This window comes from Trachinotus anak, unplaced genomic scaffold (assembly GCF_046630095.1).
Source record: "Trachinotus anak isolate AG129_WGS33_773 ecotype Australia unplaced genomic scaffold, CSIRO_AGI_Tana_v1 ptg000018l, whole genome shotgun sequence".
In the NCBI taxonomy this organism is placed as follows: Eukaryota; Metazoa; Chordata; class Actinopteri; order Carangiformes; family Carangidae; genus Trachinotus; species Trachinotus anak.
Window position 1 is genome coordinate 19836995 of NW_027273869.1, and position 72089 is coordinate 19909083.

Below are 72089 nucleotides of genomic sequence, written 5' to 3' on the forward strand. Positions count from 1 at the left end.
ACATCACCTTTGCTGATGATATTGTACTTTTCATGCATTATTGCTTATTGATGAATAACTGTGGTTACTGCATGTTTCTAAGTGACATCTGCTGGTTTTCTGTCTGCAGTTCATTTGCAGCTTTACCTATGGAGCATTTAACAACACTGCAACCCTTCAGACATGAATGTTGTTATGACTCACATGTTAAAGGATAGTTTGTTATGAAGAAATTCAATGCTGTGTGTTTGGTTTAGGAAGTGGGGGATGCAACGTATTCCCTTCAAACTCTGACTTTTACCTTTAATAAGCTTTATAATAAGGTGAAAGGATCTGATGTGCAAACAGAACACAAAACATGACGTGCATTTAAACATCAAGTCTGCAATTTCTCGCTGTCATCTGTTTTTAGGGTTTTCTTGTCATGGGGTATTAACTGTGGACAGAGTGACAGGGCCAACAAAGTTTGCATCTAATGAGGAAAAATAAAAGATCAGCATTTTCTCTGGTTGCTTATTCTACAAATGTCTGAAAATTACAATACATTATTTTAGTATGTGGTCTGGATTTTTACCTAAGGCCTGTTCAAGACAACAACTACATTTCTTTTTTCCCTTTTAAGTCTCAATATTTTTGATGTCCTGAATATTCTTATGACTGTTTTATAATCTTGGCACACTGTAAAAAGCTCACATTTCTTAATGTTGCTGCTCATGTTGTCTTCAGTTAATCTGATATTACAGGCCACACTGGCTGAAACCGAATCCAAATTCAAACCCGATTTAAATTGCTTGTTTAACCAGAGAAATTTTATAATTTTTGCTTGAAAAATGACTAAACAAGGAATCGATTATCGCAACAGTTGTAGATTCATTTTTTCCTACTGATTATTGTGGCTCTACATCTGCATAAACCTTAACCTATGAACAGATTTTCTCATCAATATTATTTGGGGACAATAACAAAAGTATCTATAACTCTGCAGGGTTAATGTCGTCGAGTCGTCTTTCAGCTGCTGAGATTTCTGGTTTTCAGAAACTCGCTCCCCAGCTCCTCGTGTAGCTTTGATTCATATTAAGTAGGATTGGTGTCATGATTTCAGAGTCCTGACTGACTGTTCTGAGGCCAACTATCAAACCTTTCCTCTCCACTGATAAGTTCACAGGGGAACCACAGGATGGATGTAGGTAATACACGTGATGGCGTTTTATCCCAGCCACACACACATTCACACAGGCCACGCTTTTTAAATCCATCCTTCCCATCACGTGGAAATGTTTCAATGGCAACACACAAGAAACAGAAAATTACACATCTTCATGTGCAGTCGTCTGAAATACATGGAGATTGAAACTGATCAGGATTCAAAATTTATTTTATCAAAAATAGATCACAATTGAAGATTGTCAAAATAAACATGGCAATGAACAGTAACTGGGAATAAAAAACAGAAAGAAGAAAAATCATAGTGCATTTTGCCTCCACTCTGAAGTTCAGAGAGCACAGGAATCACTCACACTATTGCTTTTTCTTGTTTTTGCATGAAAATGAGACAATTTGGTGACAAGTCTGAACTGAACTCTGCAGCTGATAATGAAGCATGAAAATGTCCTCAGAGACGCAACCATGGATGGAACATGCGGTGAATATCAAGAGATGGTTAAATATGTGGAAGTCAAGACAAGTCTTTCTGCGCTCACAGAGGAAATGTGGTATTCTTCTTCTTATTATTATTATTGCACATACAGTATGCAGAATACATTAATCATCACGAGTAATGCCCAGTGACAGCTCATCAGTGCCTCTGTCAAACAGAAATCTCCCTCAGCTGTTTTTAATGTCTACGCGAAGCAGAATTACAACAACACCAAACTGCAGAGTTGATGCTGGGGGTTTGAAGGGTACAAGTTTTTACAGACCACCAATGTTTTATGATCATGATGACGATGGTGATAAAACCTTTTTGTTTGTCTTCTTCCCCAAAGACTGATGAAACGATGAATCATTTCATTTCATTACAGAAACAGGTCCAGAATGTGTTTAACTTAGCTTAGCATAAAGACTAGAAGCAGGTGAAAGTGTTAGCCTTGCTTCAAACACCCTCACAGCTGAACTTTTAGTTCTACATGTTGTATCTTGTTAGTTTACAAGCTCATAGGCTAAAACCAGGCAACCCCACCATGAGGACAAAACTTATGAGATGCTAACTGTTGCTAAAAACACTTTTACATGTCTTTACTTTCCAAATGAGAGCAGACTTTATTCAACATGTAAATCAGACAGACCTGGGGTTGCACCAGAGTTTTAACTTTTGAAGAAGCTAGTTAGCCACTAACAGCTAGCACAGTATGAGATATGCTAAGTGTTTGTTAACACTCAAATATTAGTTAGCTTGAACCTGCTAGCAAACTGTTGAATCTTATAACTGTTGATATTATAACATTAAGCATAAACAGCTAGCATAACATCCTGCTTCTGGTTACATGAGCAGTTTGCCTTTACTTTAAGTCTTTTCACTACAGCTTTTGTTAGCCAATAGCTCAACCTCTTCCTGCACCAAAAACCACAATGTCTCATTTCTACATCTCTATTTTTACTCCTGTTAAACAGTTTCTTTGAAGTCGGTGTATTTAACCTGTTTTGACAGAGCTAGGCTAACAGGTCCCCCTGCTTCCAGTCTTTGTAGTATGACGTGTACAGTATATAACAAAGCAAAAGTAGCCAATTTAAGCTAATTAAATGGTGTGGTATATTTTTTCACTTTTGATAGAGCTAGGCTAGTTCCCCCCTACTTCCAGTGTTTGTGCTAAGCTAGGCTAAACACTGGCTGGACCTATCTTTGTACTGAACGTATAAGCTGAAACTCACGTCCATCTGAAAACAAAATATCAAACCATTTCTTTAAAAGTCCCCAAAGCTGTGTCTGATTACAGGAATTAATCATCACTCCTAAACTGTATCCTTTGCAGTTAATTGTAAAACCTCTTTTAGACCATTGGTTGACATTAAATTCCATAAAAACATCCAACTAATTAATTGTTAGGGGTTTTCATTCTTTCTTTTTTTTTCTTTTTTTTTTTTTTAGACAGGCTGACCCACGCAACCCTCTGCAGTACATTATTGCCCTTAAATCAACAATTAATTCAAAATCACTCACATTCATTCACACAAATTCCACAAATAAATTAATAAACTGTGCAAATAAAATATCAGGCTCTACATTGCTTTGCTTTAGTCAGGCTGGATGACATATAACCCCAGTTAATATGATGGTGATACATTTCTCCTAGTATGTTTTACCTTTTTTGTACTTCTCTAAGTTATTAAATGGCAGTTTATAGAGCATTTGGATTTATTTAATTGCACCAGATAATTATAAAGAGGCATTTAAAAACTCAACCCAGGTCTGATGACTGTGTTCATATAATGGAGGGACACCAATTTCGTTCAGGTGTTAAAGCTTCTGTCATTAATGAGCGGACACTGAGGTAGATGTTATTGATATAACAGATATTACAGCATTCTGATCAAAAACCCAAACACAATCAGAAACATTCAGAAATATCCAAAGAAAATCAGATGTCAGATGTCTGCAATAAATGCGTTTCAACTGTCTTTTGTCCTAACTTCCAGCACAGACATTCCTCTAAGGGGCAAACTGCCCACGGATGCTTTGTTTTTACCAAGGCAAAAAGAAAAAGAAAAAAAAAGAAAAAGAAAAAAGGAAATTTAACACATTAGCAAAAATGGTAAAAATCTACAAAATAATTCATGGTTAACCAATATCTCTCCATATAAAACACATACAGTATGATACTTTAAAAAATAGAGATTTAGCAACTAACTCTACTTGTCAAACAATTATCTGAATCAACTTGATATCGATGAGTTGTGGTTGTTGTTGTTCTTGTTCCCATATTTCAGATTAGCAGTGCTGGGTTGAGCCGTCAACACAAAAGCCAAACCTATTTTCTTCTGTTTACATGCTCTACTTTCCAAGCATGCAATAATATGTTTTGGTTTGAATATGATATGCAACATACAGACAGGACTCACAAGTTTCTCTACAGCAAGAGGAGCAGTCTCCCAATAAACATCTAGTTGTGAATATATGGAGGACTCCGTTAGCCAGCAGACATGTAGTAAATATACATAGCATCGTGATGATTCAAGTAAGGTTTGTCGTACCTCAGAGTCCCACTGTAGCTTTGCTCTGTGCAAAAATCAGTCGGGATGTCCTCGTGTAATGGAAAGGCGTCTCATAGCTCTGTGTTTCCTATGAGTGTCAGTGTTTTCAACCAGAGTTTGTTTTACTTCATCTTCGTCAGAAGGAGGAAGAAGAAGACGAAGAAGAAGGAGAAGAAGAAGAAGAAGAAGAAGATAGGAGCAGGGTTGCCGTACTCTTTTGGTTTGACAAGGCGCCGTGAAGTGAAGGAGAAGCAGGGTGGAGGAGCAGCTCGTCACCACTGGAAAAGAAAAAGACAAATATATAAATAACATGCAACTTAAGGACATTTTGCTTATGTCACACATTTTAAGCTTCACACAGTTGGGTGGTGTCAGGCTGGATTACAGAAGGTTTTGCTCATTTATAAAGAACATTTTTATCTCTCCGTCTTAAGGCTTCTGATCATTGTGAGACTCAGACCCACATTCAACATCCTGCTGCCACAAATACTCACTGAAGCACCAAATGTGGATTAAAAAAATAGTCCCCAACAAAAGCACTAATTCCTCCTGTTTGTTTGATTAAAAACTACAGCAACCAGCTGTTTTAGGAAATTACTGAGCATTTTCTAAAAGTTAAACTATATATTTGGGAAGTGCTTTCAAAGATTTAAGTTTCAGTTGGAACCAATGGGCTTAAAGCTCAGAGCCGCAGAGAGAGTAGGGAGGTCACGCTGTTGGTTTGAGTCTGCACGTGGGATTTCTGATAATAAGGAAAATATAGTATAGCATTCATTTTTTAAGGCCTCTGTGTCCAGGACTTGTTTAGCCTAGCTTAGCATGACGGCTGCTGACGAGGAGAAACACACCCTCTAACAACTCCAAAGCTTTTTGATTTGCTGTCATATATGTGACAGCTGTCAACCTGCTTGTTTTTGGAAAGTAACTAATCACACCAGCAAATATTAAAAGCACATCAATCAAATCTCAGTGTATTTAATGCTACTGTCAGTTTTCATCTGGATGCTGTCACATACAGATACATTTTCTATGGTCCTGTTTCTCTGACTGTCACAGAACTTCCTCTCTTAGGCATCATTTCCTTTTTATACAAAAATCCAGAACTATATAAAACAATAGCAGCAGTAGCAGCCACAACATACACACTGTAACCATGTAATGGACTCACAATCTGTGCACACATCTGCGTACTCCTCTTTCCCAGTCCCTCTGTCGGCCACACACACACACACACACACACACTCCAGGCCATCTTCATCATCACAGTCACATGCTGAGGAAGCAAAGCCAAGGACAGGACAAACCAGCAGCCATCACTTCCTGTTTATTGTGTCTTGATTGTGCACACAGAGAGCAGCCAAGCTGTGCAGCAGCACCGAGCTCACAACACGGACCAAATTCGTTAAAGCGTCACCGCGGCCTGGACAACAGGGAAGACTATAGTAATTATGTGGACGGGTTAAAATTGTGTCCAAAAACAGAATCACAATATTCATTCAAATTAGTTTTTGTAGAGAATTTCCAGCAAAATCACCAAGTGATGTATGATCATTCCCCCCCAGTTTATCAAACTGGATTATTTGGTAATTCCACCCTTAAATTACTGATGATTTTGTTCACTAGAATTAATAATTCACATCTTCCAAATGACTAAATCTTACACTCAGTTGACTCTAATCTGCCTTCTCCCCTTCACGCCGCTGTAAAGCAGCAACACTCCTTCATCATGGGATTTAAAGATTACACAACCATCGATTTAACCGACAAATATGTATATACAGTACGTCCATGTACACTGTCTCAGCCCAAGAAGAAATCAAAAGTAGATCTTATTTTAAGGGATTAATAAGTGAAAAATTCCCCCATCAATCATTGCCTGTAACAAACAGACTGATCTTAACCCGTGTCAGAAACTCGTCACTTGATTGACCCTGGTTAATCTCTGGTGTCAGTTTTGGACACTGGTGGGAAACTGTTTGCAGTGTAAAAACCGTCCTCCAGACAGGACGTGACGAGTTGAAACAGGACAAGCAAGCAGCCGGTGAGCTGGACCATAAACAGGAGCAGTCAAACCAGCTGTGTACTGCACGTAATTTGTAAAATAATCCAGTGAAACTGCTCTGTGCATTTTGTTGAGCTTCACTTCACTCCAGCAGATTCTGCAAGGTATTATCAGCTGGCATCTGTAAGCATGGCTGCACATTTTCCATGTAGTAGCTGCTAAAAATAGACTGTTCTCCAGGAAGGAAGAGTAAGGGGATATCAAGTAATAATATCAAAGGGATTGTAAAGAACAATATGCAGTCATCTGTCCAGTTCTTGAAAAATAATGGATTATCTACATATAATGTGTTATTGTTTGATAATCACATTAGGCAGAGGTTTGTCTCACTTATACCACAGCAGTGAACTGCACAGGCCAAAACCTCAAGAACTGTCATAGTAAACCCAATAACCCAAATCTGACCTAACCTTTAACCCTAACCTTAACCTGATCCTGACCGGACCTTAACCCTGATTTAACTCGACTTTAATCTGACCCTGACTTGACCTTAACCGTATCAAAACCTGATCATACCTTGATCCTAACCTGCTGTTAACTCAATCTTAACCCAACTTAAATCTGTCACTGACCTGACGTTAACCCAATATTACTTGACCCTAACCTAACCAGAACTGGACTATATCCAAATTCTAACCTAATGTAAACCCAATCTTAACTTGATTTCAACCTGACCATAACCGGATCCAAACCTGACGCTAGCCTGATTCTAACCTGATCTCGACCTGATATTAATTCTAACACTTTAAACCCCCTGACCTGAACTCAACCCAACCCTAACCCAATCCTAATCAACTTTAACCAAATCCTTACCTGTCCTTCAGGTGACCCTGACCCAATCCTGGCCTGACCCTGCTCTGATCCTAACCCTGGTGACTTGAATGAATCAAAATCAGATTCAAACCTGACCTTTACTGTACTAATCTCAAATCATGAGCCACAAACAATGAGACAGATTTTAATTTTATCACCCAGCCTGCACACACAAAGCCAAATCACTTCCTGGATCACGCTGCTACTTTAAATAAAAAATAAAACACACTGTACATGACTAAACTAAACAAGGTTCAACCAAAGCCTCAGATTTCTGTGAGTTAATGAGAACTGACCTTGAAACCACATCAGTTCACAACAGGCTTGGTTCAGGTTGCAGAACTCTCTGTCACTATAGCGGTGGTAAGCAAACAGCGGCCTGTGGACCTAATCTGGCCCTCCGACAAAAATATTACGAATAAAATCTTTATGTGTAAAGCTGCATCTTCTTATACAACATTACAACAACAGTGTAAACAGTATGAAGTGTAAACAGAGTAAACCGCTTCAGCGTGATGTTATGTGGATGTTGTGATCCCATCACTATGGCAACCACAGCTCAGCAGCTGCTGTCAGTGATGGTTTAATGTTGCGCTGGTGAAGGTCTTATAGGTGCCTATAATTCAAGTGTAAGTGACATAAATGTCTTTAAATAACTGCGACCTTCGACCTGAATGAACGCGACTCATGAGGCCGGTGGACGGACTCCACGCCGACAGGTCGGACAGTGTTTGGAGCAGGGTGGTGCAGGTTCACGCTTCACGAGAGATACATCAGAGTTCAGTTCACGTAGATTCAGACGAACTAGTTCACCTTCATTTCTTCCATTGTTTTTTTTTTTTTTTTAGCTTTTTAAGCTAATTAGCTTATCTGGGCCTCCTACCACACATCCTCACCCCCGGTCGGTGCCACATTACTGTAACTACAATATAGTCACACAAACATTTGTGAGTATATGTTTTACCACTTAAACAAACAGATCTGTTTACAACAGCAACTGTTCAGACAGAAGTATTTCATTCACACCAATCTGAGAGATCGGAGTAACAACACTGGCCTTAGACGAACTGTATCAGCCTTCAGGTCCAGAAAGTTGGACCTGGAGGACCAAGAGATAACAAACAAGGCACGCAGGTGGAGGCGTCGATGCTCATCTCCACTAAACAGTAAAAGACCTGAGTTTTAAAACTAAAACACAGTAGTGAGGACGTAGCCTCAGTGAGCTCCCTACCAGAGAGACAGAGACAGAACCTGTCAGGTCTCAGTCTGAGTATTTTGTGACCAAGCTGCAGAGGAAACTGAACGAGGACTTTAGGACTTTTCTTGCCCCTTTCTGCTCAAATGTTAAGTTGAAAGCTCTGTTAAAAGTGCCAGAAAAAGTGTGTAAGTGGACTTTGAGTTGAGGTTGTTTTGTCAAAATACTATTTCAAGGATGCAGTTTGGCTGCTTTTTTGGACGGAGCGTTGAATATGAACCTAAAATGATCATATTTCATTTGTTTCAGCCTCCACCATCATGTATTTGAACCCGTGCCCTCCCCCTCTCCTCAGTGTCCTCCCTCCATCTTTACCTCCACGCTGCTGTTTTTGTCTGCGCCTGTTTGTCTCTCATGAAGTGGAAAAAGGAGTGGGTGGGGTGGAGGTATAGGAGGGTGGGGGGGTATAACTCACTGCAGGCCACTTAAGGCTTCGGGACAGATTCCCACAGTAGTGACAAAGACGCTAACAATAGCTGTCAGAGTGTAACTCTGCCCCGTCAACAGCAGCAGTGTCATCCAAGGGGAAACCTGTTTACCTCCGCCTGCCTCGGCTGCATATGTTCTGAGAGGACACGCAGGGCGGAGGGGGGGGGGGCAGGGGTGACTACACAGGAAGAGATTTTGACCAAGAACCCTCCCGGGGGGGACACAGTCAGTTAGTGCGATGCTGTCATGTCTGCTGCTCTCAGTCTGACATGAGATGCTGCGTTACGTAACTGTAACATGGTCGATGTTCGGTGGGACAGAAGCCCGTGATTCATACAACACGCTCCAAACATGATGTCACCTTCACACTGTCACAGCTGACCCCCTGACCCCTGACCCCTGACCCCTGACCAGCACAGGAAACAACTAGTGTGACCGTCTCACACTGATGCAGACCAAACGCAGCCTTGTTATAACTTCAGTGTTTTACTGAGAGACACTGATGCAGACAGTTCACATGTTCAGTCTGTTCAGTGAGAACTTGGTTCTACTTTCCTGGACAAGGTAGAAATGAAAGCAGTAATGTAGAGCAGTAAATCCCGTCTGGAAATAAAAACAAAAAAAAAATGAGTTCAGTTCATGAGAGTGGAGTCCTGAATGAAGCTGAACGAGATTCATTTCAACCACCTGAGTCAGTCGTCATTCGTCAGAGCAGCAGAACCTGGTCTGAGGAGAGCTATAAAGGCTGCAGACCACAGAACGAAGCCCAGATCTCTGTGGTGAAACCAGTGAACAGATTTCATTTGGACAGTTGTGCTTGTGACTCCACTGACCTGAATCCAAACCAGTTCACCAGAGACCAGGTTAAACATGGGACCATTCAAACACATGTCTGGGAGAAGCCAACATGAATGAATTCAGTCCTAATCTTTGTAGCTTGGAAACTGGGTTTGTATTTACCCTAATGGAAGAGAGGCTTTATATGCACCTGTGAAATACATTATTATCACATAGTTCAGGAGCTGGAGGAAAAACAGGCCCCTGATATCTGAGTGAATGTCAGTGGGGGCTGTAGCATCAAGATTCACTGGAACTAAAGCCATTATCACACCTGCAGTTTGGTTCAATGGACGGGCAGGAAACTGACTGGACAGTCCTGGTGCTGCACGGACACACAGGACAGTGAAACCCCGGCCGCTCTGCATTTCACTGCTTCATCAAAGAAATCAAAAAATGACGGGACTGGGTGTTTGGTGCTTGTTGGTGTAGCTCAGTCTCAGGATGAGGGTTTGTTTCTTAAACTAAAATCATGGTGTAGTCGATGGGTTAATTCTCCTCAAATAAAATGTGTATTTGATGGTAGTTTTCACTTGTTTCTCACAGCCACTGAATAATTCTTCATTACTCCAGTGTTGCAGTTTAACTCTAACAGGCTGTGCAGCCAAAATGTGAAGCTCAAAATCTCAGCTAAAACTGTAAGTGTTTTTTATTTAAATGAAATTCTGAAGTGAAGGAAAAGCTTTAGATCCTCTCTCCTCCTTCATCCGGATGCAGCTGATAAAACCTCTGTCCCCTCACAGCTGCAGCAGCTGCTGCCACCTGCAGGCGCACAGATGTACTGCACCTCTGTGGGACAACATCAGCGTCACCAGTCAAAGGTCAAGTTACTGTTGCTGCAGTTTCCCTTGTTCTCAGTTAAACTGAGGAAATTCAAGGTTTAGTTTCACAGCTGTAAAACCTCATTTTAAAGGTATTTGTGTCATTTGTGTGTCGCACTGAGTCACAACAACAACAACAACAACAGAATAACTGATATACACAAATCTTCTATCTGTATGTTAAGATGGTGATGATATGCAACAACAAACCATCCAACCAGCAGGACCCACCAAAAATAACAACTAACTTCACATCACAGCTACAACTGTCTACAACTAACCCATCTTTCCAGCAGACTGAAAATAATATATCCAGACTGAAACGATTCGTGTTGTTTAACACTTTAGATTACAGACATGATCCTGGTCTCTTTTAGAAGAGAACTCTTTGGTGTGAAAAAGTCAGGATTAGCCCAACTGGTAAATTAATACATTTACAGCAGCATGAACATTGTGCTTATGTATCTTCTTCCTATAATGCGTTATACAGCTTTTTGTGCATGTGCAGGATCTACAAAGTCACAAGGCTCAAAGTCTCCACTTTATCAAGATGAAAATCTTTGGGGTCCAGATCTTATTTCTGAGAGAGTGCAGAGGAATGAATCCTAAAACCTGGAAATTTAGCACCTCCAGTTCTGTCTTCCTGAACTTTAGTTGTTTAAATGTGTTTTGATTAGATCGTGAATATAAGGTCTGTGGCGAACACAAGCTCAAGACGTTTTCGTGTTTGATTCTACAACATTAACTCCGTCAGTGAATCCTTCAGTCCTGATTCTTGAAGCTTCTCCATCTGTTAAAAAGGCCGGTTGCTAACGAGAGTCTAAATGAGACGACAGAGGTCGTCGGGGACGTTAAACGCCATCAGTCCAACATGAAACCGACCTCCTCACCAGTCCACCTTTACAGCCTCGCTGTGTTTCCACAGACTGTCACTAACTCTGTCAGAGGAAAGGCTTCTGTAGAAGAGCTCAGAGCTGAATCAGACTACAGGCTGAAGGTTAGTGGTGGTGACGGTGAAGTCATGTGACCGTGGGGTCGTTGGTTTACAGCCTAACATGAGCTTCTTACTGCTGCTGGTTGTATTTAGGCTTCAAACATCATAAAGTGGAGTCATTAGTGAAGATGATCCTGCTGAACCAAACCTGTCAGGGTCAGAAACTGTTGTTTGTCACAGTTTATTTCCTACAGTCATCCAGACGCTCCTGTAATAATCCCTTTGGTTTTCTGTGGAGGAAACTCGAACATCTGTGTTGGCCTAGAAAAATAAGTCATCCCTGCAGCAGTCTATCCACACTTTGCACTCAGCACAGCGCACAACTACTTAAAAAAAGGCCAAGTAGAGTGTTTTTAACTCTACTGCCGAAAAGAAACTGTTTTCAGTTGCCTGGATTTACTTTATGTGAACGAACCACAAAGAACTCATTTTTACCAGGTTCCCTCCACTGCTTTAAGAGCCGTGCACAGTTTGAGGCTGGATTTTCACTTATTTCTGAAGGACGGAGCAGTTTCCACTTCATGTGGCTCAGGCTCACAACCTGTAAGTGTGTATCATTATTGTGGATTTGTGATGTTTAACTGGGTCGGCAGCGACCAAGCAACCGAGACAGAGACTTCAATGTCTGTTAATATTAACTAATAATTTATCCGAGCTAACAAGGTATCATAATTTATCCAGATAAACTATCCACAATTTAACTATTCAGTTCATTTTTCAGTAACCATGAGCACAAAGGTATAAATAATTCACATTTACCGGCATCCTAAACCACCAAAACAGCGAGTGACTCCCTACCTTTGAAGAAATCTGAGGTCCGACTGTCTGTTCCTCATTATTTATATTCTTTTAGTTCTCAAGTGTCCACAGATCAAAAGGATCTAAAGGGTTTTGATAAAAATGTTCAGAGTGATGAGTATTGTCATGTGAAGTCCTGACAGATGGTGGAGAGACTTTATTTGAAGCACTTTTCTCCTAATTTCAGCCATTTCCCTCCTTCAGACTCCCTGTAACATCCAGAACAGTTCGTTTACAGCTGCGCTAGACTGCAAAGTGTTGTTACTGGCAAACTGACCAATCAGAGCACACTGGGCCCTGATTGGTCAGCTTTAGAAGGAGGCCTTAAAGAGCCCTGGGCTCTAACAAAGCTCTCAGACAGAGGGTGAATAAAATTGTTTAATAGTTATAGCATATATATATATATATATATATATATATATATATATATATATTGAAAATGATGTCAGTGAAAAAGAGGATATCACCTGGATAGAGCAAAATAAAAAAACCCTCCGCCACATAAATCTGCTAACACGAACGTAACGTCTGACTGAGGAAAAGGGTAAAAACAAGAGCAACTCCGTCTGATATGGAGCTGTTCAAAAATCACCACTACAATGTGATCAACTTGTTCAGGGTTTCTGGATGTAGTTTTGTGCAGGTGTGACTCACCTCTGTTTGGACCAGCCCTCCAGTGAATCTGATGGTCATCTGAGTTATAGATTTGTCCATCCACCTGTCTGACGATGACTCAGCCGTTACTCCATCAGGCCTCCATCCATAATAATCCAACCAACAGGATTGTGAACATGTGACCTTCACAGTGAAAACATCCCAGGGACCAACTTTTGATTCCATCAGTTTGTTAAAAATCCCCTTTTTTCCAGCTGGTTCCGTTGAATAATTCGTCCCTGGAGTCCAGATGAGTCCAGATGAATCCAGATCAGTGAGGAGCTGGAAACCTCAAATACAACAAGGGACCTGTTTCTTACTGTGTGAGAACTTATAGTGTTCTTAACCTAACGAAGACTGGTCAGCTGTGTTTGCAAAATACAGGGTCAAGAGCTAAATTATCGATCGGTTGACAGAAAATTACTTTAATTTACTTACTTAATATTTTTGATTCAGCATTTTCAGCGTTTTTAATTTCTCATGTACAAAAAATGAGAGTCCGACTGATACATGAGCGGACCGTCGTTATCAGATGATATCTGTGAATAAGTTACATCACTATCAGTATGTCTCTTGGCCATGGAGGCAAAATAAGGCCCAAATCATTTAGACTTTTTATAAATAACTAAATAGTTCATGTTAAAGTCTATCACTAAGTTTATGGCATTGAAATTCTCATTAGCCATCTATCTGAATTTTATGTGGATCATTTAAAAAATTTAATTTTCACAAATTCAGTTATAAAGTTCAAATCTTCAAATCGTTTTTTCTTTCTTTTAACTTTACGTGACTTTTTATGTGGACACATGATCTGAATTTTTAAATTTAGCAAATTTGGGAAACTTCACAATAGTTTTTGAGATATTTATCCCATTGAACTTTCCAATTTTTATTTGTAAACCTTAACAATAGACATTTCCAAGGTGGTAGTAGTAAAACCTTGTAGATAGTTTTCAGCTTCATTTTACAATATTAGACACTGAACTAATACCTAAATGTGAAATGAAATCATAATTTAAATGCAGTTTATTTTAAGAGATGAAATGATTCCCATTTTTGCCTGATTTTGCTTCCATACGTGGCTGATATACAAAACTTAGATTTTTAATCATTATATCTATTGTTCATATAATTTTTGTAAATTCATTGAGCTTTGCTGTTCAAAATTTACCATCACTGCCATTTGTGATTTTTTTTAAATGCTCACGATCACATCACTTTCTTCTTCTCATGTCAGTACAGTTTACATCAGCCTCAAAATCAATCAAACATCCAGAATACCACTTTTTTTTTTTTTTTTTTACGATTGACAGTGAGTATTTTTTTCCTTGTCTTAAATGTGAACACTGTTCCTGGGGTTTGTTTGTTTTTTGTTTTTTTTATCTTAAAAAATATTAAATGTGAAAACCTCCGTTTGGGCTCCTGGATCATGTGATGGGTATTTGTCACTATTTCTGAAATATAAATAAAGCCTGAAATAAAGACAATTAGAAATAATTGCTGGCTGTAACCCAGTTTTGACTATTTGTATGGATCATATCCTGTGTGACTAAGGTGCATGGATAACGGTTCAATAAATGGCTGCAAATATCTTATACTTGATCAATTTACCATAAAGGTGCTTCAGTTTCAGCTGGTGAAATCGAACAACATGGAGGCTTCCACAACATGGTGGTTTTCTGGCCTCATCTCCACAGTTTCAGGCTGCGTCTTTTCATTCCTGTGGCAGACAATACAGAAAAGTCTGGAAGGTTGCTATAGAAACTGCATCCACTGAAGAGATGCAGGGCTTCCTGTCGTCCACACAGGGGCGCTCTCGGTTTGGAAAAGCTGCCCCTGATTTCATATTTCTTCTACAAACAGGCGACTGTGAAGGATTTCACCCCCTGAAGCCTGCTGCTCTAAATGTGCATGTCAATAACAGCCTGCAACCCTAACAGGTTGCAGGCTGTTTGCACAGGAGCCTGCAAGACAAGAATCAGATTTAACTAAAATCTAAGTCATTTAATTTGAGGATAATCGATTCTTCCAGGCTGCTGCGCATCATCTGATCCACCACTGAGCTCCATCCAGCCTGAGTGGAAAATACATGAGGGTGAAATAACAGGTGTGTGTGTGTGTGTGTGTGTGTGTGTGTGTGTGTGTGTGTGTGACCATAATAACAACAGGCACCATGTGCCTCCTGCATCAGTCTATAAATTTAGATGGAATTGGTCCTGTGTTGTGTCTCTGCTGCAGATTGACAGAAAAGCAAATGTAAACTTTGAACCTGCATCATTAGGGCAATAAATTAGCATTTACTAAGAGGAACATGAATAATAAAAGAATAAAGTGCTACAACTTGACCGCAGTCTGATCATTTCTAAGCTTTTCCCCAACTCAAGACGCGCGTAATGGAAGACAGTTTCAGGGGTAGATGATCTCTGCTGGCCCGCCCCCCCGCGGTGGTTCAATGATTCCGGTGATGGAGGAAAGAAGAAGCTCGCCAGTCTGAGCTCCAACCAGAGCGCGGGATGTGGGGAATGACCCTCAGCGCCACTGGCGCGAAATTCCGGCTCCGGGTCACACGTCGGTGAGCTTCCCGCCGTAGGCTTTGTGCGGGCTGCAGTTGGTGTACTTGATGGAGTCCGCGTCGCCGTCCGGGCCGTCGGACCTGGACAGGGACGCTTTGCTGTCGCTCTTCCGGAACTCTTCAAACGGCGGCTGAGGCTGGCCGCAGGTCACGTGCGTGTACTGGAGCTGCTCCTCGTGCTCCGTCTCGCGGTGGTAGAAGTAGTTGAAGTTGGACACGATCACGGGCACCGGGAGCGCGATGGTGAGCACGCCGGCGATGGCGCACAGGGAGCCCACGATCTTCCCGCCGATGGTGACCGGACACATGTCGCCGTAGCCCACCGTGGTCATCGACACCACCGCCCACCAGAAGGCGTCCGGGATGCTGCTGAAGCCGGACTCCGGGTCGTCGGTCTCCGCGAAGTACACGGCGCTGGAGAAGAGGATGACTCCGATGAAGAGGAAGAAGATCAGCAGCCCCAGCTCCCGCATGCTGGCCTGCAGGGTCTTCCCCAGGATCTGCAGCCCCTTGGAGTGTCTGGACAGCTTGAAGATCCGGAAGACCCGGACCAGGCGGATGACCCTGAGGATGGCCAGGGACATGGCCTGCTGCCCGTTCCCCTGGTGCTCCGCCAGCTCCAGCCCCAGCGTGATGAAGTAGGGCATGATGGCCACGATGTCGATGGTGTTCATGATGTTCTTGAAGAAGGCGGGCTTGCTGGGGCAGGCGAGGAACCTGACGAGCAGCTCGAAGGAGAACCAGATGATGCAGAGCGTCTCCACGATGAAGAACGGGTCTGTGAACGGGTTTGGCTTCTTGGCGCGCACGGTCCCGTTCACCCCCAGGTGCTCGTCAAACGTTCTGGCCTCCTCCCTGAACTCAGGTAAAGTCTCCATGCAGAAAATCACGATGGAGATGAGAATAACCAGCACGGAGACTATCGCGATGCCCCGGGCGGGTCCGGAGCTCTCCGGGTACTCGAACAGGAGCCAGACCTGCCGCTGGAACTCGTTCTCGGGCAGCGGGCGCTCTTCCTCCTTAATAAACCCCTCATCCTCCTTAAAATTCTCAATCACCTCCTCCCCCAGTTCGTAGAATTTAATCTCCTCCATGAATATGTCCACCGGCACATTGACGGGTCTCCGGAGCCTGCCCCCGGACTGGTAGTAGTAGAGGATGGCATCGAAGCTGGGTCGGTTCCTGTCGAAGAAGTACTCGTTCCTCAGCGGGTCGAAGAAGCGCATCCTCTTGCGCGGGTCCCCCAGCAGGGTGGCGGGGAACTGGGCCAGGGTCTTCAGCTGCGTCTCGAAGCGCAGCCCGGAGATGTTGATGACCACCCGCTCGCAGCACTCCTGGCTGCCGCCTCTCTCCGGGTCGTACACATCCTGGGCTGACAGCGCGGCCAGTGCCACAGTCTCATCCAGGTTCTCTGCGGGCACCACTGTCATGTTTCCCCCCCAGAGAAGGGCGCCGCTCCCCGCTCCTCGGTCCTCTCGGTCCCCTCCGGCTCCTTGGCGCGTATCTGGGAACCAGCTGTGTGTCCGCGTCTCTCTCTCTCTGCTGTCGGTGTGTCGGCGTCACGTCCGCGGCTGAGCTGCTTCCGCTGGCATTTCTGTGCCCCCCCCTCCCGATCCACGCTCACCTTTCGCCGTCCGCGCTCCGCTGTGGTCTGGACCGTCGGCGTCACGTTCACTGCATTTGAAGCAGGCTTCTCCCCCCCCGAGCTGACGTGTGTGTGCACGCTCTCTCACTGGGGGGGGGGGGGGTAAAAACACACATGCACGCACAAATGCTCAGGATGAATATTTAGAAACAAGCATGCACCAGGTGCCCCCCCCCGTCCTGAGGAAACATCAGCCTTCTGGAGACAGAAAGTGTCGTGCGTAATGAACCTGTTGTCTCCGGCGCGGCTCGGGCTCAAGGTTATCACTGGAGTTGTTGTTTATGGTGAAATGTGACGTGATATTTGCAGATGTGAACATGCAGTGACGGGGGGGGCAGTTTCATGACCTCAGTGCGCGTCTGGTAACGTGGAAAGTGCGAGAAATGTCCCGCAAAACAAGCGATTCTCGTGCAAAAAAAAAATAAATAAATCGTCGTTTTTTTCCATTCATGATTTGATCCTAAATGAATACCTGTGGCTCAGGGCTCCGTCCTCCTCCACCCATCCTCTCATCCACCCATGGCACACACATAAAGGGGCGAGAGACAGAGAGGAGGCTCTGCAGTGTCACGCCGCAGCCGTCTCAGGACCAAACCTCCTGACGTTTCCACATCACGCCGCTGAGCTGCTCCACAAGTTGTGCACGACTTGCAAGATCTGTCATGCCTCTGCTGTGCCTGCTGCAGGCATGTTGCACCGTGCACGACAAACAAGAGGGAATAAAGAGATTTCTTTTCCTTCCTGCTTCTCTGTAAAACACCAGCGTTTCAGAGCAGCGTGTGTCTGAATGGAAGGTAAACACTGCTGCGCTGTGCAACAAGTAACGAGAAAAAAAGAGAAGCTGGATGATGGAAATAAGGGAGAGTTTCTGGGCTGCAGCTCAAAGCAGTGACGTGTTTTCCTAAAATAGCTGGATTACTCCCAGGGCCGCAGGAAAAGTTTCTTTTCCCATGGAATGGCCTGAGGGAGCCGCAGGGGGAAAAATGAAAAAAATGAGATGACATGAAGAGGAAAAGACAGATTTGCAAAAAATGTCAGTCATCAGGAGAAGTAGGAGAAATCAGCAGCCAAAAGTCCAGACGGACACCTTTACCATGAGAGCGTAACCAGGTAAACAACACCTGTCACCCAAGTTAACAAATCAGACAACTTTACTTCCATTTGAAAATGGAAAATCATGAAATTGTCACTTTTTAAAGTTTGATTTTGTGTTTTTAACAGTTCAGATAATCTCAGAGCTTCACAGCTACACTCCTGCTTTAAAGCTTAAAGTTAAAGCTCCATGTTTTAACTTCTCCTGTGTTTTATCTGAAGTGTTGATCTCCATCAGAAGATATATCTGTGGTTTAAGAACCAGAAACCATCTCAGTGTAGTTTTACATCTCCTCTCTCAGGCTTCTCTCTGGAGCTCTGGTAACAACAGGTCAGTCAGCCAATCAGAAGAGAGGATCTGAGCAGAGGATGAAACACCTTCATGTCCCTCCAGGTTTTCAGCTTTGAATTAAAATCTTGACGACCTGGTATGGCAGCCAGGAGGGGACATTCTGCTGGTGCTGGTTTGACTGCAAAGAAAAAAAATGTAATCCGAGCAACCTTTATGACCTTTTTGTCACCTGAGTCTATAACAGCAGATTTTTGATGTATGATGTCTTACACATGTTACACTGCACTTTAATCAGATATAAACATGAAGTGAATGACTGTCATGTGGTTGTAAGTACCTCCTCCCCTGGACAACTGTGATTATATAAAATATGTCTTCATAAATTAGAATTATTAACAAAACCACTGAAAACATCTTGAAGCAGCTTCTAACTTTCTTTCTGCTGTGAAATCAGTTTTGACAGTTTCCATCTCCCATTCACAAAATCAGATTTTCTAAACTGTTTACTCCACTGGTGAAAACAGAAAAGGAAAAAGCTCATTTTTTTTTCTATCCAAACACACTGAGGAAAAACTGCTGAACAGAGACGGATCAAACCAGGACCAGATCAACAGTTAAAGCCTGAGTTCAAATTTAGAAAACTTTATTCTGACAAATAAAACAGCTGCTCTGAGCCTCATTTCCTGAAGCCACTGGTAACCGAGGGTTTCTTGGCTTTAAAGATCCAGAGCAGCCTGTTGCATAGTTTCCTTTGCCAGATGACAAAGTGGTCTGAAGTCAAAAAGCTCCACTCAGCCCCGGTTCAGGAGGATCATTATCCAATCAGAGGGCACTCTGGAGGGCTACGGGGGCAGCGAGGGGACAGGGGCTCATTACTTTATGATGCAACTTTTCCAACATTATTTAAAAACATCTCCTCTCCCTGTGTGTTCGGCTCATCATAATTCAGTCTGACTCATGCTGAAGTCCTGACTTCAGCAGCCTGCAGACGACCTCTGCAGGCTGCCACTACCTCATTTCCTCTGTCTTGTGAGCTCACTGCCTGCAACACACACACACACACAGCAGTTGGTATTCTCATTCTTCTTCTCCTGTCCACATGTTGCTGTGAGGCTGTTGAATTTCACTCTGGTCCTCTGGTGGATTCTCTGGAAGCAGAGATGCTCTGTAACATCTGTGATAAGGTCTCCTCATACACTCACATGTCACCGTTACGGTCGCAGTCAGACTTTAAATGTGACATTAATCTGACAGACGCCAGGCTGCAGAAGATCATCAGTTAAAGGGCAGGTTAGGAGACTCAGCTCTGCAGGAGATAATCTCATGTCTGTGTTAAAACGCAGCAGGAGACAAATACTCCTGCAAATATACAGGCGCTGTCTGTGCAAGCAGTTTGACAAAAGTGTAAAGTTTGTTAAAAGAAAAATATAGATCCTGCTAAATGTTCTGCTGAAAGGCCGAGAACACGTCGTTTATTATTAGAGCAGGAAACTACAGCTGTAAAATCCTGTGTAGGTTCAAAGTTATGTCTATAACCATCCTGAACACCCATCAACCCTCTGATACGACCCACAGTGGCTCCTGAAACTGACTGTACCAACCGCAGCGAACCTACCTTCGTCACCATGGTTACTATAGTAACAGTCATGTCTTGGTTAGGTTCAGGTAAAGATGGTGATTTGGGTTAAAATAAGTTTTTCCTCAACATTAGAAGATCTTTGTTGTCATGGTTACAATAATAACAACAACGAATGGTCATGGATAATAGAAACAACATAAACTGCTCCTGTCACATGGGAATCGAACACCGCTCTCCTGGGTCATATTCATCCATCCGCCCCAACCTCCTCCTGACGTGGACTTTGTCGCTCTATAAACTACGTCACCGCACTTTTCCCTTTGCTCCTGTCATCATCACTACGACCACTAGATGTTGCCTAGCAACAGAACCTAACGGTGGGTCATAGTAACCTGCTGACAGACGACCTATGACCTTGTTTGGTACAGGACAGTCTTGTCTATGCACCTTCTTTTTTGGTGCGTTCACAGGTTTGATGAAGTGATGGAATCACTCGTTAACTGTGCTGATCTGCTCCCTTCAGCTCCACAGGATCCTCTCAGCAAAGTTTTCCCATGATGCCCCTCTGTTTGCACCTGTAAACATCATCTGAGAACATGAACTGTTCCGGCACTGCTCCACATGTGACCCGGCCCTCGGGCTGTTTCTGGACATGAGTGTTTGATGGTTGTGCGTGGGTCACTGGGAGCTGACACGTGAGGACCACTGGGATTTACAGAGTCTGCCTGAACCCGTCGTCGCCGGCTCCATCACTCCATCATGCTCGACCGAGGATTTTTCCCACCCTTTAAAGCGTCTCACTGTCATCAAAATTAATGTTGGTGCATGTGATTTTTTTAACTGTGCGGTTCTGGACCACTTAAAGGTCTGACATGAGCAATGTCTGGACCCCTGGAGGGTCCCCGGCCTCTCTGAGCACCACAGTGAAAACATGTCACGTGAAGTTTGAAGAAACCCAGTCGGCTCTTATGTAAGATCATTTACTCAGAATTAGCAGTTACGGTACATGTGGGGCTCGTGGGAGACTGTTTCATTCATGGTGTTGTGCTGGATGTGCTCAGAGTGTGTGTCCGGTGGTCACCGTCGGGCTGGAGGCCTGAAGTCAGAGCAGCTGTGAACAGAGCCAGAGATTCAGTCAGGAGCTGCAGCTCGCACAGGTTTAACTGTGTGTGTGTGTGTGTGTGTGTGTGTCTGTGTGTGTGTTCAGATCATTAAAATCAATAATGGATTTTACAATTCAAGACTTTCATTAAATGTTTGTGAGGCTGCTGCATCTGTTGCATCACGATCATTATTCACATTCACTATTTTTTTTTCCAATGGGATTTTCTTGCTAAACCAGAGCACACAGAGGATTTATAATATAAAACCACAGTATCCCAGCACTGAGCTTCACATTACACTTCTTCACACAAAAAGTTGTCATAAGGCTGCAGCAACATCATAAACCCCTCACAGCATCATGTTGTTCTGTCAGCTGTTTGATCACATAGTAACTTTGGGCAAAAATCAATTAAAACAACAAGTTTAGACTTAAATTCCAAACCTCATGCTCATATTTTACATTATGTGCTGATGTGTACACTTTGCATCATGATACACAGTCTTTAGAGTCACTGTGTCTAATAATCAATATACTGTAAAGACTGATAAAAGATTGTAATTTTTTTTCAAAAATAAAGCAGATTCACTTTGTGTCGTGGCATCTCACTTTGTTCCTTTTCCAGTGTGAACCACAAACATGCATCTAAACTTTAGATTAGTATGTAGAGTGGAATTAGGACATGAGCATGATCACCTCCGGCATGTAGCGAACACGCGACACGCTCTGATAATGTAGGACACATCCCAGCAGTGAAGTCTTACACTGAACTATAAACCAGTTTCTACTCCAGAGACATCGACCAAAAAAAAAAAACCACCAGAACATTTGACATAAATCTGGTTTCAGACCAGTGTTCAGGTCTGAAGAGGATCTGGTCTCACTCAGTCTCCAGCAGCTGTGATTTAATCTGACCCCGGTTGCTGGGGGTCCACAGACTGATCCAGGACCAGCGACCCGCTCACGTCTTTCACATCATGTCCTGAGTAATGAATGAACGTAGCTGGGTGATGTGACAGCTGACAGTGTCAATGACAGGAAGCTCTGTAAGTGAGCTGAGAGACGGCTTCAATAAAAAAGAAGAAGAAGAAAATCAGAGCATCTGACAGACGCTGCAACACGACGTCAACGACCTCTCACAGCTCATCAAGTGTATTTCACTGACACTGAGCTGAGTCCAAAGGCTTAAACCAGTTAAATCCAGTCAAGTCTTAAGTCACTGGAAACACGACCAATTTAAGTTTTGTCAAAATAAAAAAAAAATTCAACATTTGAGTTTTTTCAAATGTCACATTTCCAAGTTTTTAAAGTCACACTTTAAAGTTGTGTATTAAGCAGGTTGATGGAAACACCCAGAGTCTCTGTACCTCACCAGTCAGGAGAAAACGGTGGGAAACATTTTGAACTCTCCCCGTGTGTTTTCTAACAAGCTGCACAGGAATCTGAATGAAACTGGGTTTATTTGCTGGTTTCTCTCTTCTCTCTGCTCTGAAAGCTGGAAACAAAGACTGACAGAAAATATCGGTTTCAGCTCCTGATAGAGAAACGAACAGAAACTGGGTTAATGTTTTAGGGACCTGATGGGAAACTCTGGGGAATCCACAGGAAGATGTTTCTGCTGAATCTCACACGGACGAATAAAAGACTGAAATACACAGAATCCGTGTTAAACATGTCGTCTGTTGTTAACTTTGATAAGATGAAGGAAGCTTTGACACGTTCAGTGTGAAGCAGAGGCTTCGGCAGCGTCGGTATCTCTGTGGAGAATAATTGGCTCCATGCATCAGGAGGATTTTACTGTTATCTCAGAGGAGGGAGAAGAGCCTCTGCCTGACATTAATCTTTAATTGAAGTCACTGACACGTCCGGGTTTGTTAAAGACCTTTGAACGCCTCGTAATAATTATTAACTGCACTGCAGCAACAACACGACCACAGTCAAAGAAAGAGAAAGAAAAAGAGCTTCGACTTATCAGCTTCAGGAGCAAAGGTTGAAGCAAAATAAAACATTTCCCTCTTTTATTATTGTTGGTTCTTTCTTTGTAAAATGATACAGTCACAAAATATTGAGGCATTCAGGTGTAGTTATGTTGTATTTTCATCTAATACAACTCAGGAATCTACAAAATTAGAATTTGTTGCACAGGAATACTGTACTCAAGTTAATAAGTGGACGTATCTCAGTAAATATATGAATATGAGAGTCAGTAAGCGGCTGAGCTACAGTCAGAAACATGAATCCTCCAGTATAAATTCAGATGTACAGTAACAAGCTGACGTTTGTTGTTTACTGTGCACAGCCAGCAGCTGGGTCAAGGTGACTGCTGGGTAATGTGAGTGAGTCTGGGGCTGCGGAGCTGTGGAGGACGCTCCCGTCTTCAGATATTACTGATGTCAGGAGGATACATTAGGAGATTAAATGGTTCACTACCAGTGTCTCAGCAGGCGAAGTGATGAGTCCACCTCCACAACCAGCCACAGCAGTTCCTACGTGGTTAATGCGGCGGACTTTAAATGTCGACCACGCCGGCAGCTGAGTAGAATATCAGTAAGATGTAACGTTACAGTCAAAATGCGCAGCAAAATCGAAATAGCTTTTCTAAACAGAGGCTTTAAGGAGTTAATGGATGAGCTGTTTGTGCTCAAGTTCAAATATTTACCAGCAATAAAGATAATGTTCTGATCAAACAGTTATCCAGCAGCCGGATAGTAGCAGGATGTGGTGGTTAAGATGTCAACTCCACCCTGATAATAAAGCCCAAAGCTTTATTATATCACATCATGTCATAAAGTGATTCCAAGACTGCAGCTGCTCAACCAAGCAGGATTCTGCAAGAATGAACGTTTCACCTGTGGAGGAAGAAAATGTCCTTTTATTTATTAACTCATTCATTCATTTTCAGGTAAAAATACCATCTTTACTGTCATGAAGATGTCTGTGTCTTCATGACAGTAAACTGAACATCTTTGGATTTGACTGTTGAAGATGTCTCCAAAGACAAAAACAGATATTATTCATTATTTTCTTACATTTTCCAAACCAAACACATTATCAATGGAAATGATCAAGAGATGATCGGTAATGAAACTATCACTAGTTATAACCATGAAAAGAGGCAAAAACGTGCCGATGTGTTGATTCTCAGTGAGTTCAGAACTAAGAGCAACGACCTCTCACCTCAGTGACACTGTCATTCACTACAGGTGTAAACCTTTACAGATGAAATGTTGCTGTACATCCTGACATGATGAAAATATTTCATTAGCTCTGAATAAACCTTCTTGTTTTACTTTTTACAACATCATGACACAGCCTTTTGTTTCCTCGAGGTGATGAACCTGTTTTTAGAAGAACATAACTTTATTTTTCTGAGATAATTAAACTGTCTGACCCCTTCAGTCTGGTTAATTATCATATTAACCTTTGTTCTCTTGGGTGGATTCCTCAAACACCGTGTTTCATACATTCATAGTTTGATCTGAGCTGTAACTTCGACCGCTCTGAGCTTCCATCTTCTCCAGCTTATCACCTTCACCCATTTCTGTCTGTTTGTCTGTTTGTTGGCTTCTTTGCTTGTTGGCAGGATTACACAAAAAACACTGAACCGATTTGGCCCAGACTTGTTGGGGGGGGTGGGACGTGGTCCAGGGAAGAACCCATTAAATTTGGGGGCCGATCCAATTAAAGGTCCAGATCCAGGAACTGTTTTTATCACTTTCCTAAACATTGTGAGACGGGTCATTATTGTGAAATAAAGTCTGGATCTTGATGTAAAAAACATATTTACAGCGCTGGCATCAGTGAGTTACTACAGTTTGGTGCAGATCCAGACAATAATCCGGATCTGGTGGGAAAACATGCCCGGCCTCGGCCGAGGTGAATGCCATTTGATTTAGTTGGTTTGTTTGTGTGGATCACACGGAATGTGCTGAACCGTTCTGCACCACACCTGGTGGACGGATGGGGCAGGGCCCCGGACAATCCTGGTTTTGGGGCAGATCTGGATCATTTACTGTGAAGTTGAATTTTTCCTCTGAAGTCTGGTGTATGTTGTTTGACACTGGTGTGAGCTCTAGACTTTCAGGACACAGGTAAAAGACTCTGTCTAATTTTTCTGGCCTTTGTTACAAACAGGCCTGTCAGCAGGTCTCTGGGGACAACACCTTCAGGTCTGATGTTTCAGGGAACCTTGAAATAATCATGTGTTTTCTGTAAGATCAGCAGTAATCAGCAGTTTCACATACTGTTATATGAATGTGTTCAGGCCGCCCCCCCTCACGGACGTGTGCAGCCGTGACCTCTCTCCAGACTCTATTAGCATGGCTGATGAAACTGCCAGACATTCACACACAGCTCTGGATAACCCCCACCCCCCACCCCCACCCCCACCCCCACCCCCAACACCAACACCAACAAAAACACATCCGTATAGAATAACACAGGCACATTAGACCTTGTGGGGAGGAACATAATCACAGTCGATGCAGAATCCATCACATCAGTTTTTATGATCTCCTCATCGCTCTCTGATTGCAGCCGCCCGTGTTTCCGGGGGGGGGGGGGGGGGGGGCGGTCCCATCAGCAGCTGATAACACAAACAATCACTTGAGTTATTTTTCCAGCCGCCATCGAGCTGCTCTTCATGTGGAGAACTCAGAGTATGAAGGGTCAGCTGGTTTTTATGTGCACAGGCGAAATAAAGTAGCTCGGTGTCACATCAGCGATTTACAGCTGCAGTAAAAACTGTTTTCCAGTTTGTGAGGAAGTGAACTTCAGGTTTTCTCTGCACAAGCTGCTGCTGTGTTGTTTTTTATTATCTTTCCTGACGTTTAGTTCCTGATGTGGTCCTGACCTCTTCCCCATAGCTGCGTGTTGTCTTCTGTGAAACACTTAATAACTTTCACATCTTCTCAGTCTGTCTAAAACATCACTGACACGCTCATTAATAACCTCACTGTGTCCTGTTTTGTGACTCAGACGTGGGTTTGTTACAAAGCTCACCTGATATTTGGCGTCTTGTTAAAAGGACAGGAGGACGTGTGTTCACCACTGACGCTTTAATTAATGTCCATGGTTTCAGGCTGGAGGAGTCTTCAGGAGACATGTCAGGAGTATTTATTACAGAGGAGACACCACAGGCGTTAGCAGGTTAATAGCACCTCCAGCCTGAAGCTGGAAATGGCTCAAACATGAGACCTGAAGGAGGAATTACAATCACTTCAGCCACATCGTCTCAAGGGAGGACAGCGTCTCTGAACTGAAGGGCCCCTGTGTCAGACTGGACCCCCCTCAGACTGGACCCCCCTCAGACCAGATTCTCAGTCCACGATATCATTACGACCTTGATCGCCACGGCAACTGCCACCACAGACCGGGTTAGTTTGACTGTCAGTGTTTTCAGAGCCTGGAGATGGACAGTGAACTGGAGAACCAGAGTTTAACTACAGCGTTCACATTACAAGGTGCAGTGATGTCTGTGTGATCGCTGTCAGCAGCTCTTCCTCTCATTTATCACACAGAGCTGCTGCCCGTCTGACTGCACGGGGATAAAATGATGTTAAATCCCTGTTTCCTCAAACACTGTGTGCATTGCTTTGTTTATATTCATAATTTCATTCAGACAGATTACAGATGTCTGGAGGGAGGCAGCGTTGATCGGTGTCTTCTGATGGACCTATCTTCACCACCTGCACCACCTTCACCACCTTCACCACCTGCACCACCTGCACCACCTTCAACAGGAACCAAAGAAACAACATCATGCCTCTTTTGTTCCAGTGCTCACCTGCAGAGACACGTTGTGTCCACGCTGAGCGGATCACATTTACAAAATGCATGTCTCTCTCTGTTTCAGCCGTCTGTCCACACCTCCCTCACAGTAAAACAGAGAAACAGCTTTTTGGAGCAGAGTGTTTCGACCTTTCCAGAGCTGAAGATGTGTAACAACTCTGAGCTCTATTTACTCCAGTTTTTCAGTTTGGCTGAATAAAGAAATGTTTTTGAGGAGGTGAGCCGGACGCCTGCGAGTGAACTGAGTCAGTCCTGAATCAGCAGAGTCTTCGTCCTGTCGGCAGTCACTTCCTGTGTGGACCGGCCCGTCCTCACCACATGGCACCGAGCTGGCACAGGTCTGCGGGCCGCCGCCGTGCACCGTCTGCCCCTCAACCGTCTGCCCGCTCAACCGTTATGTAATCACCTCCATCCCGGAGTCTGAGGGTGTACTGCAACAGGCTGCCTGCTGTCTCCTCTCCAGGTGTCACACTCTGCTCACCTGTCGGCCCCCGACCCTGAATGTTCAGCATGAACATGCTGCCTTTCTAATTCTGTTTGTGCCTCATCTGGTCACTGGCTGTTAAACGCAGGAAGAATTTAATGATGTTATTATCAGAGGTGTCGTGTTTTACTGGAGCTGTGTCTCGTTTGAACCTCGACCTGCTTTACAATCAAAAAACACCTGGACATCTACCTTAATACTGTTTGGACCCTTTCTGCTTATAAAAGCTGAATAATGGTGGTGGTCCAGTGCTGTTCTGTCATCAGTCCTGCAGTAAATGGCCTCTGCTCCTTTACTGAAGCAGTTTCAACTGGACGTGGAAATGTGGTCTCGGCCGCTCGGGTCTCTCTGGCCAACTGAGCTGTTTTCTGATCCCACTGTTCCCAGAGCGTTGGGACGCTGCAGCCCAGTGATTGATGCAGCTATTCTTATTACTGACCCATTACGTAAAATGCAGTCAGACCCTAAAAATAAGAGCAGGCTTTTCAGGACATTCATTGTTTGCTTTAGTGCTGGAGCAGGAATCCAGATCCATCAGTCACCGCCCCCACCCCCACACCCACCCCTCCTGACCACCCATCCGCCAACCAGCCCCCAAATTAGTCACATTAGAGTCAGCCGCATGCTGCTGTGGATAAAAGTTATTGATGTGAGTCTGTTGTGGCCAAACAGAGTCAAAGCAGCTGATGTGGAAGGAGGAGACATGAACACACAGTGTGTGTGGAACATACAAACATGAGGAGGGAGATTTCCAGGAAAAAACTGAAATAAACGTGGCTGCGTTCCAAATCTGGGTTTCCCTCTCTGATGGTTCAGATCCAAATATGCCCAGAGACTTGGTTTAATCAGGTCTGATCCGGATCACCTGAGTTCAGTCAGACTGCAGGGTAGCTTTTTTAGTGTTTTTACTCATTCGTGTGTTTTTTTTAAATTAATTATAATTAATTATAATTTGAACACTGAATGTCACACAATGTCAGTCAGGGCTGTCATTATTATTAATCAATAATTAACAGAACCTAAACATATTCAGGTTGACACATTGGAACGTGTGAAATGAATCCTGTCAGATTGCAGCACATCCACAAAGCTCAGTGTTCATCTTATTCACCCACATAAACTGACTGTAATAAATGAACCACTCAATTATCACCTTTTAAAGTGTAAAACTAAAAAACAGTGTGAATGAGCCAATGTTAAAGGTCCATCCAGTCTAAAGGCAGATGTCCATGTGTTTGTGATTATAAAGCAGGTCTAGGTTCTATATTAACACTGTGAAAGTATCAAAGCCTCAGTCCACAGAGAAATGCACACAGCCTGTATTCAGACACTGAGCCTTAAAACCAGCCGTCAGGACTTCTGGAACTTTGTGATGTCACAACAACCAAACCTTGCAGGATTTGGTTTCTCTGAGTGGTTACCTGAAATCTGCTATATTTTTATCAGATCATTCAGAAAGCAGCCAATCAGAAGAGAGGCTCAGATCCTCTCTTCTGATTGGCTGACTGACCTGTTGTTACCAGAGCTCCAGAGAGAACCTGAGAGAGGAGATGTAAAACTACACTGAGATGGTTTTTGGTTCTTAAAACCACAGATATATCTTCTGATGGAGATCAACACTTCAGATAAAACACAGGAGAGGAAGTTAAAACATGGAGCTTTAAAACATAATCACAATACTTACATCAAATATTGATTCTTGATGAAGGGTGAGGGACTAAAGCAGGTGGTTGTTTAGCTTTATCAGCCAAGAACAGTGGAGCTGCAGGGCGGAGCTCTGATGACCACCTACACAGGTGTTCTTCAGCCCAGCAGTCGGTGAACTGTCACTCAGGCCTGACGCAGCTCGCCTCAAACCCATTTCATTACCAGGGCTGTTAAACTGCACCGACACCGACCCTGACGTCCCCCTGCAGAGTCCCAGCAGGTCCTCAGTGTGATTCCCGCTCTCTCCACTCTCACCCCATCTCCAGCTGCTGTGCAGGAGGAAGAAGAAACAAGGTCTAAAGCAGAATTAATTCACAGCCTCTCTCCTTCGGGGGGGGGGGCTTACCTGCCGTGCCAGACTGTCGGTAGCCGTGGCAACGTGGGTCGGTCCTCTCTGCCTCCCAACAGCGGCGGTGGGATGTAGAGCAGCAGAGATTGACCTGTCACATCCCATCACTCTCAGAATACATGCATGCAGAGCTCAGGATGGGTCTGCTTCCAGGTCGGATCAGGTCTGATCAGGACCTGGTTCACGGAAACAAACGGGTCAGACGTGGTTGTTGTGAGACGTGTGGTGGATTATGATCTTTCCTGAATCCTGATGATTTGAGATGCTTGATCAAGAGATGTTGAAATTAAAGGATCTTTGCACATTAGCCCAGTTCTTTCTATGAGATTAGAACTGTTAGCAACTGTTAGCCTTTTCCACTGCTTGGTACCTGCTCTACTCACCTTCTTTGTTTTTCAATCACGCAATTAAATCAAGAGCAGCAAGTTGTATTACAGGCTCTGAGCCTCTCTTCTGATTGGCTGACTGTTTTCTGAGTGATCCAATAAAAATACAGCAGATTTCAGGTAAACACTCAGAGAAACCAAATCCTGCAAGGTTGGATGGTGGGTCCAGGTGGGCGGGGCTTGGGGCATGGCTGAGGGTGGTGACTGCTTTGTTGTGACATCACAAAGTTCCAGAAGTCCTGACGGCTGGTTTTAAGGCTCAGTTTCTGAATACAGGCTGTGTGCATTTCTCTGTGGACTGAGGCTTTGATACTTTCACAGTATTAATATAGAACCTAGACCTGCTTTATAATCACAAACACATGGACATCTACCTTTAGACCTTTAGACACAATTTAAAATCAACAAAAATCAGTCTGCAGGTATTTTATCATTTCTATCAAGTAGAAAACATTATTAAAAATCACTGAGCCTTTAAATTGTAAAAGGTCTCGTGCTGTTGCTGTGGTGGATTTTCTCCTTTCTCAGAAAACAGTTGCTGTAGTGAGATTTCAGTTTTATATGGACGGCAGCTCATTATAATTGCTTCTCTTGAATGGCTTGATTGGGGTCATCTCACCGCGGGTAATTGCAGTAATTGTATTCTCTCCTGCTCATTATGCAGAGCAGAGAGGCTGCACCAGAACCGAGGAAACAGTGTGTAGTCGTTCATCTCCCTGTTCAGTACTGAGATTTACTCAGGTTTTCTTTCACCTTCATTGTTAGGTCTCTAGAACCGTCGAAGTAGAAAGTCAGTGAATCTAACATGAATGGTTTGGTTCTAAAAATGAGAAATGACCTGTCACTGCGTCCAGAGCTCAGAACAGAACAGTGTGTTGAAGAAAGACAAGGTTTAGCCCCACCCCCCATCACAGCAGAGCTCATCAATAACATGGGATAACTGGTCAATCAATTACAGCTCCAAGATTATACATAACAACCAGACACAGTGACAATGGACTGGTTACAGTGAGTTACTGACATGTGACATTTTACCACCACTGACTGTCTGAAGAATTAAACCCACAGTCCAGAAAACCCGACAGAGCCTGTGTGAGGAGCAGGTTTTGGATGAGAGATGCAGGACGGTTTTATTTGACGAGTTTGGACTCGTCATTTCTGCAGCTCTGTGCAGCAGTGGCGCTGTCAGTCATTTGTCTACAGCTGGTGATGGTAACATGCCACGTTTAGCTTCCATCCACCAAGGAAACAAAAGAAGAAAGTGTCCAGTCTAATCACAAGCTAATCTAGTTAGCCAAGGAATGCTAACGACCAGCTGAGCCGGTAGCTGCTCCAGTGGGTGGCGAGGTACGACGCACAAGTTAGCGTCTTGGTCGAATGAATAGCCGGCTTCATGTCCAACCGCTGGCCTCTCAGTTACTAGTGCTGGCTTATGATTGGCCAGATCAGCAGCTGGCTTCAGCAATGATATATCCTCTGCTGGCTTCTCAGTAGTCTTAAATTTGTCCCTTTCCCTGCACCATAGTGGGACCGTACTGTGTTGCATCAGAGACATTTGTATGGAGCTGAGTTTGTCCCCTGATCTGCTGCTGCGCCTCTTTTAAATCTGAAGCTCAGCGGGTGGAACTGGGCAACAACACAATGAGGAGCAGCCTATCAGTGTCGCAGTGTTTGAGTCTATGTGAACGCCTCATTAAGTACAGCACACACACACTCACACACACTCACTCACACACACACACACACACACACACACACAGCTGTGCTGTGTCACTGTAACACACAGAAACAGTGTTACACACACACAGAGGAATTAGTCTGAGTTTGACAGCAAAAAAATCCCAGAGCAAAAGTAATAAAACTGGAGTCGTGGTGCGAGTGACTCAGAGAACCAGTGGTTCATCCCACTGAGGTCAAAGAGTTCCTCTGATTGGTCCCTGCAGTCCACTCACTCTGTCCACTCACACTGTCCCACTCACAGTGTCCCACTCACAGAACCAGAGATACTGTTTTTTTTTTTTCACCAAATTGGACCAAATTTACATTCACAAGGCCAAAATCATGTTTTGTGAGGTCACCGTGTCCTTGACCTTTGACCATCAAGGTCTAATAAGCTTGTGGACATTTGTGCCAAATTTGAAGAAGTTCCTTCAAGGTGTTACTGAGATATCGTGTCCATGAGACACTGTCGCCGGGCAGAGCCATAAAAATCACCACAGTGTCAGTGCTGTGTGTGTGTGTGTGTGTGTGTGTGTGTGTGTGTGTGTGTGTGTGTGTGTGTGTGTGTGCGCAACACGTTTCTAAATAATAACACACAAGGTCACCTTCAGCAGACGTCACCTGAATACTGAACAGACAAAACCTGGTGAAGCTGAACTGCTGCTGGTTGAATAACTGGACCCTGAGCGGCTTCATCCAATGTGTGTGTGTGTGTGTGTGTGTGTGTGTGTGTGTGCATGTGTGATGAAATTATCTGATAACTCTGCTGTAAAAAGTGTTTGAACACTTAATATTTCAGTCGGAGGTTGTTCAGTTGGATTTGGCGGGAAAGGCCCTGCTGTCTGACGGAGCTGAAGGAGTGTGAGGATTCTGCTCAGAGCTAATCCCCAAACAAAACCGCTGCTCTCTGCTTAATAAGTGTCAGCAGGAAGCACACTAAACACAACAGAGCCTCTGTGATGCAGCCTGAATCTGCTGAAGGCGAGCGAAGCCCCCGCTCATCGAGAAGCAGCTCAGAGACACTGAGTTCTCCAGGACACGCAGACGTCAGGACGCTGATAATATCTGGATACCAGAGAAATAACAGAATGAATCCAGACGGTCCCAGTATCCACGTGGTGTTGTAATAATTGGAAAAATTCATGTCCAGCTCATCTTCTCTATAGCGTCCATGTTGTTTCCACATTCTGACTTTAAAGCACATGAACACAGGAACATCCAGGGAGCGGTGACCTGGACAGAAACGTGTTGCTGTGTGAAAACCAGACTCCTGTAAAAGATAAATTATCAATAACCAGAAGTTCACGACTTCCATGAACAACCATAAACTAAAGTTTGATTAATAAACTGTCCCGTCCTCAACCTTAACTCATGTTTTCTGTTTTCTTCATGTGTCAAGTTTCAGATTTACACTTCCTGCCATTTTGATCTAATGTGTTGCCCCTGTGTCCACTTGTCCTCCCCCTCCTGGTGTATGTAGTCTACGTGCTCCCTGTCTTCTACCTGGAGTCTAACCTCACTCCTTAGATTTGTTTTCCTCACCTGTCTGTCTACCTGAGTCTGACCCCGCCCACATTAAAGCTCCTCCCTCTGAACTTCATGTGTGAGGTCATACTGAGTCTGTGTGAGGGGAGGACACCACCAGAACCAGCTCAGCTCACACAGAAGTCTTCAACTGGTGATTCAAAAGAGACGAACTGAGCCAGCAGAGCATCAGCTGCAGCCACGACCAGCTCGCCGTCCCAGACCAGGAGACTGTCCCAGACCAGGAAACTGTGCCAGACCAGGAAACACAACCTGACATGTCACTGCCAGTGTTTCTATTATAAACTCAAAGTCTCAGATATAAGAATAAGTTTGTGGGAACTCAGTGTCTTAGTTTGGATCAGCTGATCGCCCTGACAGCTTCTCATGTGTCAGCTGCAGTTTCCAGGAGGAGGGCGGCTGAAAGACGGGACACGTCTTCAGATCCAGGACTTCAGGGTCTGTGTGACAGACTCTGCTGAACCTCTAAAGCTCTGTTCTCAGGGGACGACTTACTGTGACATTAATTAATGAACGGTTAATGAAATGAGCTGAAACGAAATGTTCGAGGTCAGAAGGTTTTAGAGTTTCTGCCTCAGCAAACTTCACGTCACTTTCTACTTTTATCTTAACGAGGTTAAAGGTTTCTGTGAAAATGCATCAGTGTGAACAGCCTCCTGCAGCCTTTACTTTCTAGATGTAAAACTTCTCCTCAGAGCTGAAGACAAAGCTTTCAGTATAAACTGAAACTGTTCTCAGGAAAATGAATTCAGTGCTTTTAAAGACGTCTCCGACCTGCAGAGCTCCTGGCTGACATTTCTGTCCCTGGAGCCACATGACAGATTACTGTTTGTTTTTGTTTTCTTTGGGGGGGGGGGGGGGGTTCCCTGATTTCCTGGCAGACGATTGGCTCTCTCTGGGTCCACCTGCTCCCTCAGCACCAGACGTCTCACATGTCTCACACTGATGAAGCAGTAACTTCCTCTGGCCTCGTTAACGGCCCTCAGGTCAGAGGTCACAGGTCAGACAAGCAGAGCAGAGACGAGGTAACGCAGCATCTTTTTAATCCATTCATATTTATATACGTATTTTTTCTCTCTTTATTTAGTTATTTCCAGTTTTTTCTAATGATGACTAGCAGTGCAAACTGAGGCCTGATGAGGTGCGGAGTGAAATTAATAATCAATAGAGCTTTGATTTTTATTGATACAGGATACATGTGCAGATTCTACCACAAAGATTTGTTCCTTTTTAATTAATATGTTTGGATTTGATGAAGTGAAAAATCATTTTGGTAGAAAGTAAGAGATTTCACTATTACTATTATTATCATCATCATTATTCATTCCCTGTTGCTAGTTTGTATTTACATGTATTTACAGGCAGTTGATGTATGATTTTATATTTTTTCTGTGTAAGTTTCTATAATTATTTAACCTTATGACAGTTGAAGTGGTTCCTGTTCTGTGTTTTGTATATTTTGTGTCGTTGGACAGTTTCAGACATTGTTGTCCAGCTCTTCACTGATTGGTCCATCCTGGGAGTAGATTGGTTGTTAATCCCTCAGATCACAGCCACCTGAATGAAGGTGTGTCTGTGTGGATCTGTCTGACTGCAGCTTGTTTTAGACCTGACCCCTGAGAGTTTTCTGGATGTTTGGAGCCCAGTTCGTCCTCAAGCCGTTTTCCGAACCAACCCATGAGTTCTTCGACCTGATGCCTCGACTGTTGAGATTAAAGAAAATAAGTATCAGACATATTTATAATGAAATAATTGATGGTTACAGTCTTACAGTTCCCCTGTGGGGAGAACATGTGTTCAGAAAATTGAAGCTGTTTGATTTAACACTTTACAAAAAATGAGCAACAAACCAGTCGCCTCCATTAAACAGTGAATTCAACTGCACAAAGTTCCACTGTCTTTCTCAATAAATTCACTGGATTTGTCAGTGGACTTCTGAACAGGCTCTGTATGAGCAGTACCTTGAACAACATGCAGTCTGAGTTAATACAAAGTACCAGATTCACAGAATTACAGTTTATTTATCTTCTGAAAATAACCAGGACTTATAGTAAGACTGAGGAGATATTTCAGTGGATGTCTCTGTGAAGGTGAAGAGAGCAGCAGCATTGTGAAGGCGTTCCATCAGAGCCTCCTCTGTTCATTCTGCTGATGGACCATCGACCTCCGACTTCAGTCTCTGACCCTCCTGTCATTGTTTCAGGACCATCACAGCTCTGGGATCAGCCGGCACGTGTCCACCAGTGCTGCATCAATCACTGGAGGTCGCCGCTGACGGGCCGTAATAACTTCTATTACCCATCTCACACCGGGTTCATCACCAGCTCACATCATCTATCTGAAACGAGCAGCTACTGCTGCAGTCACCTCGTCCCCTGTGACGAAACAAATGCACACATTAGCAGCCATGCTGAGGTTAGGGACTCGGTCAGAGAGCGAGGGGAGGTGAGGCCGAGGGCTGCGGGTCAATAATCATTCTTCTTCTGCTCATAGTGAAAGCTGCACTCCAGCTGAAACATACATGTGGTCTAAAAACACAGCACACAACCCAGACCCTGGTCTACTGGATCCTGAACTACTGGACCCTGGTCTACTGGACCCTGGTCTACTGGTGGCTCTTTTCTTCTGCATGGTACCAGCTCGACTCAGCCGAGCGATGATACAACTGTATCTGTATCTGTTACTGTCACACCTCACAGGCTTCTTTCACGTTCAGTGTTTTCTCCTCCCAAACACGAGATATTCACTAACACATTCTCTCATATTCTGTTTTTACAGTTTTCCATTGGCCGACATCACAGGCTGCGTCGATGGGTGGACAATGTGAGGCACAAGACTTGGACCACGAGGGAAAACTCAGCCTGCGTCCTCTACACTGTGAAGAGGTGCGTTTCATTCCCAGGGTTCCCCGTTCAGACGCCATCCAGACCTGGTGCCGCAGCTTCTCTGCAGACCACTGCTCTGGAACTAAGAGGGTGAGGAAACAGATTGAACCTTGACGATGGATGAAATGTCCGATGTGGAACATTCTGCAGGGACGTTCTGTGGATATGTAGAAACTGGCTCTGGCACTGATGATGGAAGGGTTCTCATGACTGTTGCTATTGACCAATCTCTGGAAATCCCTGTGCTGACATCATCAGCAAATGAAAGTTTGTTCAGTGTGTTTGACCTGCGATGGACCGTCGTTGAAAACATGTGGTTATTAATCTGATGAGGCACCAGTTTCCTGATCATGCTGATTCTTCACATTTTGACCATGTGGTTTAGGATTTGTGGCACATGAGGAAGCTGCTCAGGAACACACTTGTTCACCACAAACCCCAATACAGTGGCAGGACATTATGGAGGAACTTCAAGAGGCAGAAGGACTAAGACTGGGAAACAAGCTAAAGATGTGACTTATAAGGTGGCAGAGACAGAGGATGAAGTTTTCAGCAGCAGTGTGGCTGTACTGGACCAAACATCTACATGAACCACAGTCGAGAGGATGTGAGGAGACGGTGGACGTCCTGAGAACCATTGATGCCACTTTTGATGTTCTCCACAGCAGAAACCTCCTGAGTAAAGGATACAAAGCACTGATGAGGACATCAAATAATGAACATGCAGAACAAATCCTGCTAAAAGCAGAAAACAGCCCTCTGGATCTGAGGGTGGAAGAGAAATGTTGATTCATTCTGGAAAACGCTGAACATGCGTCGTTGGCTTTATGACCAGTTCAAGAAGTGCACGCAGCATTTCCCAGTGTTGAGACGGAGCTTTTCTTTTCCTCTGTCAGAGCTCAAGGAGCATCAGGTGAAGACGTATAAATGTATGTTCCAGCTGCGGGAGCTGGGTGAGGTACCTGAAGACCGGAGCCGGAGCCTGTCTCCTCAGGTTTCACACCAACAGTAGGTTTGACCTGAAACCTGTTGAACGACAGGTCTGATCATGATTACCCACTGAGGAAGCCTCCATCAGTGACATGAAGGAGGAACCATCCGTCCCTCCTTCTCCTGAAGAGTCGTGGAGGTTTGCAGGAGCCGTCGGCGGGGGTCACTGCCCTGTGTACCGGCGTGATTTTTGAAGCATTTTGAGAACAACCTCTGGCAGGTTTTCCAGGAACACAACTAAAACTCTGCTGCACCACGTGTTTGAAACCATGTGCATGACTCAGTGAAACACCTTCGTCCATTTACTGCACCGTGAAAAGTTCAAAGAGATTTTGTTAGACACAAACATCAAACTGGTCCATTTTCACCATCAGTTGTGCACATAAATTAGACTGCTTTGTTTATGTGTGTGTGCTTGTGTCCTTTCTCTGAAACGTCTACTTGTGGTCCGTCAGGGTTTGTCTTGTCCTTGTTTGGTCTTGTGTTCCCGCTCTCGGCCTGCACCTTGTCGCGGTGAGTGGGCGTTGAACGAAGACAGACGTCTCTTTATTTATTATTGTTATTATTATTGTGTGAGCTGATGTGAGAAGCACAAAGTGTCAGACTGAAGTTCAAAGACTGCAGGTTTAATGATGGATACAGATCATGTACGTATTTATAATACACATCTCATACAGTCAGATGGTTTCCTCCTGCAGACCAACACCAACACCACCACCAGCAGCAGCAGCTCCGTCTGTTTCTCAGCAGACCGGTGTGACAGCAGCGAGGCTCCATGATCGATGATGACCGGAGAACTATTTTCTGGAAGTTTTATGATACATCTTTCTCCTCCAGTTCCTCCCATTGCACACACACACACACACACACACACACACACACACACACACACACACACATATATATAATTTATATCAGTCCACACAGACGCTGCAGTGTCTCTGGGTGAAGGTGTAATCAGTCAGTTTGAAACTCAGCTTCTATCAGACACAAGCTGCATCAGAGACAAACCAAGGACTTGCTGTGTTAACATGTAGCTTTCTGAATTATGTTATGATGTTTCCCTGTGAGTTTAAACCTGGACGCTGATTTATGAGCTGGTAGCAGATAGATCATAACAACCTGTTGGTATTTGACTCAGTCTGTGGATCTGAATATCAGGATCACTGACATGTCCTCTTTGTGTGATTCATTAGTTTGTTTGCTTTGATCTTATTGCAAATTATCCACAACAACCCCCTGGTTATCACCTGCAGTGTCATAGCAACCACCTAGCAACCAATCAGACTCCACCAGTAACAACTTAGAAACCTGGAGCTGGTGACAGCAGAGGCCAAGAAGAATACAGAATTCCTCAAGACTCTAAGTAAGATGTGTTGATCCAGATTGATCAGTATAAATGTTGAGCTTGTTAAGATTGAACATGTCCATGGTGAAGTCGCTTGTTATTGTCCATCAAATGAATGTTAGGTGGTGAAAACTATGTGTAGAGGAGAAAGAGCAGGAACCACGAGGGTAAAGTATCTGACAGCGACACACATCAGCGGTGTGTGGGAGATAAGCGTCTGCACTGTTTTTGGATGTTATGTGACTTAAACATGGAAAAAGTGTTAACATTTCACTTTAGCATAATATTGCTTTGTTGAATAGAATGAAAAACAACCTCATAAATGAGTATTTTGAATTTTTCAAAATGTATTACCTGCAACAAGCAGGTTAATGGAAACGCAGCTACTGAGTCCAGCCTGGACACGACACAGACGAGCGAGCGAACATCGATCCAATGTTTGTCGATGAAGACGTGGAGACCTGCTCTGCGGGACAGCGAACAGCTGAGCGACGTATCACTCAGTAGAAAAGTCGCTCGCCCAGACTTTATTTCTACAAACATTTCAAACACCACTTTATGGTACTTTTTTTCTCAGTTATATAATATTTCACATTTAAATCTGCAAATTTAAACCTGACTAGTAGCCAGGTGCCAGTCTGACAGTGGCCGAACCAACAGTAACTGACAGATAATCAATACTTCTCTTAACCACAGCTGTATAACGAGCTTAAGTCAAATATAAAGGTGTCAGAAAAAGGCTGTGGGCTCCTGCGACTCTTTTGTTTAGTATGAACATTGTGTGTGTGAGTGTAGGTTCAGTGCTCAGTTTTCTCAAAGGAGCTGCTGGTTGTGTGGGAGCCTGAGGGACTGGGCTCGTACTGTGGGCAGATGTATGTAAGGACAGACATGATGGGTTGTATAAGGGGCAGCTGTGCTTCAAGATAAGATAAAGTGCTTCTCTGGAGCCTCGAAACTAATCAATAACCTGCTGAGGTTCGCTCTCTTTGTCCGTCAGCTTGTGTTCAACAGACATCACATGATGGGATTCATTCCTCAATCAAACCATAAACATGTTTATACATATTTAACCTTCACCAAAGTCACAGAGGACAAGACATTTACCCTCTAATGACTCTGGGTTGGAAGACTCTTCGGAGGAGCAAACGTTCGTCAACATGACTGTGGTGAAATTCACACTTGATGAGCCGTGGTTCTGTAGTTGGGATGTAGTTAGGTTCATAATTTGTTTACTTATATGATCAAAGAGGTGTTATCTATTCATATTTCTCCAAGTGACCATGAACAGTATCATATTAAGTTCTTTATGCTCCGGACAAAGTGGCGGCCGGCCTCCTGGCACCCATCAGCCCTGACATCCAGCCCCTCATGAATGGGACGCTCTGTCCTGTTCGTTCCCACCTTCTTGTTTAAGACGGCGTCAGAAACCGTTCTTCAGGTGCAGCCATCAGCTGCAACGATTCTCTGTCCTCTTCGAAACGTTCCTGTGACGATACGTGTGAAGGAGTACGTACGTACGCATGTACAGAGGATGTCAGCTGAGTATGCAGGACGGGCGGGAACGTGACCACGTGGCCCAGACCGCCTCCGAATGTGGTCTAAACTTTTACCTTGTGTTTTTTTTTTGTTGTTTTTTTTCTAAACCTTGAACCAAATCTTTTCCGTAATGAAACACGTATGGACAGCTATAATCAGGAAGGGTACCTTTAAAAAATACTTGAAATTGGAGGAAAATCAATCTCAACAACAAGCTTTTACTAAACCCCCCTGACATTTTAAAACCTTAAATAGAAGCTGACTTCAGCAAAAACTTGTCATTTTAGTAAATGAATTCAACCTATTCTGCAGAATGTGGAGTCTGAGAGCATTAAACAGACTGAAGTTCGACATTAGGTCCCAGGTCTGTGGGAGGAAACAGTTGGAGCAGAACCACTGCTGACTGCTCCGGAAATATCCTCCGGATCCTGATTACAGTTTATTGAGCGGCTCAGAGATAACGTATTGCATGGATCATTCTGCATCAAGCGGCTGCGCTGCAGAGGTCACCCAGCGGAGAAAACATATCTCAACTTGTTCCCGTCTTTTTCTCTCCTTCAGACTCTCTCTTCCCAGGTTTGTCTTTCACCTCCTCGCCCTGGTCCTCGGTGTGGTCTCCAGCAGGATCCAAGCTGAAACTCAAGCCCTCTGTCCTTCCTCTAACAGCTGTACACGGATCCTACTCGCTGGATAAACCTTTAAAAGGTTTCTCACCTCCACACTCACCTCCCTGCTCGACCTTTCAGAAGAAAACTTCCCCTCATAAGAGAAACTAAGACCTAAAACAAGGCGATAAATAATAGTGAAAAAAAACATCACCCAAATTACCAAAAAAAAGCACAACTGGTAATTGACCATTTCAATAGTTAGATTCAATCTGAGATATGTCTCTGAAATTTCACCAGTACAACAGTGATGGATTTAGTTTGTGCTGCAGCATTAAAAAATGCAATAATCTCTTGTTGATGCTGATTTATTATTTTATGGCTGTTTACTTTCGTCTGCTTCGATTTAGATCATTCAGTCCTGCATCAGTCTGTCTGGCTGATTGTTTTTCTGCGACACCGAACCTGTGATTTGTTAGAAAGAAAAATAAAGTATTGATGAAATATTTAAGGGTCTGGAACCAGCATCTTTACCTCCACGCCTCCTGGAGTCTGAATTTCTCTCTGATGTCTGGTTGTGTTCAGGCAGCGGTGAGGAGGGGGAGGCAAAGAGCGAGCTAAAGCTAACAATTAAGCATCCTGGGCTGGATCTTCTGTCCAGAGGATGATAATTATCAGAGGCAGGGAGACGCTCTGCAGCTGATCAGCTGCCCTGTGTCATCGCTCAGCAGGAAAACAGGAGGAAGTGAGGGAAGGAAAACAAAGGGAAATAAAACTTGACAGATGACGAGTCAGGAAGGTGGAGGTGTTAGCTTCACCTCGCTAACTGTCGCTCATCAGAGTTACATAATCCACTGGACGTCAGGAGCTGCCAGTGCACGTGTCGAGTGTCGGCTGGAGGTGAAGCCCCCGCCTGTCAGACACTGTTGACCCCAGAAAGAGCCCCCCCCCTCGTCCTCCAACTCCTCTTACTCAACAGTTTCAGGCCTGCGTGAGGTTTGGGTTTCCCTCGTCTCAAAATAGCAAAGATAAATATGTGTTGCCCCCCCCCCCACAAGATACCGCTCATACTGCTGCTGCAGTTCATCACAGAGGAGATGAAGAAACAATAGAAGGAAAGATTCATGGAGGGGGGGTAGTTTCTCTGTAGGTCAACAAAACATTTGTACCAACCTCATACACCTGACCATTCACCAAACCCCCCCTCACACAGTCCAGTCACAGCTCAGCGTAGTAAATATTCATAGCAGGTGTGTTTGTATGTCTCCACATGTTGTGCACGTGGAGCTGCAGCCAGAGAGATCCAGACAGATCCAGTCATCACACAGAGTTCAGAGGCTCGGGACCTGTTTTAAAATCACCTTCACAGAGTGTGTGAGTTAAACGTGAGCTGAAATCAGGTCCAACTAACCGGCCGACTTCCTGTCACAGTTTAGTCCTCAGAGTCCGTCCTCACCACTCTGCAGTCAAACAGAGTCATGTTAAAATAACAGCACATTACATTTAACATGTAACATGAGCCAAAGTCATGAGGCCACGTCCAGGCCAGCCTCAGTGACTCAGTGAGATCTCTTCATCAGCGTTTCAATCCTCTGCCGCAAAAAAAAACCTTACACAGTCTGAGACAATTCAACTAAAGCAACGATTGTGAGCACAGAAAAAAACTATAACTACAAAACAACTACAAAAACTGCTAAACTAAAAGCTACAGTGCAGAAGCATCAGTTCCTCTGGTTCCTCTGGTTCTTATGGTTCTTATGTCAGAAAGATTAGAAAGAAGTTAGAAAAATCAAACTAAACTAAAGTTAAACTGTAACTTAAGGCTAAAGTTTGAAACTAGCTAACATTAGCATTTATTAGCATTTATCCTCAGATTCTTGAGAAACTCTGAACTTATCAGAGTGTATTTAACGAGCTAGCTAATTAGCTGCTGCTACGTTCATTTACCTCCAGCGTCTCAGAGACTCGAGGTGGCGAGTCGGCAGGTAGACGGTGAGGAAATGGTACGGTCCGCTTTGGGGGTGTCTGAAATCCTATTACAAGATTCTTCCAGGCATGAATATTGGAAATAAACTGTTGTTTTTACCTCTTTGGGGGGGTCGGACCCCCCCCCCATCCCCTCAGTAATTCGCACCCTCACGACACTCATCTTTGACTGGACACAGCAGTTATTGTGTGTGACGTAGAGAACGGAAGCAGAGGAGGCCGGCTGGACGGGGGGGGGGGCAGCGGGCGTTAACTGATGAGACATAACTTCGTCAGATGATGAACTGAATGGATTTTTCTTTGAAATTAGCTGATGATTGACAGCTGTGGACGCCTCCCTCTTCAGTCCAGGAGGAGGAGCTGACAGATGTGACAGATGTTTCAGAGCAGTGTTTCACCCTGTTACCTAACAAACACTGAAGGTTTCTGTTTCGACGCAGCAGCAGCAGAGACGGGGGGGGGGGGGGGGCAGCTGATGTGTGGGGGCTTTTATTGTCACGTAGGCAAAGCCCGGTGTCAAACTGAAGAGGGGGGAGGGGGCTCCATGTCCTTATGAAGGACCTAATTACCTGCAGCATCAGCAGGAGGGGGGGGGGGGGGGTAACACAGAGACCCCTCATATTTTTATTTCCTTCTATTTCCCGCTGCGGTACGTGCAGACCTGGGGTGGAGCCATTCAGACCTTCATTTTGATGATTATAGGAACTTCTCATGCTCCAGTATTTACGTCTGTCTGAATCCTCCCCTCACTGCGCTCCAGGTCCGTGGTGATATTACACACAAATATACAACGTGGACAGAGAATTTCAATGGAAAAATGTATCTGTATAATGAAGTTGAGCTGGAGGGGTCTCAAGTGGACGGGGGGGTCAGATCGTGAAGCTCTGTGAGGTGAAGTTGTGATTTCGATCCCTCAACACTGAACTTGCCTCCCCGTCCCACCTCGGATGAGACCGGAGCCCGCGGAGCAGACGCCACCTCAACAAGAATGACAACTGGTGCAGCAGGAGGTGGGGGCCAGACCAGGACACAGGAACCATGAAGACCAGCAGCCACTGCAGGAATTCAGTGATGTGAGTGGTTGAGAGGGACCCATCAAACTGACCCTGGGGGGTGGGGTGGGGGGTGTTAACTCACAGCAGATGTATGACACTACTAATGTGAAGCTGTTAGCACAACAATTATCCTCTAATTCTGTCCTCACACTGAGGCTCTGTTATCATCCCTGTGGGCTGTAATGATTGATTCACTCTATCAGTTCATTATAGAACATGACGTTTGATTTTCTAACAGATGTAAAGAGACTGTTACTGTGGACTGAGCTGTGATCAATATGAAGTCTTCATCTGTGTTTCAGGCAGTAGATTCAATCAAATAACCTTCACCTCCACGTCCCTCTCACCAGCCCCCTCCTCCAGTATGAGGTGTTTTCAGCTGGATTCACGTTACAGGGTTGAATCTGTGCTTTAACCCTGGTGAGACGACAGGATGTGGTCACAGACGTGGACGTTCAGCAGGACAAAGACTGAAGCCTCCACAGTCCAGGCTGAACGGAGGTTCATGAATCAGTGAACTGCACTTTTTTGCTAAATTTGATGCTGATGTTTCAAACAGTTTATCATAGATACGTCTGTTTTATGTTCTGTGAGAAGGGCAGGAATCTGAAGACTTCAGCATGTATAAAGGAGCTAATGTGAGTCTGAGGAACTTTCATTCACATCCTCCAGTTTATTATAATTGCACTGTAAAACAATCAGAGTGGTGCAGTGCAGGGTGTCTGTAACAGTGACGAGCTCGGCCTCATGTTCTGTGTGTTTTCTAACTCGACCACTGAACCTGTGGGCTGTAAACTTCAGGGGCGCCAGCGCTGATGGAGAGCCAGGTGTCGCGGCTGTTATCGGGGGAAGATGTATGCAGGCGTGTCAGCGGCCGGCTCGTTACCGCCTCCACACAGGATTTGTAGTTTTGTGAGGAAAAACCAGCTTCAGCAGTTTTTCTCTGAGGGCCGGGGAGTCGTCCTCAGGGGGCGTGATCGGCGTGCTGACGGGCAGGGGGGGACAGGTGCAAGCATGCAGTCATTTCTCTAAGTATAGATTCACCCCCACCCCTCCAGCACCACCAGCCGAGCATTCCTGCCGCGCCTCTCGCTGTGGGGATAACAATACAGCAGCTCAGATGACGGACGCTGAAAAGCCTCCTGCTGTCACACCGCCACTGTCTTCCACCATGTGACACCGTGACACAGCGACACACACACACACACACACGGCATCGTCATGCCAACACAGAACGGCAGTGATGCCCACAGAGGAAACGCTGCTCAGTGCAGCTCTGAGTTAAAAGCTGCAGGTTGAGACACAGACTGAGTGAAACTAAAGACGAAACGTTGAGGTGACACTTTCACATGAGCAGCACAGACTGTAACTAACATAAAGAAACCTCATCAATGAGTTCAGGTGCTGTGGACATTTGATGGGACACGTTCTGTCTCTGCAGATCATCTGCAGGACAAACGTCTGCTGCTCTCAGACATGATTTCATCTAAAGAGCTGAGCGCGTCACTTTTCTTTCTTTTTTTATCTGTGCTGCTTGTCACTTCTCTTTAGGAAGCTCATTGACTTCAGCAGACAGGCCAGAATCCCTCCTGCATATAAAACAGAGCAGGATTTACCTTTTCTCTTAACCAGCAGGAAAAGTCTGTGAACGGTGTCAACAGTGTCGCCTATAAAATAAAACACTACATTTGAATCACAGAGAAAAAGCCAGAAAGTCATTTTACACTTCTCCAAAGAATTCCTAAAAACATATATGGAATTAGCCAATAAAAAGACAGATCGAAGAAGGATGTGAGTCATTTCTAGCAACCATATTTGTTGGATTTTGTAAATTGGAAAAAAAATCTTTTTCATCATGCAGCAGAAATAAAATGTTTTCGATTCAGATTGTGAGAAAAGTCTTTAATGATTCTGGAAATATCAGCACAGAAATAAATACTGTGAAATGACTGTCTGGGTTTCTGAAATGGGTTTATTTACAGAAAAACATGAGGGACAAACTGAGGCTGAAGCTGAGTGGACCTGATGAATATGTGGTGTCAAACCTTGAAGCTGTATTTCTTGAAGAATAATTTTAGTTTGCAGACATCTTTTTATTTAACGGTCATTCTCCAGGACAAACTCGTACCCACAGCAGCCTTTTCCCTCATTTTTAAACCAGAAGAATTCAACCTAGATTCGGTTTAACCCTGAGTTTCTGATCAGATTAAAACCTGGTGATTAATAACTATCGGTGCAGAGAATAGAAAAGCTGCTGTGGAGACCAAAGACCAGTAAAAGACGTGATGAACAGTTAAAGACTGATGAAGGTTCACCTCCTCCTCCTCCTCCTCCTGCAGCACACAGGCTCATTACTGAATGACAGTGAGTTACAGTAAGTGGGAGCTGACTTTAAACAGTGCGTGAGCTGAAGGTGCTGCAGCTCTGGGACAGTTAGTCAGTGTCACTGGCTGCTGTGGTTGGTTGACAGCGCTCAGACCTGGTTACCTGTGTAACAGTGCCAGACGTCCCCTGTGAAAACTGTTCGCTGAAGCTGAACAAGAAAACAGTCAGAAACTGCGTCTCAGCTTCAGACAATACAAAGGAAAATGTGCACCAGGCAGGAGCTCAGTGCACGTTTTACACCAACATCATCGTGTGTTCAATTCGATTCAATTCAATTTTATTTGTATAGCACCAAATCATAATATACATTATCTCAAGGCTCTTTACAGGGTCAGGTCCAGACCTTAGTGTATCTGTCAGGATCAGTCACCCACTCTGAGCTGTGGTGTCCCTCAGGGCTCTGATGTAGGTCCTCTCCTCTCTGAATCAGTCTGCACATATATTCCTTCACTTCACAGTTCTTTTACTGGTAGTCTCTGTTTTTTATGACCGAGTTGTTCTGTATTTTGATTTTATTGATTAACGGCTCCGATAATTATCTACCAGACTTCCATGTAATACAAAGCACTGGTTTCCTTTCAGGTGAATTAAGGAGAAGACAAAGGACTTTTATTTTAACAGACTGCAGCAATATTATACATTTCTATTAATATATGATCCATTAGGAGAAGCTGCTGTTTGAGTATTTCCTCTACTGCATAAAAAACTCATCATCACCTGCTGTAATTCCCTTAATTTATATTTGAACTTTTAAAAAAACAGAAATTGGAGGAGCTATCGCAGCTTTCAGAGGCCAGAACAAATGGCAGACAGGAACCTTGTTCATGGATAAAACATCAGTGATTAGCAGCAGAAACCTCGGACAGCCTCTGAATACCAGCCGCCTGTTTATCTCTAATATCTGAGTGTGTGGTGGTATTGATCTGCTGCAGCCGAGCGAGAACATGCAGTGAGCGGCCAGTAAAGGGCTTCAGAGTGAAGGTGCTGTTCGTGACATGATTTATGGGCATTTAGATTGAAAGTGAGACCCCTCCCCCTCCCCCCCTGCACACAGCTCATACATGCACATGAACACATACATGAACACACACATTCAGCCTGAGTGTGATTGCAGTAATGCAGCGGAGCATTGAGGAGGAGGCGTCGTCCTTGTCTCTTTGCAGCTGGTTTATTTCCTTACATGCAGCCTCTGACTTCATGATCTCAGTCTCAGTGCGGGGGGGGGGGGCACAGCACGGCTCCTCTGCAGTCAGAGTCAATTTACCACAAGATCTTAACAGCAAATGGTGCAAATCTGAACAAATGGCCTGATTCTAGATGACGTTTGGGTGCATCGCAGCCTGCAGATGTTCATGCTTCCTGAATGCTGATGGGCTGGACTGGACGGAGGCTTTTGAATTAAAATACAAACAGTTAGTTCAGTGTTAGGGTTACCTGTCCTTCACAGCGGGTAATGGACGTATCCATCAACATCATTTTCAGGCGAAACAAAAGCTGCAGCAGCTTTAAGAGGTTAATGTTTGTTGTGACGACACAAGAGAGTTGTTCTTTGCTTTAAGTTCATTTACAACCTGCACAGCTGCAAACACCTTGTTGTGGGTTTGTTTGGATTCTGTCTCTGAAATCAGCTGTTGGTGATGAATCAGGGATGTGGACAGCCAATCAGAGGTCTGGAACCAGGCTGCATCATCAGTTCTGTTTTTAAATATAGTTTTGATTCAGTCACTGGCATCAACTCTCGTTTTCTGTGCTTTCATCACATTCACTCCTGTCTCTCTATATGCTGTGTTGGATCACGACGTTGTCAGCGGCTGATGACAGGTCACCAGTGATGGATGTGTCTTCGACCCTGTTGGAGGGTTTACTGCCTCCATGAACAGCTTTCCTTTGATTGGAGTGCTGCTTTTATTGACAGGAGGTCATTTTTATTTCCTCTTTTCTTAAACTTGAACAGGTCTGGTCAATAATTAGCACACTGAGTTAATGTTTGTAGCTGTGGCTGTGGCAGTGAGGAGGATGTGTTTGCATGAAGCTGGAGGTCAGCACCTTGTGTTACTGTATTTCATTTTAACTCTTCTGCTGTGATATTGATCCATGAAAGTGATCGATAGAGGATCAAACATAAACTTGGCTCTGAAATGTTTCATTTCTTCCAACAGCTGTGTTGATGCAGGGGCAGTTTTTGATGTGTAATAAAAACAAAATTTGACATATTTCATCTTTAGAAACTTAGATATTTTCCTGCTGCTTCATGATGGTTCAAATCCAGTCTTGAAAATAGAAATGATGGTGTAAAGATCAGTTCTCAGTGGTGATGCTGGTGTTCCTCAGGGCTCTGATCTAGCTCCTCTTATACACTAAAGATCAGCTCAGTCGTACCATGGTCAGATATATGCAGATGATACAGTACTATGAACATGGGAAGAAGATGTTGCTCTTAAACTTGTACAGATAATGAAAATGTCATCAAGCAGTTTTCATGCCTGTATCTAAGTCATCATTGTAATAAACATCATATGTTTGGTTTCTTTCTGAGATTAATTTCACAGATTTTTTTTTTACTTTGTGTATTTGATACTTGACTTGTATGCATTGATCATCACATGTGCAGCTTTTTGTCTTTGTTTTTGCCTTGTTGTTATCTGACAGTTATATGCATTGTTACCATTAGGCTACTGGCAGCCCCAGTAGTCCCAGTTTGAGCTCTTAAGGTCGACAGTATAAATGATCTCCACTGCTTTGCCTTTTTATACCACATATTGTCAGTCCGTCCCATCAGTACAACAATAATTCCCGATATAATTAATTAAATTAATGTGACTTGGACCCAGACGGGCAGCATAAAACTGATGGATGGATTAACTTGTTAAAAAAGTGTTTGCTAAAGTCCACACCTGCTCATTATGGAACATTTATTACATCTGTAGTTTATTACATTTGCAGTCAGTTACAGAAACGTTTTATACCAAACATCCCTGCCTGCAGCGGTCAACAAGAAATATTTCAACAACATTTTTTAATCTCCTTCTCAGTTTTTTTTTTTTTGTTTTGGAAACTGAACTCAGACCTGCAGAAACTCTGCTAGAGGCCATAAACATCACATCACTTCCTGCTCGGCACTGAAATGTGTTTCTCGCCTTTGTTGTGGTGATTTTCAAAGTAAAGTAAAGAGCAGATGACGCCTGGTGGAGGATGTCATTTACTTTCTCATGCATGTTGCAGGTGAAGATGCACTCACTTTTATCTGTCCTTTCAGTTTCAGTGATAAACCACCTCTTTAAGGCAACACTGAGGCATGTTCACGTATGCCCACACGCGCCGCCCAGGCGCGTGCATTCATGATCTTTTTTATGACGGCAATCTAGATAAGAAGAGTGTAAGATGGACCACAATTACGGTTGGACGGTACAGCAAATGAATGACTCACAGGCAGGTTTTGCAGGTGTAACCGATGAGGCCTTTTATTTATCCTTTTTCTGGAGCAAGCATCCCAGCATCAGACCAGCAACACACAAGTTGTTAAAAAATATTCCAGCCCATTGTGCAAAGTCTAGCTATGCCATGTGCAAAAATGCAATGTTGTCAAATGTATTGTGCCAATCTTCAATAAAGTGCATGTGTTCCGATTAAGTGTCTGTGCAATTATTGAGGTGCATATGTTCCCATACCCCTAACAGTCAAAGTGCATGGTGCCATATTTACATTGTCCGGTGATGAAGCGCTCTTCGTCACATTTCCTCCTCCCTCTCCCCAAAGAGAATAGTACCTCAATCCTCCACCATTCGGGACAGACAGTCCGCCACCACATTTGACTTCCCTGACCTGTAGTGCACTGTGAAGTCATATGGCTGCAGGGCCAGATACCATCCCGCGATGCGCATGTTGGCATCCCTCATGCGGTGCAGCCACTGTAGAGCCCGATGGTCAGTTTCCAGGTAGAAATGGCATCCCAACAGATAGTATCGGAGGGTGTCGATGGCCCACTTCATTGCCAAACACTCCTTTTCCACTGTTGAATACCTTGTCTCTCTGTCCAGCAGCTTCCGACTTAGAAACACCACAGGTCTCCTCTCCCCTTCCACCTCCTGCAGCAACACTGCTCCCAGGCCCACTCCTGAAGCATCTGTCTGCAGGATGAAAGGCTTCTCAAAGTCAGGACTGTGGAGGACTGGGTGAGTGCAGATGGCTTCCTTGAGGTCCCTGAAGGCTCTGTCACACTCATCAGTCCATGGCACCTTGCTTGGAGCAGAGGCTTTGGTTAGATTGTTCAACACAACAGCTCTATCCGCAAAACGAGGCACAAACTTACGATACCAGCCCACCAGACCCAAGAATCCCCTCAGCTTCTTCTTGGTGGTGGGAACAGGAAAGGATCGGATGGCCTCCACTTTCCCCAGCTGTGGCTTAATCTGTCCAAATCCAATGACATACCCCAAGTACTCCACCTCTCTTTGGGCAACAGCACATTTATGAGGGTTAATGGTGAGGCCAGCCGCCTTGATTTTCTGCAGCACCTGTTGCAGGTGAGCCATATGCTCCTCCCATGATTGGCTGAAAATGACCACATCATCCAAATATGCAGCTGCACAGTCAGACAACTCCCTCAGCACATGGTCCATTAGTCTTTGAAATGTGGCTGGTGCCCCCTGGAGACCAAATGGCATGACCCTAAACTGATACATACCAAACGGCGTTCTGAAAGCTGTCATCTCCTTGGCCTCTGGTGCTAATGCTACCTGCCAGTAGCCCTTGCTGAGGTCCAGTGTGGTGATGTACCGAGCTCTGCCAACTCTCTCCACCAGATCGTCAATCCGCGGCATTGGGTATGGGTCAAAGTTGGACACTGCATTCAGGTATCTGAAATCAATACAAAATCTGAGAGTACCATCTTTCTTTGGAACCAAAACAATGGGACTGCACCACTCACTGCAGGAGACCTCTATTATTCCCAGCTCCAGCATCAGCTTAATTTCCTTTTGCAGCAGAGGAATCAACCGCTCAGGAATCCTGTAGCTCTTCTGACGCACTGGAGCATCTCCTTTCAGCCGAATCTTGTGTTGCACAAGTGAGGTGAAACCTGGTGTCTCTCTGAAGAGCTCTGGGTCAAGCAGAGGTTTCACCACTGCCTGCTGGTTGAGAGACAGATGTGATAAGTCTATCTCTGGGGCCTCTGCTGTCCTGGTGGTGGCTGGGAAGAACTTGTCAACAGTGTCCTCTTCCTGCACCGCACGAACCAAAAGCTGCTGGTTCACCGGCTCCGAACGCACCTGGAACTCCTTCAGCAGATTCACATGAAAAATCTGGTATTTTTTAAGCTTGTCTGGCATGAAGAGTTCATATGTGACCTTACCCACACGTTTGCTGACTTCATATGGTCCGTTCCACTTAGTCAGCAACTTGCTTTCACTGGTTGGCAGCAGCAACAGTACTTTTTGGCCTGGATGAAAGACTCTCTCTCTGGCCTTTCGATCATACCACACCTTCTGGTTCCGTTGAGCTGACTCCATGTGATCATGTGCAAGCGCTGTCATCTCCTCCAGTCTCTCCCTCATTTTTACCACATATTCCACCACATTTTCTCCTTCTGCCTGTGAACTCTCCCAGTAATCTCTCAGCAGGTCCAACGGTCCTCTCACCTGGCGGCCGTACAACAGTTCAAATGGGGAGAACCCAGTTGATGCTTGTGGGACCTCTCTGTATGCGAACAGCAGGTATGGCAGCCAACGGTCCCAATCAGAACCTGTATGAGACACAAACTTGCGCAGCATGTTTTTCAATGTCTGGTTGTAGCGCTCCACCAACCCGTCCGTCTGGGGGTGGTAAGGGGTGGTCTTAATGCCCTTCACTCCTAACACTTGATAGACTTGCTGCAACAGTTTGGACAAAAAATTTGTCCCACAATCTGTTAAGACCTCCTTAGGTATGCCTACCCTTGAAAAAAGTTGCAAGAGACAATCCGCTACCTGTCTAGCTTTGAAAGACCTGAGAGGAAAGGCTTCAGGGTAGCGTGTGGCATAATCACATATAACTAGTATGTAACGATAGCCTGATGAACTTTTCTCAAGTGGGCCTACAATGTCCATGCCTATCCTTTCAAAAGGCATGTCAATGATGGGCAAAGACTGTAACTGGGCATGAGTCACTCCTTTAGCAGAGGTTAGCTGGCAGGTTTCACAGGAAGCACAGAACCGAGAGACTTGAGTGTACATCCCTGGCCAAACAAAACGGCTTCCAATCCTGTTCAGAGTTTTCTGGAATGCCATGTGACCTGCCCATGGGATTGAATGACCCATCTCCATAACTCTCTGTCTGAACTGTTGTGGCAGTGCTAAGGCCTCAGTTTTCCCCTTTTTCTGATAGAGAAGGCTCTCTTTCACTATGTAGGTGGCATCCTCTAAGCAGCTTGGGTTATTTGTCTGAACACCCTCCACCTCTGTCACCTTATCAAACCACTGCTTCAGTGTAGCATCTTGTTTTTGAAGTGTGCTCAGATCTGGGGGAAACTCAAACTCAAGCAACTCAGGTGGTTTGGGAGAGCTTTGTGCTCCTTGTCTAAGAGAACCCTTTAGCTTCTCCTGCCTTCTCTGTGCTTTTGACTTGTGAGGTTTAACTGGCCCTGCCTCCCAGTCTACCCCAAAGAAAGGCAACTCTTTGAAGACTCCTTCTGCACTTTGTGCCCTGGTGGTTACATTACATGGTTTTACGGGTAATGTGGCTGCATCACTCAGTGGCTCACTAAAATCGGCTACTGAACTCTGACCCTCATCACTGCTCCTGTCAGGTTTGCATATTGGCTGGGTCATAAGGTCGTAGAGTGTGGGTATATCATTGCCTAGAATTACCGCATATGGTAATGTTGGAGCTAATGCCACAGGCAACAGAAATGTCTGCCCTCCCACAGTCAGATACACCTCAGCTGTAGGATAAACATGCTCATCCCCATGAATACAGCTTAGCTGTGATTTGTCCTCCCCCCATTGTTCTCTGGGGACCAGACTGGACAAAACTACTGTCTGATAACATGCAGAGTCAAGTAATGCTATCTCACGCTGTCCATTGACCAGAACTGGGGCTGTACGGCCTGCCTCCCTAACCGCACCTACTGTGGTTGGCCTTGGAGCAGAACACAGGAGAGATGGTTTGCTGTGGCCTAAGGCTGGGCAAAATGGTTTTGTGTGACCTAAAGCGTTACAATGGTAACACCTGACATGTTGTTTAGAGGCTCGAGGGGGAGGCTTTTTAGCATGGCTTGTGGCCTGGGGAGTATACTGTCTATCACTTAAAAACCCTCTACCTCGTAGGTGACCAGACCCCTGTTCACCCCCAGTGGACTTACTTGACTGGGCTTGGTGGTTCTCCCAGCCGAAGGAGGCAGTTCGACTTCCTTTTCTGGCTGATGTGAAGACTTCTGCTAGGTGCGCTGCTTCCTCGGCTGTCTTGGGGTCGTGCTCTCGAATCCAGATCTCCAGCTCTGGATGGACCATCCTCAGGAACTGTTCTAAAATAATAGTCTCTGACAGTTCTTTCACTGTTGATTTTTCTGGCTTAACCCATTTACAGAATAGGTCCTTCAGACGCACATACAGCTCTCGCGGAGTTTCACCATGCTCAATCTTGAGGGACCGGAATCTTCTGCGGTAGGTATCAGCTGTAATTTCATATTTCACCAGAATTGCTGCTTTGACTTTTTCATACTGTTCTGAGTCTTTCATGTCCATCAAAACATAAGCACTGCGTGCTTTGCCAGTGAGTAAAGGTACCAGACGCACAGCCCATCCATCTTTAGGCCAGTGACAAACCTGGGCCATTCTCTCGAACGTTGTTAGGAAATGTTCAATGTCATCATCTGGAGATAATGGCAGTAGTTTGGGTTCCCTGTGGGCAAGGGGTTTCCTCTGTTGTCTAAAATTCCAACTGGTCTGACTCCTCATCTCATCTAAGTCATCAGAATCGACATTGTCCTCCCCACCACCATCATCATCATCACCCCTTTGTGGGTGATGGCTTTCGTCCATAGTGTCAGGCTCTGTTCTTTGTTCTTCTCTCATCATGTTTACCTGCAGCTGCATTTGAGAGACTTGATGCTGCATGCGTCTCCATCGCTGCTCTTGACGAGAGGACTCTTTGTCTCTTTGCTGGTCTCTCTCTGTTTGTGCTCGCATAAGTGATTTCACCAGACCTGCTAGTTCATCCAGCTTATCTTCTTGTTTAGCATCTGTCATGGTGTCTGGAGCACATGCTCCGCTTGGCCCCTCATCTGGTTGTTCTTGGTCATTTTTCTTCCCATGCCTTGTCATCATTGCTGTAACGTGGGCCCCAGCTTCTGACACCACTTGTAAGATGGACCACAATTACGGTTGGACGGTACAGCAAATGAATGACTCACAGGCAGGTTTTGCAGGTGTAACCGATGAGGCCTTTTATTTATCCTTTTTCTGGAGCAAGCATCCCAGCATCAGACCAGCAACACACAAGTTGTTAAAATGGCGCCCTTTTGTACTGTGCACCGGCCAATTACCACGGGAGACTCCACTCACAGGGGTCCAGTGCTTGTTCACAGATTAACACCTTTTTTTCCCCTTTTCTCACAGCCCCACATACATACATATTCTCATACCCCCACACACAGACATATTCACTTCCTCACTAACAAACAAAACCCAAACCCACATTACATCTACTACAATAAAATACATGTTTCTGAATCACCCCACACCAATTTACACCTGGTTTAGCCCGGAACTATAAAACATGGGGACCGTTGTCTGGGGAAGCCTTTTGCCCGAACACCCTGCAGACAAAAGACTGGTAAGTAGTTAACCCATTTATGCTTCCTCGTTGCACCTTCACAGACTTATTGCACATACACATTACATCAACCATTACATTATCTTGGCTCAGTCTAAGCTCATGGTCTTGTTCTGTAACACATAGCTGCACATTTACTCCCATACCCTTCTTTTCCAGGTGGAGCTGCGTGGCCTACACAGCACCCGCCATCCAATAACAATTAAAAGAGGACAAACCCATGGACCCAAATATTCCAGCCCATTGTGCAAAGTCTAGCTATGCCATGTGCAAAAATGCAATGTTGTCAAATGTATTGTGCCAATCTTCAATAAAGTGCATGTGTTCCGATTAAGTGTCTGTGCAATTATTGAGGTGCATATGTTCCCATACCCCTAACAGTCAAAGTGCATGGTGCCATATTTACATTGTCCGGTGATGAAGCGCTCTTCGTCACAAAGAGGTTTTACAGCTGCCAGTAAAAAGGCCGTCAGAGGTGTGATGAGTAATGTTGATATTTAATTAATGATTATGAAGGAATTTGCAAAAGAACCGGGGATGTAAAGGCCTGTATCTGTGGATCCTGTGACTCATTTGAATGTTGAGCGAAACTTGGCTTTAGCATCCAGAGGTAATCAGATAATGTAGTCAATGATCAACTCCTCTATAGATCAGCCAACTGTCACGACTGATGAAGGTCAACAGTGGACACACAGCGGGCCTTTGTGATTCAAGGTGCACAGGAGTTTTGAAGGGTTAGGACACAGATTTGTACCAGAACATCCTGATGTGATGGAGGTAAAAGTTACTAAACTCAGGAGAACTGATCGAGGTGCTCAGATACTACAGGTGGGTGGGAAGCTGGTGAGGGATCACAAATCCACGGGGGATATTTTCTGAAATACTTACACTTGAAGGTTTTTTATTGGACACTGTGGGTGAAAACTGACCTGCCTGGACAGTGGGTCACACTGTGGCTCTATGAAAAGTTTCTGCAGGTGTTTGTAGAGGTGTAAAAACACCACACTGCTCCTTCCTCATGTCTTCAACCCTGAACTTGCTCTCTGACACACTTTCAGGTGCTTATTCAGGAGGGCTGCACTTTCAGTTTTAAACCTTTAGCTCATGTTTATATCAAGTTTGAACCCACATACTCTGAGTCAGTTTGGACAAAAGCATCTGCTCAGTCAGTGTTATGTTGTATAAAATTAAAGGTGCCTGTGTCCAGGGTCTGAGACACTTTTTTTGTGTTTTTGTACTTGTTAGTTTCACATTCCTGCTTTTCTTTGGAAAAACAATAAGAACAACTGTACAAGCCTCTTTTATCTGTTTGTATCTGTTCTGCTGATTAAATTTTTACTATGAATTTAGGTTCATCTGTTGAATTGTACAAACCTGAGTCCAATTACAAGAAAACAGGCTTCCCTGTCTGTCCCTGCAGGAGCCTGGAGGGTGGAGTCAAAGGTCATCAGGTACATGCAGCTCACCTGCTCTGATCAGCTGCTACGATATAAAAGCTGTTGTTTCTTTCTCTGTCTGTTCACCACAAACTTCTGGTGTCTTCTGTTGCTTTCTACCACACGTTGGTTTAACTTTGGTTTAATGTCTTTTATTTTCTATTTAATTGAGTAAAATTATATCTTGGATAAATGTCCCTCCAGTGCTGGGACCCTGCAGCAAAAACAAAGTATGGAAATGTGCCAGTAGACACAGTTAAATGAAGGTTTCCAAAAACACCCATACACACACCACTACACCCTGTGATCATGTTGGTTCACAGGAGACAAACTTCCAGCCGACTGTAGCTGAAGCAGAGAAATCCGACCAGATTTCTGAACCCTCATCAAAGCGGCGAGAGAAAAGCTCGTCTGCACGGAGAAGAGCTTTGTTTCCTGTTAGTTCAGAGAGAGAAGCCAGAGGAGGAGCTCAGGGCCTCGAGGTAATTCTGCACAGGAGGAAATACGCCTGGAAGTAATTAGCAAGCTGAAAATCCCCCTGAGATGACTAATACGCATGTCTAATATCAGACAAATATGCATATTTCTTTTTGGTCTCTGTGCTTACACGATGTTGATTAGCATCTGATGGTCCAGTGAACAGTTTCCACCCAGCAGAAACACACTGCGTCTTCAGCGTTTTCACTTCTGTCTCTGAAGAGTCTGGACAAGCTAAAAACAAGTGGAAACATCTGCAAGTTGGAATATTTCAACCTGAGTTTATATTTATATAAAAAAAAAAAAATTGAAATATCTACAAACAGTAAAGAGCAACATTTAAGCCTCAGTGGCCAAAATTATATGGACACTTTCTTTTTCCCTTGTTTGAACAAGGCCCCTTAGTTGGGCCCCAGTAAACCGGACCGTCAATGGCTCCAACCTCCCTGGGCCACAGACCCAGTAGTGATCCTGCACTCTGAGGGACAGAGGCAAAGAAGCCCCCCACACCCCCACATGCATACTATTGGCAGACACTACAATTTACAGATGTCCCCTAAATGCCTCATATGCAGACAGGGGCAGCAGTGGACTGTATAGTGTCTTTATCTGAGGTTTATAGTTGTCATTTCAAAATGTGCCAATATGAGGGGCCATCAGAGGCCCCTTTTCCCCCTTGGGGCCCCAAGCATTTGCCTGTTTTGCCTTACCTGATGCTACAGGTAATTGGCTACCAGACTGTGAAGGAACAATATTCGTTTTTTTTATTTTTTTATATATATATATATATATATATATATATATATATATATATATATATATATATAATCTCCAGCTCGGAGCGTCAGGGACAGGTGACCTGTGATGAGAAATCAAACTGTATAGAATCATAAACCAAGGTGAAGGTGGAGACGATCAGACAGTAATGAAACTGCTCCAGGCCAGTTCCTGTCTGCTGATTCAAAACCTTTGCATCATCTTTGTTTTTTTTCTGCAGGTCAGAAGTTTAGTCTCTGATTGTCCATCTCCGTTTCCTGTTCGCGCTGACGAAGCTCGTCCATGTTTCCGGGTCACCACGCTGCCATCGACGTGTTTCCGTGGGAACAGCCCTGAACATCAGTAGCCGTGGTTACATGTTACTTGTTCATTCTGACTGAAGCATCACACTGGATGTGATTTGGTGAACATCAGTGTGACCTGTGCAACAGAGGAATCATCGCGGCTTTGTCTCTTCCTGGGCCTGTTTGAATAGGTGGTTGTTGTTGTTTCTGCCAAGTCCCCAACATGTGGACGTCTATGGGCCGGACTCAGGCTGAGGACACAGGCATGTGTTGGGTCAGAAGTTTTATTTTGTTATCTACATTAGACCTTTTAAATAAATCAGTTATTTTGTCATTGGTCATTTTGATTGGTTCATCTATCCTCTGCTGCTTCTCCAGGCCCAGGTCCTGTGTTTAATGAGTAACAGAAGTCGAGACAAACGTGATATAAATGTTGATTAAAATCAAGCAAATAATCTGGTATAAAGTCCAAAGTTTACTCGCTTCCTGCAGAAGCTCTGTTTATATTGTATTTTCTAGTGTTTTTATATAATGTTGCATCAAGTCCTTGTGTTCTTGGCGTCATTTCTACATCCACCTCGGGAACTTCTCACCCCGACAGATTTGACTCTGTTCTGCCAAAAACAAATCATAAAATATCATCTTTTTTTTTTTTTTTTCTTGTAATTTTAACATTCTCCAGGCAGCAATGGTTTCCATCCAAACATATTTGGCAAAGTCACATGGAAAAGATAAGAAGAGGAGAAAACTTCTGATGAGGCTGCTTTTCCCTCTGATCACCGAGAGAAGTCACGGACGTCTCATTGGCTCTTTAAAAGAAGGTAAACAACACAGTGCCCCCCCCCCCCCATCACATTACAGCATTCAGCTCACTGACGGGGGGGGGGGGGGGGGGGGGGGGGGGTTGCTGGTTTCCAGGCAACACACACTCACAAACTGGACGGACGAGCAGGTGCTGAGGACTTCTACTGGTGGGTGGCAAGCGACTGTTGGCACCAGCATCACTTTTACTGGTCAGCGAGGTTATTTTTACCAGCGAGCCCCTCCCATGGAGAAAAATATGGCCGATGACAAGCTGGGATGGTTGTGGAAGTTGACCCGGGGGTGGAGAGTTTCACTGAGGCGAGGACAGAAGGAGACACCTCTGTGCCTGACAGTGATAATGTGTGAAGACTGACGCTCTGACAGCTGGAGAATAAACCACATCAGAAATAAAAATTACACCAACCTTAAGACAGCTGCCCCACCCTGTGATATCCAACCGGGGGAACTTGTGCCCCGGGGGAGATTCAGAAGTTACCAGGGGGTACGAGGAGGGATTAGGTTCAACTAATCTGAAACACTGAAACTATGACTTGAATTAAAAATTATAAAGTGGCTGAAACAATTCAGGGTTTTTTAGATTCATCTGAGAAAACGTGGGAAATGTTTTTCTGTCAGTCATTTCACCTCCATCAGTGATGGATAAAGTTTTTATTTTTGTCTTTCTTAATCAGTTATTAAGTTACAGTCTAGAAATGAAAGAAATCAACTGAAAGCAATTTTACTTTTCAAATAATTATTTACATCATTTCTGAAGCAGAAGTTTTATTATATTTGGGTTTTAGCCTTTTAGTCAGAATTTTAAATGCCACCTTGACATATTTTTCCACAAAAAGGAACTGGTGGGCTATAATAAAAAATGTTAACTTGCAGATCCACACATATGACAAGAATACAATTAGTTTTTCTTTTCTTAATCTAAAGCATCAGTGGGTGAAAAAGTTAAAATCTCCTCAAAATAGACAAATTTTGTATTTTTTAAAACAAATTAGAGCCTAATATTTTCCATATTGTAAATATATAAACAGCTGTAGCTACTGGAGGATATGAAAACATCAGGGGAGGCATCTTTAAATTCAGACCCTTTAACCTGACACTTTATTATATATCAAACAGCTGCCTGTTGCCTCTCTGAGCTCAAACTGACTAAAAGTTGGTTATAAATCTGTTTGTCTCCTGTTGTTGTGATGAAGCCATTCAATCCATGATTCATACAAAAAAGTCTCTTGAAGAAGAATCCTTTATTTACCACGTATGTTTTTCCATGTAACACATCTGTGAGCAGTGAACACAAACACAAACTTGCTCAAGGGCACTTCAGCCATGGATACTGAGGGGGGGGGGGCAGTCCGGTCCCTTCTCTCAGTCCTGAGCCTCTCTAACCTGGAGGCCACAGCTGCAGAGCTGTTAGTGGGAGTGGGTGCCTCAGAGGACAAAATAAAAAGGTGTGTGTGTGTGTGTGTGTGTGTGTGTGTGTTTTCAGCTGCTTCGGGATATTATGTAATTACAAAATGAGCGGTTACTGAGGTTGTGCCCTTTCAAATTGCCAGGTGGAGGTTCAGGGTAAATATAGTTTTAGCCAAAGTGCAGATGGAAAATAAAAACACCTTTTCACAGTTTTCCTCGGCGCTTTCAGGAGGAAACGCTGGAACACCTGATGATAGGAGGAATCAGCCGTGAAATAACAGTACGAACAGGTTTAAATGGTCTGAAATAAATAAGTGTGGTTCTTTAAATCAGCTGGACTGTGAGCTGTTTCAGGCCTAATGATGTGCTGTATATTCAGATTGTTTTCCAGTCACAGAAATGAGATCTACTCGTTTCAAAGTGAGGCTGTGTTTTATAAATTCAGATTAACATCTAATAAATCTGTTGGATTTGATGTGTTAATTTATGTTGAGGATCCGACCGTCACTTGCACAGTGTTGCAGCTCTTTGATATGATAATGTCTTTTCTCGACACACACTGTTATGTTGTGGATGAAAAGCTTCACACTGATCACTGAGGTTTAAACACATGGCGGCTCAACAGAGACCTTCATGTTCCAGGAGGAAAACAAACCTCCACCACTGAGCTGTTTTCATCTCTTTACTGGATTTACATTCATGTTTCAAATCAGCATTTTGATGCTTAAACATGAAACAAGAACTTTGAGTTTCCTGGTTTCATGAGCTGTTTAGTTCTAACTCGCAGAAACAACAGTTACCTGCTAAACCCTGCTGTAAAGCAGCTGCTGAGTTTCAGCTTGTTGCAGTGACAAGCTAACGTTAGCATGCTAACATTTAGGGTCTCTCGGCTTGTGTTGTAGTGGTGTAACTGTTAGGGAGCTAGGTCCAGTTATAGACAGTCAGAACCAAACCGTTTTCACTGTGTGACTCAGCTCAGTCCGTACGAAGCTACTCTGAGGTTTGACAAACAGAAGAAACTTTCCACTCAGGCTCTGTTAAAGACGTCGTCATTAAAAGTCAAACCTCAGATGCAGAAGCACGACACTGAAGTCACACGCTTCATGTGCGTCGTGATCTTTTCACTACGTCTGTTTCCACTGTCACATTTTGCTTTCGTCCATATCAACCTTTCCAAGCTTTGATATTTAAAGGTTTTTTTCATTAGTGTGTATTAAAATGGAAACTCCATTTTGCAGCGTCTCCTTTACTTTTAATTAAAGATGATCCTTTGTTTCTAAGTTTGAGGAAACAGACGCAGCAGCTCCTTCAGCGAACGTCAGATCAATCGTCGGTGCCACTTGGGTCAGTTCTCACAGACTGAGGTCCCTTAAGTAACTGCTCCGGTGAACGACGAGGGTTGAAGGGGGGAGGCCACACACTGTGGGTCATATTTATAACCCAGGGATATGGTTTAATTGGTGCTGCTGCACTGGAACTGTTTCACCACCAGTAAACGATTGAAGAGGTAGACGCTTGATTTCAGACACGAGTAGAAAACATCTATAAAACATGTTTATGAAATGATTCTGCTCTGGCACGACCACGGACTCCACGTGGGAGTGTTTTAGCAGAGAGGTATTCTTCTGTGGAAATGATCACAGCGACCTGGCATTCATCGTCACGTGTCCGGCCTGATACTGAAACTGCTTCTGAGTTTTGTTTAACCTCCTCATTTGGTCCTCGCAGCTTTCTGAGGAATGTTAACGTGATGGTTGTGGTTGTCAGATGAGCTGAGTGGGGCTGTTATCTACAGTCAGTGTTACCTGCAGCAGGGTCAGAAGTATATGTTCTATTTTGAATATTTTCATCATTGATCTTGGCGTCAAATGTCTCTTTACTTTGGAACCACAGCTTGTGAACGGTTGAGTTACTCTATTATTCTGCAGATCAGCTGTTTGAGTCAGAGCGAACTCTAAGAGCACGTGACTGAGCTCAGGTTTATACAGCACACACGAAAAACTTCCCTCCATCCACCGCAGTTATGTGAAGTTGTTCCTACCTGTCAAAGAAAAACACCACTGTCATATTATTTTAGTTTTCAGTAGATGTATAAACCTCTGCAGGAACCTGAGGTATGTCGACATGCTGGGTTTTAAAAGTGAGGATTTGCTGCTTTTCTTTTATGAACAGAAACGCAGAATCATCCATGTTTCTGGATCAGTCGCAGTCGGCGCTCGCTGCCCTGCTCCTGTAACCGCAGACAGTCAGCAGATCAGCCACTTACAACCATCAGCAGCTGCAACAGTTGATCGAGGACATGAAGCTGCAGACACCAGCTCGGTTTGAGTTTCTGCTTTAACACTGACGCCCAGAACATCGACCTCTCACCAACCACATGCTGTGTTTGCTCTGGTTTCTCACTTTACTGTATGAGTCAGAACAGACTCAGCTACAGGTTCAGCGACTCACATTATCCTGAATCCTGTTCAGCCTCTGCACGTCAAACGTATCGTGACACAGCGTTGTGTTGTGTTGTGTTGTGTTGTGAATCCTGCACGGCTGCATGTTTTCCTTGCAGGTAGAAACAAGGCTGTACTGTCCAGGCAGAGCTGACAGGTGCACTGTGTACATTGGACCGCGGCCTGAGACGTGCTGCCAACTGCAACTAGGGCACACACTTGGCAGGGAGACAGCAGCAGTAGAGCCTCCCTCAGACCAGGATGGAAAAAACATAATGAGCATAAATAAGCAGGGGAACGCTCCGTGTGTGCAGACACAGAGGACAAACACGGCTCTGGTGTTATTTCTTTATACAAGCAGACAAGTGGCTGCTTTTTCAAGAGCGTCCTTTTCCTGAGTAAACAACTTCAGGCCTGACACACCCTGCAGTTTATTTCCCGTCAGCAATTAGAAGAACTGAAAACTGTATGTTTCAAGCTGCACTCAGGACACAGGACTGTTCAATGTTTTCAGGACCATCAGGACACTGAGGTCATGTCCTTACATTACAAACAGGTTATTACACACATCGCATGTTTTCCACACTTTTAACCCAGATTCTGATCCTGTGTGAAACCATGTATGTTTAAATTAAATTATTTAACACTTAATATGAAATGAATCTGTAAAATAATAAAGATTTTGTGCAGGATTTGGTTGGTGGCTGGTCAGACATTTCTTGGATTTGGTTCTGCACAGATGATAAAATCCTGTCTACAGCCCTGTTTGCTTTAACTTGCATTTGAATTTCATTCAAGATTTATTTAAGTTTTACCTCATTTGATAAAATATTTTTTAAGATACATGCAACATATTTGTTTGTTAAAATATGTCTGCAGGCGTTTAAAAGACAGGTGGATGAAAACCCAACAAATGAATGTAAATACAATAAACAGCTGATGCAGAAAAAAATCTCAGCTTGAAAAATAGGATTTGATTTCACAGAAATGTTGAGGATTCTGAAAGTTAACAATCAGAGGAGAATACATATTTAAACAGTACACAGAACCTGGCAGGAGTCATTGCACACACAGTTTAATAATCATATTCTCATGAAAAATAACTGTGTGCATGAATGAATAGAACAACGTTGTGCAACAGGCAGAATCTGTAACATATCTCCATATATCCAGGTTCATGTTTCAGAGCAGGAGGCTGTTTGAGCCGGTGACAGGTAGAGCCGCAAAAATAGATCCAAGACGTGAAACTTCAGACAAACTGTAACTGAACCCAGGATGGAGCGGAGCCGTCCGAGGCTTCCGGACATCAGGCTCCACTTTCCCATCAGCCTCCTGTGAGAAATTAGCTGCTGAGGGGTTTGATGTTGGAGGCTGAGAATCCGTCAGTGCGGATGGATGTGGACGGAAGGTGTTGACTGACAGCTGTTTGTGTGTGAGGATTATGCTTCCTGGATGTGAGGACGAGCTCTCTGAAGTGTGTTCTGGAGTAAAATGAAGGGAAACTCTGGGCTTATGTGTGACCCATTTAAGGCGAATTCTCAAGACACACAAGCTTTTAACATGAAAAACACCTGGTTGAAGTCTTTCTTACTGCGGCAGCAAAAGGTCACTTAAGTTCACATCCCAGAACCAGCTGGAGAAATAATCTGCAGGTAAAATCCAGGATGTAGCTGAACATGTTCAGTGAAGTGTCTCATCTCCAGATGAAACCTGTAATCATTTCTCTCTTGGCCACCGTGGGTCAGTGGAAACATCAGTGTCTCACATCCAGCAGCTTCACAGCAACACGATGATTCATGTGGAGCAGAGTCACCTGACGAGTCTACGTCCAGACCCCCAACCTGAATGTCGCCTAGCAACAAGACCTAATGATGGGTCATAGTAACCTGCTGACAGACGACCTATGACCTCATTTGCTACAGGACAGACTCAGTGTTCCCTTTTGTCACTGCGACAGCCTCACAACCTGCAGGATCACGTCACTAAACGTAACAGCTGGGATCAAAATCGAGGCCGAGTTCAAAGATGGAGGTGGTCCGACCCACAAACACTGAGAACCCCCGCCACCGTCTGGATCTGGTTTCCACGTAGACTTCCTCCAGGATCCGTGACAGGCAGCAGAGGACGTGGAGCCGAAGTTTCCCTCCTCTGACACACTGACATGCTCTTCATCAGCAGCATCAGATGGCGCTCAGTCAGTGAAGAGGCTCCAGTGTGAATAAATGCAAAGACCTCGTCTCTTTGAAGTACATAACGAACTTCTTTGATGTTTTCCTGCACAGATTTGACATTTGTTCTTCTCTTCACTAAAATCCTGTCATTTTACTGTCTGCAGGGTTCGGGCAGAGTGTTTGACTGCTGGTGATATATCCACTCACAAGGATGGAGGACAGCGAGGTGGACGACTGCTAAGCCCACAGCACCTGATTACTGCAGTTTGTCTCAAATCAGTCATAACTCTGAACACACAGATTTTTAGATTCAGTGTGACTAACACATTCAGAGGATTTTATTATCTCTAATCTCCATCACAAATAACCATCCATACACCTGCTTAGAAAACAGAAAAACGACACTCTTGTAAACCCAGGAACTTGCCCAAGAATCATTTAGTTTTTAAGTTTTCTTCAGTGTCACAGTGATTGATAGTTGTCTGTACATCCACTGGTGCAGAAGAAACAGGAGCAAATTCAGCAAATTTACTTTTGCAAAATGGGAACAAATACAGGCTAAAACAATGGGGCTTGACTCCATGACATTATACTGACTGTGCATCTAAAAGTTTACATCTGTTCATGGTTTTAATGTTTAAGTGTGTGTGTGTGTGTGTGTGTGTGTGTGTGTGTGTGTGTGTGTGTGTGTGTGTGTGTGTGTCTCAGCTGCAGCAGTGGCCTTCAGTCTCTGTTTCTGTCCTCGTCTCAGAAATAAGCCTCTCAGCTCAGCAACAGTCCAGCTCCCCAAAGGCTTCATGTGCATAATCTCCCACTATGATGTGTGTGTGTGTGTGTGTGTGTGTGTTTATAACCTTGTGAGAACCAGTTTAAATCGTAGACTTTCACACTGCTGATCTTTGACAGATCTGCTGCACCTGCTCGATTTGTCTCTGTAGAAAATCGGACTCTGATCTTTGTGTTTACTTCTTCTGTCTCTGGATGGACAGAATCACAGAGCTCTGCAGATCAGCAGCAGTAGCTTCATTACACAATATATTTGTCAGCATAAGTTGTGATGTGTTGCTTGTATTGGAGCGAAGCTGCTTCTCATGTCACTCACTGCATCCAGTGTCATGACAGTAAATTCAATGAAACTGCAAATGTCAACCTGTCATCCATGTCTGTGTTTTTTCTTCTCCTTTAAATCAATATTAGAGTTTTTTTTTATTTTACTGCTGGTTCCTCTAGATGAGCAAAATGATCAGGGTTCATCCCCTGGGCACCACGATCATCTGTTCAGATCTGTGGAGGCTGCCAAAACTCTTCCCTGCAGCACAAACATCAACCAGAGGAGAAGCACAATAAAGCTTTCTGTAACTCGGCTGATTGGAGGAGGGAACAACCACGAGGAGGTGATTCTAGTTGTGTGTTTTAAAGCCTGGTGCTCAGTGTAAAAACACATGTATCAGCCACAACATTAAAGCCAGTAATTGGTTTTAATATCGTTGCTGATTGGTTGAAGCTGTGCCCTTAAAGATAAAGATCCAGGAACTGTGAATAACCCAGCTTTTATTTTTTAGAAACCTCAGGCTCATGGCCCTACAGGAAAGGTCAAGAGGTCACCAGATGTATTAGGAATAGTCCTCTGAGGACTCTGAATATGCTCCGGTCTAATATCTCCTTGTCCTCTCTTTAAGAACCTGCTGACCGTGCTGCCTCCTCCCAGCTCTTCTCCTCATCGCTCCCTTCCTGAGTGTTAACCTAAAAACCGAACTGCCTCCGGACTCTGGCCTGCTCCTCCTCAAAGCCCCGATAAAGGCTGTGCAGGAGGTTTGGCATTTTGCTTCAGCTGTGCATGTTGTTGTGGGAAGCCAGCCATCTGTCATCTAACATGGCAGGGGTTGAGGAGGGCCCGGGGCGCTGGGGGCCAGGAGGCGGCACACCAGAGGGGCCTCCGGGCCTGGCTCGGCCTCTGTGATCCTGGCGTGGCATTTCCATCCGGCCGTGACCACCTGAGCTCCGAGCACAGACCAACTGAGGCGGAGCGACGGTTGGAGCAGGACAGAGAGGATCGATAGCCTAACTGGTGGATGATGGTGTGTAATCAGGGTTTCATCAGCAGCGTTTTCTCTCCCTAATCACAGTGATTTCGTGCTTGTCGTTGGGTTATAACGGCGTATCAAACAGGCTGATTTAATTAGAATCAGCTGCCACCACCTGAACGTGTGTTTTGGTTCTCAAATTACGTTTGATTGATTTCCGTGCTGTGATGGATTAACCATGAGGTTATTTTTAACCTCGAGCACAGAGCGAACTCCTGAGCTGTGCAGAACAGTGAGAAAGGCACTAACAGCTCAACACTTTCAGTTTTATCAACAATTACAACACAAAGTCTCTGTGCATTACAACGTCCTGTTGGCAGATGTGTCAACATCAGGATTTTTACCTGACGATGCCAAAATGAGAAAGAGAGATTTGGTTTGTTTGTGAAAGGAAGAAGATGAAAGTATGATTAAAATAAAAAATTTAAAAAAACAAACACGAAAAACTTTCTGAAAGGAAACATCATGTCTACACCGGGTTGATTCTCTGACAGAGGATCCTGTCACAGCTCACAGCTTCTACAAACACTGTCCTGAATATCTTTAGCTTTCAGCTCATAGCACCAGAGAAACAGAATGCTAACATGCTAACACGCTAATGTTTAACAGCTGTAATCTTTACTGTATAACCCTGAAGAGGACGTCATCAGTTCTGCAGATATTTGGTCATAAACCAAAGAACTGGACTAATTAACTGTTACGGTTCATCCTCAGGGGAACGTGAACGTCTGAACCACATTTTAACATAATCAGCTGTTGATGTAAAAAACCAAAGACGATCTCTGAATCAGATCAAAGTTTTCTTAGTCAACCTTCATGGTTTCTCAAGGTTTTGATGAAAATAGTGGCTGAATTGACTGAAGTGAAATCAGAGGTCAAATAATAAAGGCACAAAAACATTTAAAAAAAGATGATTACATAAGAGGTGATCCTGATTCAGATGAGGCTGGATAAGTTCTGCTCTGATGCTCGGCATCCTCTCAGAGAACGGCTTCACCTCACTGACATATGTTGGAGGAGAAAGTCCATCAGTGGCTTCGATAAATCACCTGCGGTTCGACCTTCGCCGGCCGAGCCGTCCACACTGCTGCGGCTCAGCGTCAGGACTCGGACACACGATCCATCACGCTCGGATCATGTGTTGTCACCGATGAGATGAGTAGAGGAGCTTTATTGAGCCTCAGCAGGGACAAGGACGCAGCAGGATTGATGTTAAATGTTCTGATCAATAAGGTGATGCCATAGACTTCACATCCAATACTCAGTAGGTGCATTAACCTGCAGTGGTCGGGTGATGCATCTCTACATTAAGTGGCCCTGTCACTCCCTCTAATGTCGGCCCGTGATGTTTAACTGCCCTCTTTAAAAGCACATGAATAAGAGCGTGTGACGGGCTGCTGACCGAGGACAATCATGGATTGCAAATTTGTTTTCCCACAACAGTGAAGTAATTCCTGGCGTCCTCGTGAGTCACCAGCCTCTGAGCCTCCGCTGCTCTCATCGTTACTACGATACCGTGGTAATTTGTGAGCACGCGAGCGGCTGGATGAGGCCTGAGAGGCTGCAGAGACACGGCTGGTCTGACAAACATTCAGCCTTCATTATCTGCCAGTACACACAGAGGGGGGGGATTAAAATCCTCAGCTCCAGTAGAGGTAGTGTTTACTCCAGGGGAGACATTAAGAGTCAGTTTAAAGCAGCTAGAATCAATATTTCTATTATAACAATGGACCCAGTCACTGTGATGTGCAGCTTCCCTCTGCGCTTTATAGAATCTTTCAGCTCATTATCTACTTTATAAACTGAAAACAAACATGGTGAAGATTGTCAGTGTATGAAATGTAACGCAGCACATGTGCTTCAGTGCTTTTCCTCCTGTTCGTTATCTAACGTTCAGCTTCCTGTGGGGGGATGACTGACGCGCTGACACATACATTTCACCCACGTACCAGGTGCACGGGTCTTCAGCATCAAGACGAGGTCACCTTACAGACCTCCTCCGGATCTCCTCCACCACTCGTCCTCAAACCTCACATCCCCCGAGAGCTGAGTCGCTCAGAGGGAGCGTGTGAGGAGGAAGGAGGGATTCAGACCAGCACAGGTTTCTGTTTTATGCCTTTATTAAATACACATCAGAAGAAACATGTTTATTAACAAGTGCGTTTTCACATGCAAGGAATTTATCTTGGTTTTGTTTCATAATGGAAAAAATTCATAGAGTAAGAGCAAAAACAGCAAAGCCTGAGAGAGGAGATGTAAAACTACACTGAGATGGTTTTTGGTTCTTAAAACCACAGATATATCTTCTGATGGAGATCAACACTTCAGTTAAAACAAGAGAAGTTAAAATATGGAGCTTTAAAAACACAATGTTTGCACGTCATGCTGTCTCGCCTTCGCTCTTCTGGTTTTTATATTGTATGAAAATCCTCAGCTCAGTGATTTGAGATGAGACTCTGACACCAGCTTGGCCACTGAACGCTCCAGTTTATTTCAGTTTCCTCTCAACACGTCAGTTAAGTTCTGTCCTGTGGTTCACTGCTCACGCTCACATCACAAACGTTGAAAAGACAAAGAGGGAGTCCTACAGAAACGTGTCTGCTGGGAGGCTCAGCTTCCTGCCGGAGGTTTCCCCTCAGCGTTGAACACGTCGTGTAAAGAGGCAGATTAGAGTCAGTGTGGCTCTGAAGGAAGCTGCAGAGCTCAGCTTTGATGTCCCCTCTCACTGAAACGGCTTAGCTGCAAATAAAAGCGCCAGAGAAGAAGAGAGGGCAGGGAGTGACGTTTCCTCGCTGGTGGGAGAAGCCTTCTGAAAACACAGTTAATTGAGTGTTATGTTTCAGTTTGTTTTCTCAGTCTTGTCAAGGCCCGTCTTTGGCAGGGACGGACGTGTTTGGACGAGGAACAGTTGGACGTCTTTTAAAAACCCGGGCGGCTGCCCAAACATGAAGCCCACAAGAAAAGCAGGTTCCACGAGCTGCACGGCCCACATGATGCTTTATATTTAGTGTCTGCACACAACCTCTGTCTCTGCTCTCTTCAAGTTACACTGAAGGAAATAAATCACCAACTCTGAGACGTCTCTAAGTGTTACTCCGTACTGAAGAAGTGCCTATCAGTGTGAACGCTGAAGAGTTTCAGACTGGTAGTTAGACAGAACCAGCAATGTGGATATTGTTACCTTGGCCCCGGGAGATTGTTCAGTTTTCTCTATTTTCTGATATTTTATACACTAAATAATTTGTCAGTTCATCCAGAAAATAATCAGCAGGTTAATCGACACTGAAAATAATCATTTGCTGTAATAGATTCTCAGCTCTGTGTCCATGTGTGCTCATACAAAAATCCAATTTCAGCTGCAAACCAGGCCTCATCTCGGCTCATTTGAATCTTTCACAGGCAGAAAAAAGTGTCTTCAAGAGACGTCTGTTCAGAAAAGACCAACACAGTGTGACAGGGACAGACAGAGAGGCTGCAGTGTCGGCTCTCTGTCAGTGTTTGTTTCAGGTTTTGGATGAAGAGGAGTCGGAGGAACAGATCTCATCCCCGGGGGCGTCTCTGTCCCTTTCACCTTTAGTCAGGAGTTTCTCTGAAGAGTACAAAACTTTCCACCTCTGCAAAGATGCAAACAAAACCAGAGCAGATTTGGCAAGAATGACTCTTTGTGGGTTTGGATACTTCTCCTCACATCACCAGAGTGACCTTTACTGAAGATGATACTGATGAGATGCAAATCCTCCAAATCCCCTTAAAGGAAAAAACAAACCTAGAGCTCGAAAACCACTGAATAAAAACTGAAGTAGAGAAGTCTGAGTCTCAGAATTATGTCCTTAAAGGTTTCAAGAGAACTGATGCTCAACCTACCAATGCAACTACTCATTAAAGCTCCACCCAGTCTAAAGGTGGATGTCCATGTGTTTGTGATTATAAAGCAGGTCTAGGTTCTATATTAATACTGTGAAAGTATCAAAGCCTCAGTCCACAGAGAAATGCACACAGCCTGTATTCAGACACTGAGCCTAAAAACCAGCCGTCAGGACTTCTGGAACTTTGTGATGTCACAACAAAGCGGTCACTGCCCTCAGTCATGCTCCAAGCCCCGCCCACCTGGACCCACCATCCAACCTTGCAGGATTTGGTTTCTCTGAAGTGTTTACCTGAAATCTGATATATAAACATCTTCATTTCTTGTACATGTTTTGTATATAAACAGTTCTGTGTAAATAAGGATGGATGTTCTCAAAATAGAATAGAAAAGTTTTTATTTCTCGGTGAACTTCATCCAGAGTAAAGAGTAAAAACCTGAACCAGACCAGTATTCCCTGTGACCCCCTTTGGCCTTTAAACCAGCACCAGTTCTCCTCAGTACACCTGCATCAGATTTGTTCAATATTTCCTGAATTGTGACACAAGTTCTTGACAATTAGCAGAAGTCAGCAGACACAAGGAGGCCGAGTGTGGACAGAAAACTGAAAGACAGAATATTACAACTGAGCCTCTGTTGTTGCAGTGAAAGGTCATATTTCTTCTGCTAATACACTGTCACCATCAGGTAAACACGTCAATGTTTGGCAGCCTACCTACATATCTGAGTTATCTCAGAGTTGTTCTAACAGCTCCATGAGTCTGCAGGTCTGAGCACGACTGTTAAATCTGACATAAACTGAGAAGTTACATTCGCCAAACAAACCGTGACAGCGCGCTGAGAGCCGTCAACCAAACAATGAGGGGAGAGAAACTGGTGCAGCAGCAGCAGGAAACATGTGAGTGAGGATGTTCCTGACTGACAGATGAATTTCCTCCATGGGGGAGTTTGGGTGTCGGTGTGGGAGAGACCAGCCAGCAGAAATCCTCCCAGGCTTTCTTCTTATTATTTTTTTTATCTCCACTGTTCAATCACAGGATCCAGGACACACTGGATGTATGAGGTGTCCTGTAAAACAATACTTTAGTCAAACACTCAGATTTGATCAAAGTCTGTTTGTTCAAAATCTTATTATCTTTGTTTTTGTCCAATATACAACATATTTTATAATATCCAGCATCGTGTTGCCTCTAAAGGACCTAAGTTTTGCTTTTGCTACAGAGCTAACATTAGCATTAACAGCTGTTTACTCACCTGTTTTGCCAAGAGCTTCATCTTTGTGTTTACAAGACAAGACGTTATCATACGACCTTCAAGCAGCTACTTCTTCAGGACAGACTCTGTGTCAGAAAGTGAAGAGATGGGCCAGCTGGATGGGGCTAGCTGGTTAGCATGCTAACTTCAGAAAAAGAAAAAAAAGAGAGAAAAAAAGAAAATAAGAGTTTTTGTGTCCACCTCTTGAGACAGATGTTGGTGAGTAAAGGAATGAAGTTTGATGCTGAACTCACAACATTTCTTCCAGACTGGTGAGTAAACAACTGCTAATGCTAACATTAGCTATGTAGTATTAGCTTACAACAGCTCCTTAGAGAAAAAAAGCTGATCACTAAATGACTTTAGATCATTGTTACCTAC

At 44.2% G+C, this 72089-nt stretch overlaps 1 protein-coding gene across 1 annotated transcript; it reads right to left on the minus strand.

Annotated features, from left to right (window-relative positions):
- Nucleotides 1-1336: 1336 nt before the first annotated feature.
- On the minus strand, nucleotides 1337-17533 carry LOC139635020 (shaker-related potassium channel tsha2-like). Its single transcript, XM_071501910.1, has 2 exons — nucleotides 12831-17533; nucleotides 1337-4445 (listed from the first exon to the last, which is right to left on the minus strand). Exon 1 carries the CDS (start codon nucleotides 16830-16832, stop codon nucleotides 15393-15395), a length of 1440 nt encoding a protein of 479 aa, XP_071358011.1. The 5' UTR covers nucleotides 16833-17533; the 3' UTR covers nucleotides 1337-4445; nucleotides 12831-15392.
- Between the last annotated feature and the right edge of the window lie 54556 nt (nucleotides 17534-72089).

Bases quoted from the DNA above. Each gene is read 5' to 3' on its own strand.
- LOC139635020 (XM_071501910.1), bottom strand. From the start codon at position 16,832: ATGACAGTGGTGCCCGCAGAGAACCTGGATGAGACTGTGGCACTGGCC.